The sequence below is a fragment of the Erinaceus europaeus genome, chromosome 7 (assembly GCF_950295315.1).
Source record: "Erinaceus europaeus chromosome 7, mEriEur2.1, whole genome shotgun sequence".
NCBI lineage: Eukaryota > Metazoa > Chordata > Mammalia > Eulipotyphla > Erinaceidae > Erinaceus > Erinaceus europaeus.
In genome coordinates, this window is record NC_080168.1 from 16231566 (window position 1) to 16303369 (window position 71804).

The 71804-nt window shown below is 43.9% G+C and overlaps 1 protein-coding gene and 1 non-coding gene across 3 annotated transcripts; both read right to left on the bottom strand.

Annotated features, from left to right (window-relative positions):
• Window positions 1-7988: 7988 nt before the first annotated feature.
• ARPC2 (actin related protein 2/3 complex subunit 2) lies at window positions 7989-45676 on the bottom strand. 2 transcript variants are annotated; one of them, XM_060193905.1, is made up of 12 exons: window positions 45536-45559; window positions 45239-45320; window positions 36003-36037; window positions 34558-34618; window positions 34000-34112; window positions 28577-28622; window positions 22527-22713; window positions 21166-21259; window positions 15436-15562; window positions 13615-13715; window positions 12906-13006; window positions 7989-8475 (listed from the first exon to the last, which is right to left on the bottom strand). In XM_060193905.1, exons 5-12 carry the CDS (start codon window positions 34054-34056, stop codon window positions 8451-8453), a joined length of 738 nt encoding a protein of 245 aa, XP_060049888.1. In that variant the 5' UTR covers window positions 34057-34112; window positions 34558-34618; window positions 36003-36037; window positions 45239-45320; window positions 45536-45559; the 3' UTR covers window positions 7989-8450. The 2 variants fall into 2 exon arrangements, with proteins under 2 accessions (XP_060049888.1, XP_007520025.1); XM_007519963.2 differs by lacking the exon at window positions 34558-34618 and having other exon boundaries at window positions 45536-45676.
• LOC132539709 (small nucleolar RNA SNORA76) lies at window positions 23417-23540 on the bottom strand. Its single transcript, XR_009551035.1, has one exon. It is a non-coding gene; the product is annotated as a small nucleolar RNA SNORA76 (small nucleolar RNA).
• Window positions 45677-71804: the final 26128 nt, after the last annotated feature.

Here is a 71804-nt window from a genome sequence, read left to right on the forward strand (position 1 = left end):
GAGAATCTCTTTGCATAACTACGCTAACTACCTCCTCTCAATTATTTATTATTGATCAATGTCTGGTTAGGAGAAAAAAAAGAGAAAAATTATTTATTTGATAGAGAAAAATTGAGAGGGAAGGGGGAGATAGACACCTGCAGCACTGCGTCACTGCTTATGAAGCTTCCCCCTACAGTTGGGGACCTGAGGCTTGAACCTGGGTCCTTTCACATAGTAACATGTGCTCTCAACCAGGTGCCCTGTGCCCGGCACCATGGAAAAGATTTCAATACACGGTCCCATACTACAGGGAGATGATGTCTTCTCTTTCCAAGAGCTGAGACAGAAATTCAACCTTTAATCCTTGCCCATAGTAAAGGACTGGAGTTCAGACTGTTAGAGGACACTAGAAATGTCAGAAAATTGGCAAAACAGTCCAGACTCACAGGAAGAAATGTCACCTATGCTGAGGAGTGCAGTGGGAAGAGGAGACTGGTGTCACTGCACATGTAGGCATTCACCCATCAGGGTGACCAATGCTAAAACTGGACAGAGATCGAGAAAGATCCTTGAATGCTGAGCCAAATCTCTCCATACAGGCAAGGAAAAGGGCAAATATTAGGAGCACATGAGAAGATGCAGGAATAATGCACCCAGTGACTTTGTTATACTTTTTTTTAAAGATTTACTTATTTATTATTGGATAGAGACAGAAATTCAGAGAGGAGGGAGATAGAGAGACACCTGTAGACCTGCATCAGCACTTGTGAAGCTTTTTCCCCTGTAGGTGGGGACCAGGGGCTTGAACTCAGGTCCTTGCATACTGTGATGTATGCACTTAACCAGGTGCACCAAGATTTTGTTTATTCATGAAGAAGGGAGGGAGAGAGAGAGAGAACCAGACATTACTCTGGTACATGTTTTGCCAGGGAACTCGGGACCTCACACTTGAGAGTACAATGCTTTAGCCACTGTACTACTTCCTGGACCATGATGAGTGACTTTATTCCTTTCATTTCATATAGAAAGCAAGAAAGACAGAGCTTCCCTATGCCATCATGCTACTTCCATATGTGATGAGGCTTGAACCTGTGGCGTCACCATGGCAGGTTCAAAACTGAATGAGTGAGGAGCCAGGATTAATTATATACATTTCCTTAAAACTACTAAGTGGGGAGTTGGGTGGTAGCGGATTAAGCGCAGGTGGCGCAAAGCACAAGGACCAGCTTAATGATCCAGGTTTGAGCCCCCGGCTCCCCACCTGCAGGGGAGTCACTTCACAGGTGGTGAAGCAGGTCTGCAGGTGTCTTATCTTTCTCCCCCCCTCTCCGTCTTCCCCTCCTCTCCATTTTTGTCTGTCCTATCCAACAATGAGGACATCAATAACAACAATAATAACTACAACAATAAAACAACAAGGGCAACAAAAGGGAATAAATAAGTATTTAAAAAAACCAAACTTACTAGGTGTGTGTGTCCGGGTTGCAGTGAGTGATACATTTGGTTGAGTGTGCATGTTATCATGTTCAAGGACCTGGGTTTAAACCCCTGCATCTGCAAGGGAGAGCTTTACAAGTGGTGAAACAGTGCTGCAGGTGTCTTTTTTTCCCTCTCTACAATTTCTCTGTCCTAAGGAAATAATGGCTACTTGGAGTGATGGACTCATAGTGCCAGCACCAAGCCCCAGGGTGACAATAAAAAATAAAATAAAAAATTGCTCAGAAAGGGAAACTAAAAGCAGGATCTGACTAAATTGAAAGTAGAGCACCAAAGTAAAATCCCTGTGGTGAGGGGGAGTGGACATGCGGCTTCCTGGGCCGGCGGGGTGCTGGGGGTAAGGATGGGTGGGTGGGATGGGATGGGACACAATCTTTTGGTGATGGGAATGGTGTTTATGTACACACCTATTAAATTGTAGTCATATAAATCACTAATTAATATAAGAGGGGGGAAATTGATTGTATGTCTAACAAAGGGACTTTTCAAAGTTAACCCAATTATCAAATAATGTGATGATAACAATAACTATCCATTGTCTTCTTGAACCCTAAGACAGCAGGAACCTCACATTTCCACTATAGAGCCTAAACTTCCCCCAGTCCCGGGACCCTAGGGTAGGGCCTACTTTCCCGTATCTTTCTTCCAATTCTTATCAAATAATATTGCATCCGCTGATCGCAACCTAATCAATGCAACGAGTGCCACCCCAGCATGCTTCACTTCAGACTGTGTCCAGAGATTTCAGGCATGAAACGACAACCTTTCAGCTTCATCACTAGGGTGAGACCTTTCCTTTCATAGTATTCTCTAATTCCATCCCAGGTAGTTCGCTTCCTAACAAAGCCCCCAAACCTAGATATAGACCAGGTTCCAGGAGATAGAGCATATGTTCACACGTATACATAAACTAGGGCAAATATATACCTGAAAGCAGTAGTACACTAGAGTTTGCAGTGAGTACCCCCCAATACTTCATCTCCACTATTCCAATCTTTGGGTCCATGATTCTTCAACAGTTTGTTTGGCTTTGTATGTTAACTCTCTTTTCAGCCACCAGGTCCCAGATGCCATCAGGCTTCCCTGGACTGAAGACCCCACCAATGCATCCTGGAGCTCTGCTTCCCCAGACTCACCCTACTAGGGAAAGAGAGAGGCAGACTGGGAGTATGGATCGACCAGTCAACACCCATGTTCAGCAGGGAAGCAATTACAGAAGCCAGACCTTCCACCCTCTGCAACCCACAACGACCCTGGGTCCATGCTCCCAGAGGAATAGAGAATGGGAAAGCTATTGGGAAGGGGATGAGATATGTAGATTGGGTGGCGGGAATTGTGTGGAGTTGTACCCCCCCCATCCTATGATTTTGTTAATGTCTCCTTTCTTAAGTAAATTTAAAAAATTGCTAAGGGTGTAACTGGGCAATGGTTCACCTGGTAGTGTCAGGTGCCTGCCTGAGGTGCCCAGTTTGATCCCCAGCAACACATGCACCAGAGTGGTTATCTGGCTTCTGTGTCTTGTGAAAGTCTCTCTCCTATGTAACTTTAGTAAATAAATTTTTATTATTTACCAAAGCACTGTTCAGCTTTGGCTTATGTGTGGGGAACTGAACCTGGGACTTTGGAGTCTCAGGCTTAAAAAATTTCTCTGCATAACCATTATGTTATCTATCCCCATCCATAAATAAATCTTGAAAACACCAAAAACTGCCAAGTGCTGGGGAGACAAATGAACTTGCTAGAACACCAACTGGCATGCAAGAGGCTGTTTAATGCTGGTGCCACCTTGTGCCAGCACTAAGCAGTGCTCTGATCTCCCTCTACCCACATAGTAAATCCTAAAATCCTGCCCCCCATACTCATAGTAAGTAGTGTGCATTTAAAATTTTTAAAAAATTATATTTATTTGTGTTGGCGCAGTGGATAAAGCATTGGGCTCTCAAGCATGAGGTCCTGAGTTCAATCCCCGGCAGCACATTTAACAGAGTGATGTCTGGTTCTTCCTCTCTCCCCTCCTATCTTTCTAATAAATAAAATATAAAAAAATTATATTTATTTGATAGAGACAGCCAGAAATTGAGAGAGGAAGTGGGAAATAGAGAGGAAGAGAGACAGACACCTGCAGCCCTGCGTCACCCCTTGTGACACTTTCCCTCTGTAGGTGGGGACTGGAGGCTTGAACCCATGTCCTTGTGCACTGTAACATGTACACTCAGCCAGGTGTGTCACCTGTGCAGAATACACCCATGCATTTTTTAATTTTCCTCCAGGGTTAGTGCTGGAGCTTGGTGCTTGCATGTTGAATCCACTGCTCCTGGAAGCCATCTTTTCCATTTCATTGCTCTTGTTATTGTTATTGCTGTTGTTGTTGGATAGGACAGAGAGAAATTGAGGAGGGGAAGACAGAGAGAGGGAGAGAAAGACACTTGTAGACTTGCCTCACTGCTAGTCAAGTGACTTCCCTGCAGGTGGAGTGCTGGGGGCTTGAACCAGGATCCTTACACTGGTCCTTGTGATTCGCACCATGTGCATTTAACACATTGGGCTACTGCCCTGGCCCCTTGTGAGTGTGCATTCTAACTCAACTCTGGACAGCAAGGGAGCGCACTTGGATAGCAGACCTGCTTCGTCACGTGAACGACCCAGGCTTGAGCCCAGCTCTCACTGTACTGAAGTTCTGGTGTCTTTTTTTTTTTTTTTTCTAATTATTTATTTTGTTGATATAGTGACGAAGTGGAATATGGGGAGAGACTGCAGCACTGCTTTATTACTCATGAGCTTTCCCTCTGCAGATGGTTGATGCAAGAGACTCATTCATGCCTGAGGCTCTGAGGGCCCAAGTTCAGTCCCCCGCACCACAAGCCAGAGCTGAGCAGTGCTGTGGTCTCTCTCTGTAATGCTTTCTTGTTAACCTTAAAAATCTCTCAAAGATGAAAAGTCCACCTGCACCAGGTGTGTGCCCTTGGGGCAAGCCAGACAGGTGGTAGTAATTTAGAGTATTTTAACCCACACTTCCAGGATCTCTCCCTCCTGCAAGCCCACAGGACTTGGCTGCAGTGGCTGTGGGCCCACGATGGGAGGGAAGGACCGAAGACTAGAGCCACCCCAACTTCAAGTGTGCTCTGAAAACAGGTCAAAGGAATAAGGATGGAGTGTTCCCCCAGCACAGATTCATTCTCTTAAAAAACAATCTTTTCAATGTTTATTGGCTCTTAAGAGCCAGAAATTGAGAGGAAAGAGGCTAGAGAGGGACACCTACAGCAGGTCACCACTTGTGAAGCTTTCTCCCATAGGTGGGGACCAAGGGTTTGAACCTGGGTCCTTGCACATTATAACATGTGCACTCAACCAGGTGTGTCAACACCCAGCCCCCGGATTCATTTATTTTCATTCTGACAAATACGTTTGGAATTAAGATACAATTTAGTTCTTAAGAGTTTTTCTCATTTTATACTTCCCAGGCATTTGATTTAATTTTGCCAATCTAATAGCACTCTTCAGAAATCTGACCCCCACCTTCCACTGGCAAGAATATAGCGACTTAAAAAAAAATTTTTTTATTGTTGTTGGATAGGACAGAGAGAAATGGAAAGGAGGGGAAGACAGAGAAGGGGAGAGAAAGATAGACACCTGCAGACCTGCTTACACCCCTGCAGGTGGGGAGCCGGGGGCTCGAACCGGGATCCTTTTGCAGGTCCTTGCAATTGCGCCACCTGCGCTTAACCCACTGCACTACCGCCCAACTCCCAATAAAGTAACTTTCAACTGACCAAGGAGTTTAGTCAGCAAGGAAGCAGACAGTGCCCTCCCATCCCCAATAGCTCACGTGAGGGACCTCTGCACAGACTCAATGTGGCGAACCTTCCCCCCTAGAGGACACAGGGCTTGCCCCACCCTGGGGAATCTGCAGGGCTTATCTGTGATGGGGATGGTCACTCAGCTGTATGCTGAGCTCTTAAAAGTGCTGGTCCCAGTGATACCAAGCAGTCTACTGGCTGAATGTCCTGTAGCCACTTACATCAATAAATTTCCCCCCCTTTTTATATACTAGAGCACTGCTCAGCTCTGGCTTACGGTGGTGCAGGGGTTTGAATTTGGGGCTTTGAAGCCTTAGGCAAGAAAGCCTGTTTGCATAACCATTATGCTATCTACACCCCCACCCGGCCCTAAATTTCTTTTTTTAACCAGAGCGCTGCTCAGCTCAGCTCAGCTGTGGCTTATGGTGGTGCAGAGGATGGAGTATGGGGCAGCGGAGCCTCAGGCACCAGTCTTTTGCAGAACCACTGTGCTATATCCACCCCCCCCAACATTTTTTTTTCTTCTTTTTGACCATAGTACTATTCAGTTTCTTCACTGGTGGTGTAGGGTTTGAATTTGGGGGTCTTTTGCATTTAAGTCTGGTGCCCTGCCACTGTGGCTATTTCCCCAACCCCAAATTACAGAGCTTCTTAACTATGACCCACAGTAAAATGAGTCTTACAATCCAGTGAACAAATAAAACATCTTTCGTGGTTCAGGAAGTGGTGCAGTGGATAAAGCATTGGACTCTCAAGCATGAGGTCCTGAGTTAGATCCCCGGCAGCACATGTGCCAGAGTGATGTCTGGTTCTTTCTCTCTCCTATCCCTCTCATAATATATAAAGGGAATTGGGCAGTAGTGCAGCAGGTTAAGTGTATGTGGCGCAAAGCGCAAGGACTGGCATAAGGATCCTGGTTCAAGCCCCTGGCTCCCCCACCTTCAGGGGAATTGCTTCACAAGCACTGAAGCAGGTCTGCAGGTGTCTATCTTTCTCTCCCCGTCCTTCCCTCCTCTCTCCATTTTTCTATGTCCTATCCAACAACGACATCAATCATAATTACAACAAGGGCAACAAAAAGGATAATGAATATTTAAAAAAGCTTCCAGTCAAGAGACTTACATTTAAAAATAAAATAAATAAAAAGTCTTCTAAATTAAATTCTTACCCATTATCAGGACTGATTGAGCAAGCTTGTTTGTTTTTGCTGATGAAAACATACAACCCACAAATGTGGGCCCTGAGCAGGGATGCTGGTGTTCTGGTTCTGATAGTCCCATAGTGCCTGACGCTACCATTGGGGGGTAGGAGGGCTGGGTGAAGGACATGCAGGGTCCGAGTGTTAACTCCTTGCAACAGCACGAGAAGACATGGAGTGATATTAGAACAAATGCTCACTGGTTGTTGGAAAAGTCATGATGTGTTTTTTAATGCAAAATCACATTGACTTTTCTGACAATCCAGTAGTCTAGGAAGTGGAAATCCCAGTCGTGATACAGCTGGGAGATTTCACAGATTCGTCTGAATCATCGTGCCAACACAAATTAAAAGGGAAAGATAAGGGTGGGGATCAACAGCATATGATTATGCAAAGACCCTCATGCCTGAGTCTCTAAGGTCTCCCACACTACCATATATCCAGATTTGCAAGAAGGTAGATATCATGATGAGCCTGAGGCCTAAATTTTAGGAGCCCCTAGGATTTTCCTGAAAATGTTTTGATTCTTCTTTTATTTGACAGGATAAGAAATTGAGAGGGTGGTAGAGAGGGAGAGAGAAAAATAGACACTTGTAGACCTGCTTCATTGCTTGTTAAGTGTCCCTGCTGCAGGTGGGGAGTGAGGCTCAAACTTGGGTCCTTCTGCATACTACTAAGTGCGTTTAACCAGGTGCACCACCTCAAGGCACCCAATTTTTTTTTTTTTTATAATGCAAACATCCTTTCTTTTTTTTTTTTTTTTAATATTTATTTTGTTTATTCCCTTCTGTTGCCCTTGTTGTTTTATTGTTGTAGTTATTATTGTTGTTGTTGTTGTTGGATAGGACAGAGAGAAATGGAGAGAGGGAGGGGAAGACAGAGAGGAGGAGAGAAAGATAGACACCTGCAGACCTGCTTCACTGCCTGTGAAGCGACTCCCCTGCAGGTGGGGAGCCGGGGTTCGAGCCGGGATCCTTTTGCCAGTCCTTGTGCTTTGCGCCACCTGCGCTTAACCCGCTGCGCCACAGCCCGACTCCCCAAACATCCTTTCTTAAAAGAAAAAAAACCCCCTGGAATCTCTCTGCATGTATACATTTAACATGATGGGAGAAAGAGGGCAGAAAGAGCGTGTGCACGGAAACGGTGTTACTGTGGGGCATGGGGTCTAACAGGGCCTATGCTTTGAGTGAAGTATGGCACTGTGCCACCTCCCAGGTCACCCATGCAGACTTTCTCAAGTTTGGCATGTCTTCATATTCTGTACTGTCAGGTGAGCCTCTTCCAAAGTGTGTTTTGTGCAATGATAAACTGGCCAGCTGGACTATCATGTCCACATCAAAGCCCTTCAATGCAACGGAGCACGTTATGAGAAATACTCCACGTTACTCACAATTAAAGAACAAGCCAGAGCACCTGTAGGTCTGCTCAGAAACTCTGCCTGCCCCAGGTCTCCCTGCTCAGGCCAGCTGGTTCCCCCATACCCTTTGGATTCATAGTCCAGAAACCCAGCAGAGTCTCATGTAAGATAGAAAGATTTTCTTTATTAATGACCCCAACCGTATTTCTTTAGATACAGGAGTTTTTAACTCAAATAGGAGAAAACAAGTTAAGATTGCATAACCCTGCAACTCATTACCAGTAACATCTTGCAAAGCAAAACAGCTTGGAAAAGAGGCAGAAGGGAAGTGAGGGAAGGAAGATAAAGAAAAGGAATTAAGTTGATCAAGTGGAATTCTTTTGTTTTCTTTTCTTTTCCTTTTTAATTCTTGGAACTATGAAGTCCTTGCAAGCACAGCTCGTTTTTTTTTTTTTTTTTTTTTTTTTCCGCAGATTATTTTCCAAACGTGTACAAAATGGAACCAAAACGGAGAATCCCTTAAGAACCTGAAGAGGTGCAACATTAAAAGCTACGATTATCCAGTAGCAAGTGTTCCAGCCTTCCATTGCCAGTGCGTCCTCTTCCTGTTCCCAAGAAGCTAGCGGGATGAAAATGTCTTCCCCCTGGAAAAGCAGAGAACAAGTGTGAAGGCTGGTTTCTGGCCACTCTTCCCACCCACACCCCAGAACAAGGATGGGGCCTCAAGGCCACCTGAGTGGGCACAGGCTAAGACTAAGCTTTCGGTGGCTCAGAGGTGGGAACAAACACCTCATCACAGACCCCTGCAAGCGTCAACTTGGCTTTAGGCTTTGACCTAGCACGTTATGATTGGGCCCTCCTCAATCGCTATCGAACAGGCCATGGCTGGTGCTCCGCTATGTTCCATTGCTGGGGAGCCAGAGATGACCCGAACTGCCCCTGCGGCTACAGACAGACTATGACCCACATAGTCAACGACTGCCACCTCTCCAGATTCAAAGGAGGTCTCGAAACTTTACATCAGGCTCAACCTGACGCTGTTGACTGGCTACGGAAGAAGGGCAAACGCTAGAAGAAGAAGAGGTGGGCTATGGGGCTGAGCTCTGGACTTGAAAGCATGAGATCAAATTTGATCTCTGGCCCCGCATATGCAAGAGTCCACAGAAAATAAATCTTAAAAAAAAAAAAAAATCCAGCTTTTATCACCCTCCCATTTTTTTTTTTTTTTTTTTTTTAACCAGAGCACTGGTTTATGGTGGTACAGGGGATTGAACCTGGGACTGTGGAGCCTCAGGTATGAGTCTCTTTGCATAACCATTATGCTATGTACTCCTGCCCTCAACTCACCTTTCTATCAGATGCTTGTAAAGCCAGGTAATATCTGTGCAAATGATCCCACGAGTAAGATAAAGATAGACATACCAAGATAGACAGAGACTTACTTGCCAGGATTTTTTTTTTTTTTTTTTTTTCTGAGAGAGAAAAAGGGAGAGAGAACAAAGCACTGAAGCTTCCTTCAATGTGGTGCGGGCTGAGCTTGAACCTGGGTTGTGCACATGGCAAAGAAGCGCACTATCCAAGTGAGCTATTCTTATTCTGCTGGTCTGCTAGTCAACCAGTTCTGAATGGCTTTATCCACTCTATTTCCAGCTGTGCTCAGTTCCCCACCCTAGCATTGAGTTCAGGCTTCTCTCACTCAGTTCATAGCTTTAAAACTTTCACCATGGGGCACGGTGTTCCAAGAAGCAACCCTTAAACCCTCCAAGGCAACTGCATAACAGTGCTCTGACTTCAGGCGTCTGCTCCACCATCACTTCCCCAGCACAGCCAGTTCTGACATGGGTCTGGCTTCCAAAGACAGGACATTTGGCACAGCAGTCTGGAAGCTACAGCTGAGAAGGAGGGGAGACGGACTACATTTTTTCCTATCAGAGTGCCTCACCCACAAGTAAAACCTTACTTTACTACCCTTCTCTATAAAATATAAAATCTAACGAGTGCTCAGTTACAGCAGGGCACTTTTCTCACCACAAGCCTGCTGCCCAGTTTTGGAGCTCACTTATGGTTCTGGAAGCATCTGTTGTGGGTAGGTGTCCTGCCTAACCTGAGCAACAGTGAGTGCAGCTACTTGCCTCCCCTTGCTCCCCTCTTCCTTTCTGGGAGCCACTTTTTAAAAAAAAATTTTTTAAATATTTATTTATTTTCCCTTTTGTTGCCCTTGCTTTTTTTTTTTGTTGTTGTTGTAGTTATTGTTGTTAAGAGAGGGGGAGAGAAAGACAGACACCTGGGCAATAGCACAGTGGGTTAAGTGCATGTGGCACAGAGCTGCAAGGACCCGCGTAAGGATCCTGGTTCAAGCCCCCGGCTCCCCACCTGCAGGGGAGTTGCTTCACAAGCTATGAAGCAGGTCTGCAGGTGTCTATCTTTCTCTCCCTGTCTTCCCCTCCTCTCTCCATTTCTCTCTGTCCTAACAACAACGACATCAGTAACAACAACAATAAAAAAACAAGGGAAACAAAAGAGGAAATAAATAAAATAAAAAAAAAAGACAAGACACCTGTAGACCTGCTTCACTGCCTGTGAAGCGACTCCTCTGCACGTGGGGAGCTGGGAGCTCAAACTGGGATCCTTACGCTGGTTCTTACACTTTATGCAACGTGCACTTAACCCACCGTGCTACCGCCTGGCTCTGAGACCCACTTCTGAAAAGACAGGTCACAGGCCAGAAAAAGGAAGAAGCTGATGGATAATCTATTTCAAGACACATCCTTTCTCACTTTCCCCATCAGGACAGTGCCTCAGCCCTGTCCCCCAGACAGCCACACTCACTTTAGAGTAACCCTAAGGCCCCTTGTCTTTGTAACAGTATGTGTAGGGGACTAAGGGGAGACACTGGGCAGTGGTGGCTGCTGGGCTCGGCTCCTAAATGGATGGTAGCAAAGGCTGCAGGTGCCACAGGCAGGCTTTGGATTTCCTTTCTGCTGTGTGAGAGATGGGGCTAGCTCACTGCCTAGCTTCTCCAGAACCTCCTGTCTCCCCACTGGGCCCTGAAAGTTCCATGAGCTCACACTTGAGCTCAGTAATGCAGTGGCTGGTAAGAAAACATTCCAGAGGGGGCCAGGAGGTGGTGCACCTGGCTAAGTGCACACATTATAGTGGGCAAGGCCCCAGGCTCAAGCCCCTGGTCCCCACCTACAGGGGGAAAGCTTCACGAGTGGTGAAGCAGGGTTGCAGGTGTCTCTCTCCCTCTCTGTCTCCCCCATCCCTCTCAATTTCTGTCTTTATCCATTAATAAGTAAATAAAATTAAAAAAGAAAAGAAAACGAAAACATTCCTGTGATAAATATGGGATGATCTCACTCTCAGGCAGAAGTTGAAAAACAAAATCAGAAGAGAAAACACATGTAGAACCTGAACTGGAATTGGTGTATTGCAGCAAAGTAAGACTCTGGGGTGGGTGGGTGGGGAGCACAGGTCCAGAAAGGATGACAGAGGACCTAGTGGGGGTTGTATTGTTACGTGGAAAACTGAGAAATGTCATGCATGTACAAACTATTGTATTTACTGTTGAATGTAAGACATTAATCCAATAAATTAAAAAAAAAAAAAAAAAAACAGAAAACATTCCTGTGGAGAACAGGGAACAGGGAGGGGGACCTGGGGATTTCAGGACTGAGGCAAAGTTCTGGAAGCAAGGAAAGTGCACCCAGGTCTCAACACCTTCCATTTTTTCCCCCTCCAGTTTTGCTCACTTCCAGGCCATGGCATGAAGCTGCAGAGTAGAGGGAAAGCTGCTGACCCAGCTGCAGGCTGAACACAGAGCAACCAGAGAAAGGCCTTTGGCAATTTCTCAAGAAGACAACAGCTTCCTAAAGCCTTTGCTCAAAAACAGGGATGACTTAAACTGCTCATGTTTCTGAGATGGAAAACTCTCTGCTTGGGTGCTTCCCGAATGCTGTGATGACAAAAGATGACACCTTGGGAGAGGAGGTAGACTGACATGCTGTGAACTCCACAGTCGCCAATGGTGACTCCCAGCCGAGTAGAGGTGCTTTCTGTGAGAGGTGGGGGGTGGGGGAGGCTTACTCTGCCCTAAAACTGTAATTCAAACGGTACCAAAAGACAGCAGATAAGCATCTATTACTGTATCTTGAGGACAACACTGCTGAAAGGTCTGCAGGAAAACCAGCCTAGCACTGCGCACTAAGAGCAGCTGGTCTCCCCTCCGGCATCTGGAGCCCCGCACTCATTTCCATCCCCAACGAAGACAACTTCCTCTCCATGTCAGAGTCCTGCTGAGAAGCTGAGGAGGAAAAAGTGCAGAGGGGTGTTTCCAGGTCTAATGTACTTGACTAAATGGGCCTTAGCGAGTCACTCCACCTCTCTGGGAAGACCCTGGAAAAGGAGAGACTCAACTCTTCTCCAACTGCTGTGAACAGTCTGCTTTCCTTTTTTTTTTTTTTGCCTCCAGGGTTATTGCTGGGGCTTGGTACCTGCACCATGAATCCACTGCTCTTAGAGACCCTCCCCCTCCTCCCCTTTTGTTGCCCTTGTTGTTATAGACTTGTTGTGGTTATTGTTGTTGTTGTTGATGTCGTTCATTGTTAGATAAGACAGAGAGAAATGGAGAGGGGGAGAGAAAGATAGATACCTGCAGACCTGCTTCACAGCCTGTGAAGCAACTCCCCTGCAGGTGGGGAGTTGGGGGCTTGAACTGGGATCCTTACGCCAGTCCTTGTGCTTTGTGCCACGTGTGCTTAACCCGCTGTGCTACCGCCCGACCCCACTACTTTCCTTTTTAAAGATTTATTTCACAAGATAGGTGGAGAAAGAGAGGAGAGGGAGGCCAGAGCACACTCAGGCATGTGCAGTGGTGGGGACTGATCCTGGGACCTCCTCAGAACTACATGCCCAGAGCACTGTGGCTGTGCCACCTCCCAGGCCATAACATTGACCTAGGGACCAAGGTCCCAAGAGAACACAGCTTATCTGGTAAAAAGGCCCTGTCTCCCCCCAACCCAGCTCTTGGTACACCAGGAGGACAATGGGCCCTTAGTGGGACCGCTCTACTCACGTGATTGTTTTCATTTCTTTTTTCTCGGCATCTGGACGTGCACGATTCAGCACCTTGAGGAAGTCGGAGGTTTTTGCCCGCATACGTGTGTGGATATAGGCCTGCAGACAATCATGACAGGTACTGAAGCAGAGCTGTGCTCTACAAACACAGCTCTGCCTTCACTGGGAGCAGTTGTCAGGAAGGTCTGGGGTGGACACAGGGCAGTGCAAGGAAGCAGGAGGGTGAGCCTCTTGGAGCTCTCTGCTCATCTCTGTGATGACGAGGGAAGACAGTGGGGAAGAGAGGGAACATAGGCCAGGATTCCTTAAGAGCTCACAGCAATAGCCTGGGTTATGGGAATGATATATATATATATATATATATATATATATATATATATATATATATATAGTATATTAAAATATACATATATAGGGCTTGGCAGTGACATACTTGGTAGAGTGCACACGTTACAATGCAGAAGGACCCTGGTCCCCACCTGCAGGGGGAATGTTTCATGAGCACTAAAGCAGGGCTGCTGGTGTATTCACCCCCCCCCCCCAATCTCATTTCTTTCTGTATCCAAGATAGAGAGGAAAAAAAGAGACTAGACACCATTCAGTTGTCTGTGGTGCTGAGTGAGCTCGGAACCTCTGGGGCCTCAGGCATGAGAGTCTGGTCCTCTGCAGAGACCAGAGGCCAGCCCAGGAGCCACGTCACACCTCACCTTTGAGCACTTGATGTGATAGTGCAGGTAGTCCCGGAACGTGTGGATCAGGTTGATGGTGTTGTCTCGCGCATTGGTGTTGGTGTGGCGAGGGAATAGCACTGAAGGTGGGGGCACAGAACAGGCATCAGGATGTGACACAACCGTCCAGAGTTCACTCTAGTCTTCCCCAACTTGCTCCATCACCCCTAGTCTTTCTCAGGCTTCCTTCTCAAGATGAGAAAGGGTTAAGTTCCACCCCAAGGCAGCTGCTGGAGAGTGTAAATGGAGGGAGGCCTCAGGGAAAATGGAGAGGATGGTAGAAATGAAGGACATGGTCCTGGCCACTGGTCCTAGGCTCTTGGGGTCATGTGCTCTGAAATTTTTGTCTGTGACATACTAGCTCCTGACGGGATAGTCAGCAATCTCCTAGGAAGGTAACATTACTGGCTACATGGGTGGACTTTGGAGCAAACACTTTACCTTTAGAAATCAGGATTAGGAAACAAAGCCTGTCTGTCTGTCTTAGGTCCTTGGGCTGGGGAAAAATAAATACTTGGGGTCTAAGGACCTGCACCCACTTGATGAGGACAGGGAGGAGGTGCTGAGTGGGCCTGGGGGGTTAAGAGAAGCCCCTCTCTTGGCACCTATCACAGGAGACCTATCCTCACACACACACACACCCCCCAGTGTGGGGCAGAATGTACCTCTCTCCCTTCTGTTTCCCAAGTGCAAAAAACAATACCATTAAAAAAAAAAGTGTGGCTTAGATTGAATAAAATATGGCAAATGAACTACTCACCAATAAACAGGTATACTGCAACACTGTGGTGAATTAAATAAAACCCCAGACTTTTGGTGCCACTGGGTGCAGTATGCGAGTGAGCAGTTACCCCAGCAGTCAAGTTAAATAATGAACCAGCTTATGGGTTGGAGCAACTGTACAGAGGGAAGGCTGGAATTTCTTTTTTTTTTTAAATTTAATTATTATTATTATTATTATTTTTACCAGAGCACTGTTCAGCTCTGGCTTATGGTAGTGCAGGGGACTGAACCTGGGACACTGGAGCCTCAGGAAAGACTCAAGAGAGTCTGTTTGTATAACCATTATGCTATCTAACCTCTGCCCAAAGCTGGGATTTCTTCAGTGGAAAAGTAGATTAGGTGAATCATGTCTGGAGTTTGGGTTTGAAAAGCCAGAAATACCAAATGACAGGGGATCCCTAACAGCTACGTAGCTTCGCCTGTGTGGCCCCAACCTCTAACACTTTCTGTCAGGAGGCTACCTTTTCCCCTCTAGAATTTAAGAGAAAAGGGGGAGATGGCTACTGTATAAAAACAATACATGGGGGGTTGGGCGGTGGCACAGTGGGTTAAGCGCATGTGGCACAAAATGTAAGGATCCCGGTTCGAGCCCCCGGCTCCCCACCTGCAGGGGAGTCGCTTCACAGGCTGTGAAGTAGGTCTGCAGGTATCTATCTTTCTCTCCCCCTCTGTCTTCCCCTCCTCTCCATTTCTCTCTGTCCTATCCAACAATGAACAACATCAACAATGGCAATAATAATAACCACAATGAAGCTACAACAACAAGGGCAACAAAAAGGGGGAAAAATGGCCTCCAGGAGCGGTGGATTCATGGTGCAGGCACTGAGCCCAGCAATAACCCTGGAGGAAAAAAAAAACAACCAATACATGGCCTGTCACCAGTGTCCTTACAGTCACAGCAGTGACAACAGGAGTCTGGCCTGTCTGTTTTGGTCCCTAACACTGAGGTCAGACACAGGCTCTGTCTGTAGGACAGCAGTCTGGCAGCCCTGCCCTGCCCTGCCCTGCCCTGCTCACCAAAGGTGATGTAGCCAATATTGTCACCCACGGCGGCATCAGTGTCTTTCAGCTCCAGAGGAGGTTCCCTGTGGCTGAAGAGGACCTGTGGGGCTGTGTGGCTGGCTCTGCGTCCTTCTTTGAACTCCTGTCAGGATGAAGCAACCAGGAGAGAATTTGGCATGAACTGAATGGCAACTTGAGGAGCGAGTTTCCCTTATCTTAGAGGGCGTGGCCTCTGCAGTCCTCTGGCCCAGCAGATGGCTAAAAATAGACCACCTAACATCAAGTATCACAAATGCTGGCTATCAATACTCTTCAGACTGAAAAAGGAGAGATCAAAGTGCTCAGCAAATCTGGCCTTCAAAATTAATGAAAAGCACTGCTATTTATGCTCTTTTTCTCTTGTTTTAAGAATATAGGTGATAAAGTTACCTCTGGGATTAAACAGACAACAGTTTGCAAAGCACCAGGAGAACCAGGCCACATTTAGGATAAGGACTATTGCTTCAGTCTCTCCTGATTTACTGTGAAACAGGAGTAATATTTCTTGGGAGATCTTTAGAATTTCAAGGTAAATGGAATTCAAACATTAGCCTGGTTGGAATACTTTGAAGTCTTGGTCTAGACGGAGTCTTAATGCTTTCAATCTTTGTAGATGAACTCCCTTCTGAGATGATCAATTTTCCGTTCTTCTCTTTGCCCTTAGCTTCATTCTTCCAGTTTCGTGAATAGCACACTTCCTCTGGGCTTGAGGCCTTTGCATAAGTTTGGAGCCCCACACATGCATGATTTCCCAGCTCCTGGCCAACTCAGTCACTGTTCTTTCTCTCTAGCTCCTGCACAAACTTCATAGTTTTGACTCACTGAAATAGTCTAGATTTAGTGATTGTTTAGAATTCATCAATTAGAACTTCAGACCAAATGTGTCAAAGAAGACAATGGAATTAAAGAAGCTGAACTGTCACTGCTAGGAGGTTGTGCAGTGGATAAAGGGTTGTGTTTCAGAAGTGAGGTTCTAAGTTCAGTCCTGGTTCTCCATGTGCCAGAGAAATGCTATGTTCTGCTCAGGAGCTCGCCTATTTCACCACTTGCCTTCTGAGTTAGTGCTGCCTGGCTTCTTTCTAATAGCTGGTGAAAAATAAATTAATGCTGCTGGGGTAAGTTAGCTCTCTTTTAAACATATTTCATTTCCCAAAGGAAAACATAGTTTGGGGAGGCAGGGGAAGGGGAACTCTCATTCAAAATGAAATCCCTAAAGCAAAGCTTCTAAAATGGTTCTTCTCTAAAAAACAAATTTATTTGGGGGGGGGGGTTTGAGAACAGTGCTGAGGTTTCACACATGGGTGACCTCACAGCTCCTAGGCTGACTCTCGAGGAAGATGTAGTCCCTGACCCCCATCCTGGGTTGTACACATGGCAAGGCACAACCCTAGCTGGTGAGCATCTCGTAGTGCTTGGTTCTCTCTCAAGTAATAGTTAAAAACAAACACCAGGAACTCTTTTACATTTCTACAAGCATTACTGCCTTTTTTGTTCTCCCTCTGGCATGATGACATTGTGTTTCCTTTTGTCAAAGGACAATTTATAATAGCAATGTGCAATAAATCCAGATTCATGAAAATCCAGTGTAAGATAAAAGTAGCTTTTTAGATTAGTGGTATAAACATGAGTTTTTAAGTGATGGATCTATCTTGGGAAGGGAACACAGAGCAGTGTTAACAGCATAGGACTTGTATGCTGTGAGGGCCTAGAGGTTCCAGATTCAATCGCTGATCTCCCGCATCAAAATAAACAGATCTTCAATGAGAATATTTATGTATTATACATTATGATACTAAAAATATTAGTAAGATAATATAGGTGAATATTATTTTGACCTTAGAGTAGGATCTATCACTCAAAATCTAGAAGCCATCAAAGAGTAGAATTTAACTGTGAAATAAATTTCTGCATTGGAGAAAGACACAACCACAAAGCTTAAAGAAAAACTAAACAAGGTACTTGCAGCTATATTCACAAGGGCTAATAGTCCTAGTAATAGAGAAGCTGAAGATCAACAGCAAAGTGGAGGAAGAGCAGACAATACACAAAAATTAGCTCTCCACTTAAGATGTTCTGACCATGCTCATTTACATATGCGCGCGCACGCGCGCGCGCACACACACACACACACACACACACACGTATAGCCATCATGGAGAATCTGGCATCGCCCACCAAAATGACTGACTATGACTCAGGCTCCTAGTTCAGGAAAATACTCTTCAGACAACCATAGAAAAGACAGAGACAAATCACAGGCATAGGAAAGGTTCTTAAATAACATCTTCACAGCTCTCAGGAGATAGACTACTAGTGTCTTATTCCTGAACATAAAGAAACTAGGCAGTTTCCACTAAACTTCTCTTTTCAGTCTCTTCCTTAAAATAAAATGAAAGGCTTTTTCAGATAGTGTGAAAGCCCACCAAGGCATGACTAGTATAGCAAAGCTACTTCGCATGCCTTCAAGTCTCACTTTTACTCACTGCAGTGCCTTTCCAGTCACTTCATAATACCAACTGGACTTTCTCTAGTAGTCAGCTTGTATGCCTACAAAGATAAAGTACCAGCGACTGGGGAAATGGCTCAACTGGCAGATAATGGGATTTTCAAGTCTGAGGTTCCCTGTTCAATTCCTGGCACATGTACCAGAATGGTACTCTCTTGTCTATCTGCTCATGTAGAACTCTCAAATATAATATACAAATCTTTAAAGTAAAACAAAACAAATTCTTTCTTGTCTAGATAGATAGAGAGAAAGAGACCACAGCACCAAAGCTTCCTCCAGTGCAGTGGGGTCTGGGCTTGAACCTGGGCTGTGCATATGGCAAAGCAGTGCACTATCCAAATGAGCTATTTTGCCATCCCAGAAGTTTGTTCTGGCCAGGGTGGATGTGCATATTGGCTGAGGTAAACTCATGAAGGTCATAGCAAATACTTTAATGACTAAGAGGAATGTCAAATGGTATCCCTGGGTCATAACTTCTTGCATTAGGCTTCCAGAAATCTAAAATAACTTGGTTTAGGAAAATGTTTAAAAATTTTTTTTTTTTTTTTTTGGAAAACCCAACAAAGTTAAGTTCCAGTTCTGCTCTGGTCATTTTCAAATAAATCATCCTTGTCTCTGCTGTGAGAGGGAGGCAGGGCAGATGGCTTCCTGAGCACAGCCGTTCACATTCCTAGACACCATCTGGGCCTGCACAGTGCCAGGCCAGTCTCTAACAGGAGATAGTGTCACCAAAAGATGCAGGCTTTTAGACAAGTGTCCTAACACATATACTTTTCAGAGAGGGACTTAAAATTCATAAGCAAAAAAAAAAAAAAAAAAAGAAAGAAAGAAAAAGAAAAAACTCCCCAAGGAACAAATCTTCCGTAAGTTCTCCAAGAAAAGATCTGTTCAAAGTATTAAAACAAGTTAAGACATTGCTTGGAAGAAAGTGAAACAAGACTGGTAAAAACTCTGCCAAATCTAAATATATACTTCATAGCTTTTAAAATTAGTTTGCCAGCCTGGATTTAGCCCAATTTCTGAGCTGCTGCACTTAATTCTGTCAATCCTGCATAAGATCACAGGAGATGCTTGTCTAGAGACTACATTTAGGATCCAAGGTATAGATACACATACCCACACAGCCATACAGTTTAGTACTCTTATTATTATTATTTTACCAGAGTATTCATCAGCTCTGGCTTATGATGATGCAAGGGATTGAACCTGGGACTTAATAGCCTCATGTCAGAGTCTCTTTGTGTCACCGTTATGCTATCTACCCCTGCCCAAGTTTAGTACTCTTAAATGCTGGAAGTTGTAAATATTTTAGTTATTCTGAAGAGGGATTCCAAAATGATTTTTGATTAATCAGACCAAACACAAAAAGTCACTAGAGACAGATCAAACTGAGGATACCACTTTTGAAGATTTCCCTATCCTTAGAAAGACTACATACGTGGTCTAGGAGGTGGAGCAGTGGATAAAGCATTAGACTCTCAAGCATGAGGTCCTGAGTTTGATCCCCAGTAGCACATGTATCAGAGTGATGTCTGGTTCTTTCTCTCTCGTCTTCTATGTTTCTAATAGATAAATAAATAAATCTTTAATAATAATAAAAAAAGACTATACACAGGGGAGTAGGGTAGTAGTAGAGCAGGTTAAGCACATGTGGCGTGAGGCACAAGGACAGGCGTAAGGATCCTGGCTCAAGCCCACGACTCCCCACCTACAGGGGTGTCGCTTCACAGGCGGTGAAGCAGGTCTGCAGGTGTCTTATCTTTCTCTCCCCCTATCTTCCCCTTCCCTCTCCATTTCTCTCTGTCCTACCTAACAAGGACAATATCAATAACAATGATAATAGCTACAACAACAATAAAAACAAGGGCAACAAAAGGGGAAATAAGTAAATAAATAAATTAAAAAAAAAAAAACAGACTACACATAAAAACATCCTCACTACACTAAACAGCTGTCTTTCAACTCTTATTTGGCAAAAAGAATTAAGTCCCAGAATTCTTAAATTTCACCACCATGCCAAGGAACAGGATGTATTTAGACTTTTTTTTTTTTTTTTTTTGGTGAAAATTTAACTACCGTACTAGATTTCTGAATGCTGAGCCACCTCAGAAGACATCAGCCTGGATGTCACTTGACTAGTGGGTGTCCATGTTCCAGAGCTAGCAACCAATTATCAGATTGCATGAAAACTCACAGTGGGGACACTTCAGCAAGCTGAGGTTTCACCTGCACCAAAACCCAATTACAAAACACCCCACGAGACCCCATCACTCTTCTGAGCAGATGAGATGCTTCTGTGGGAGGCAGTCTGGGGAGTGAGTGACTTTGAGAGGCTGCTTCTCTCCACTGCCATTCAACAGCTGACTCTTTACTCTCAGTGTATTACGACTTAAAATTTCCTCTAGGTTCCATTTAGACATGACTCTAGAACTCAACCAATGCGAAAGATCTTGCTGAAAACACAAGAGGGTAGGAAACATGACCGAGCTTTAAGTCAAAGACCCCCCAGTAGGAATGATGTTTAACATTCAGTCATACTGTCAGTCTACTTAGCACTGAATTCACCCATTGGTTTAACCCTGCAAAAGACAAACCACTAAGGGAAAAACTTTTCAGCAATTTTGGTAGGGGTTATTGAATTAAATATTTGAAAAAATATTTTATTTGTTTATGAGAAAGATAGGAAGAAAGAGAAGAAAGAGAAAGAATCAGACATCATTCTGGTACATGTGCTGCTGGGGATTGAACTTAGAACCTCATGCTTGAGAATCCAGTGCTTTACTCATGGTGCCACCTCCCGTACCACACTGAATTAAATCTTTAAGCAGGGAGTTGGGCGGTAGCGCAGCAGGTTAAGCGCACGTGGTGCAAAGTGCAAGGACTGGTCTAAGGATCCCAGTTCGAGCTTCTGGCTCCCCACCTGCAGGGGGGTCGCTTCACAGGTGGTGAAACAGGTCTGCAGGTGTCTATCTTTCTCTCCCCCTCTCCATTTCTCTCTGCCCTATCCAACAACGACGACATTAATAACTACAACAATAAAAACAACAAGGGCAACAGAAGGGAATAAATGAAATAAAAAAATCTTTAAGCAGTTCCTGCATCGAAGAGCAGACGCGTCTCTCCTCTACGCTTATGGTGTTTTAGTGCCAAGGTGTAAGTTACCAGGAGTTGCTTTTACCCCCAGCATATCTCCTCCTCACCTGCATGAACACCTTTCCGATGACTACATCGTCGTCATCCTTAAACACTGTGCTGAAGACGACCGTGACTCTGTCCTTTTTAGATTCAACATACCTGAGGGAAGAAGGTCCAGGAGAGTTCAGTACACAAGCAAAAAGAGGCTCTGCCAAGAATCTGATCTACAAATGGAGTAGAAGGTAAAGTCTTAAGTCCCTTAATCTATAACACAAGGCATGGTATGTAAGACCAAGTATCATCAACAGTGCTGGTGTAATAAATGCATGCCCTAAGAGAGGGAGGGATAAAAATCACAAAAAGTGGGCCAGTGAAATAGCTCACTCGGATATTGCTTTGCTTTGTAATGTGTGTGACCCAGGTTTGAGCCTGGTCCCCACAGAACTGCAGAAAGCTTTGGTACTTTGATCTCTTTCATGTTCTATCTAAAATAAAATCACCCAAACAATAGTTACTAGCTTGTCTATGTGGTATGACATAAACTCTATAGAACTACTCATTCTGAGAATTTTACTCTCAAGATGTTTCCTAGGAGATCAAAGAATGTAAATTGATCCAAGAGTTGCCATAACATGGAAGAAACCTCTGGCATTCTCTACATCTTGATTATCCACATTTGATTTTTTTCTACTAGTGGTGCCAGAGACTGAATCCTGGACCCCTCACGTGCAAATTCTGTGCAATCTCCCTGGTCTGTAGGTTCTTTCCTTTTAAGTAATACAAGTATTTGGGGAATTTTATTTAGTCAGGTTGGTTCTATTCTTGAAGGCAACTAAAACTAGTGATTAAAAAAAAAAGGATTAATTTTACTTATCACACATGGGAGAGTTTTTCACACAAGGCAGAGAGGAGAGAGATAAGTTAAACACTCTGGCACACGCAGTGTCTGGGAATCAAACCGGGAACCTTAGGCATGGAAGTCTGATGCCATACCAGTTGAGCTGTTTCCCCAGCCACTAGAACAAATGTCTTTAAAGTAAGCGCACTAGATTCTATCTTTTTACCAACTTTCAATATATGAATACGAGAAGTGCCCAATATATTTTTCTATCATCTGTATCCTGGCTTAAACAACAACAAAAAATTTTTGTTATTATTGGAGCATCACTGCTCCATGAAGATTATTTATTTGTTTGTTTGTTTTGAGGTGGGGGGGAGAAGACACCACAACAATGAGGATTGGGTTTAAAGCTGGTCTCGAAAATGGCAATGCAGGCACCTCTTAGGTGAGCTATCTTGCTGGCCCCCAGACTTAAAAGAATTTAAAAAAGAATCTCTCACTTCAGAGAGATTTACTCTTCACATATCTTTCCCTGAGAATTCATGAGCACCACGCCCAGGCCTCAGGACCAAATTGCATACTCACATGGTCTCATCATCCCTATAATGGATAACTGCCCTGTTCTCGCCTTCCTTGCCCTCTTCTTGGAACTGGAAGTATTTCTCAAAGACAGAGGCAAAACAATTTCGTTTCAACATGCCAGCCTGATGCACAATGGAATCCTTGGACGCAGGCAGATTTTCAAGGTCGTATAACAAAGAGACATTGTAACCTGGATGATGAAAAGGATAGCCAACAGTTACATTTTGAGAAAAAAAAAATTACTGATGTCTCCCAAGCAAATAGAAAGTACAGGTAGCAAACTAACAGACTCCAAACTTTTCAGCTTCTAATGACATTTTGTTTCACTATCTATACTTAAATATATATTAGTGAGAAATATAGGAGAAAGAACTCTGGTGTATGTGCTACTGGGGACTGAACTTGGGACTTCATGCTTGAGAGTCCAATGCTTTATCCTCTGTGCTATGTCGCGGACCACAAAAAATTTTAAAAATTAAAAAAAAAAATTATTTATGAGAAAGATAGGAGGAGAAAGAAAGAAACAGACATCACTCTGGTACATGTGCTGCTGGGAATTAAACTCAGGACCTCATGCTTAAGAGTCCAATGCTTTATCCATTGCACCACCTCCTGGACCAAAGTTTTTTCTTTATTTTTTACCAGAGCTCTGCTTAGCTTTGGTTTATGGTGGTGCAGGGGATTGAACCTGGGACTTTGGAGCCTCAGGCATGAGAGCCTATTTGCATTATCATTATTCTATCTATCTCTGGCCTAGGTTTTTATTCTTTACCAAAGCACTGCTCAGCTCTGGCTTATGGTGGTGCAGGGGACTGAACCTAGGGCTTTGAAGCCTCACGCATTAGTCTCTTTGTATAACCATTATGCTATCTCCCCCACCCTGTCTATACTAAACATGTAGCTCGTGGCTAAAAGGGCAGCCGGCAGCACGGAGCCCCAGTTATCACGAGCGGCTACTCTGGCGCCGCAGCCTGACCCCTGGCACCACTGCAGGCAGCGGGGGCTCAAAGGCGGCACGTTCTGTCTACACTTTTTTAAAGAAATATTTATTTATTTATTCCCTTCTGTTACGCTTGTTGTTTTATTGTTGTAGTTCTTATTGCTGTCATTGTTGTTGGGTATGACAGAGAGAAATGGAAAGAGGAGGGGAAGACAGAGAGGGGAAGAGAAAGACAGACACCTGCAGACCTGCTTCACCTCCAGTGAAGCGACTCCCCCCTGCAGGTGGGAACCAGGGGATCAAACTGGATCCTTACACTGGTCCTTGCGCTTTGCGCCACGTGCGCTTAACCCACTGCACTACTGCCCGACTCCCCTGTCTATACTTTTGACTCAGGTAGAATGCTGTAATTTCCATTTACCTCATTGACACAAACTAGATAAAATCCCAATACTTGTACAATGCTATTCCCCACACTGAATCATTATCAAGGATGACTGAATGTAAATAAGAGACAGGCCAGTCATAATTAGGGGGTGTTGATTAGAAATGCAGTATTCTAGGGTATATGTATATATTCTAGGGTAAATGCAGTATTCTAGGGTAGCGCAGCGTGTTAAGCGCAGGTGGCAAGAAGCGCAAAGACTGGTGTAAGGATCCCGGTTCGAGCCCCCAGCTCCCCACCTGCAGGGGTGTCGCTTCACAGGCGGTGAAGCAGGTCTGCAGGTGTCTGTCTTTCTCTCCTCCTCTGTCTTCCCTATCCAACGATGACATCAATAACAACAACAATAATAATACCACAACAATAAAACAACAAGAGCAACAAAAGGGAGAAAAAGCAAAAAATTAAAAAACAAAACAACAAAAATATAACAAAGACCCAGGTTCAAGCCCCTGATCCCCACTTGCAGGAGGAAAGCTTCACAAGAGGTGAAGCAGCACTGCAGGTGTCACTCTCACATTCTCCCTCCTTCCCACCTTCTGCCACCATCTCTATCCAAAAATAAAGGGGGAAAAAATTAATACACACCAAAGGTCAATAGGTTATTTTGTAAGACTTGAAAATCACAGAGGATTATCTCATGTTCTACACAACTAATGAGAGTAATGTTACCAGAACTATACAGAGATGTCACATTTCCAAATGTCTTTAAACCTTTATGCTATGCTGCTATTTATTTTTCTCCAAAAAAGATTCCTGAATTCTGTTTTTTGTTGCTCTATCCTTATTGAGAGCAAGGGCTGTCTAAATCTCTGTTGTAGATAGTGCTTGGCACATTTTTGGCAATTTCGTATTAAATAAAATCTATAATCTTTCCATTTTGGGCACCTGAGAACCAGATAAGCAAACAGAATGAAAGATTAGATTAACAATATTTACAGTTGAAGTTTGCTAGTTTTGCAAAGCCAAATAAAACAAACTCAATAAAACTATAGCTAAGCCAGACTCAGAGAGATACTTGTGATATGATAGGAACATGCTGAGAGGATTAAGGAAGCCAGAATCTAGTACAGGCTGCTGTGTTCCCCAAACTTGCCTAGACAAACTCACAGAAAAAAGAGACTCACTATTTTCACATTTTTTAATATTTTGCACTTATATGAACACAGGGTCTACCATCTGTCAGTGATTGTGTGGATAAAGCACAAACAGAAGCAGAAGTTCTCAATGTTGCTTCTCTTGTTCTGAGAGAGTTCTAGAATTTTAGCTATAACAAACTGTGGCTAAGAGCTGCTAGTTCTGTTTCTTTCTGAATTCCCTGATTCCTCTTATAGTTCACAGTATTTTCTTTTTATTTATTTCTGTAATACATGTGTACCATCAGTCTGGAATTAAGACATTTCAGTTTGCTTTACATACAGTCAAGGTTCCCATTGCAAATACTCCTAAGTAACAAATTACATTTAAGTAACAAATTACATTTGAAAACTATCTTTATTTGACATTTCCAGAAGCATCCCATAGGAAGGTATTTCTTTTGTTGCCCTTGTTTTTCTTTTATTGTTGTTGTAATTGATGTCATCATTGTTAGGACAGAGAGAAATGAAGAGAGATGGGGAAGACAGAGACAGGGAGAGAAAGACACCTGCAGACCTGCTTCACTGCCTGTGAAGCAACTCCCCTGCATGTGGGGAGCCGGGGGCTGTAACCAGGATCCTTATGCTGGTCCTGTGCGCTTCTCACCATGTGCGCTTAACCCGCTGCGCTACCGCCCAACTTCTAGGAAGGTATTTTTTAAAAAATATATTTATTTATTCCCTTTTGTTGCCCTTGTTGCTTTATTGTTGTAGTTATTATTGATGTTGTTGTTGTTGGATAGGACAGGAAGAAATGGAGAGAGGAGGGGAAGACAGGTAGAGGGGGAGAGAAAGATAGACACCTGCAGACCTGCTTCACCACCTGTGAAGCGACTTCCCTGCAGGTGGGGATACGGGGGCTTGAACCAGGATCCTTACACGGGTTCTTGCGTTTTGTACCATGTGCGCTTAACCCACTGTGCTACCGCCCGACTCCCTAGGAAGGTATTTCTTTCTTTCTTTTTCTATTTTAATTTCTTTATTGGGGGATTAATGTTTTACATTCAACAGTAAATACAAAAGTTTGTACATGCATAGCATTCCTCAGTTTTCCATATAACAATATAGGTCCCCACTAGGACCTCTGTCATACTCCTAGGAAGGTATTTCTAATAGGTGTGGTTAGGTGGTTGTAGGTTTTAAAATGTGAACAAATGGAAACCAAAACAACTATATAAAGATGTACAGGGAACTTAACAGACACTTCATCAAAGAAGACGCAGATGATTAAAGGGCATGGAGGGGGGCAGCCCATTATCACCTATTAGTAGGAAATGGAATCAAAACACATGCCATGACCTATCTCCTCATATCTGTGAGAATGGCCCATATCAAAAAAGTCAAATGTGGGCAGAGGAAGATAGCATAAAGGTTATGCACAGAAACTCTCATGCCTAAGGCCCCCAAGTTTCCGGTTCAATCCCCCACACCACTATATGCCAGAGCTGATCAGTGATTTGATTAAAAAAGAGTCAGAATCTACACTGTGCTATGGAGAGAGTAGACAAAGAAAAAGCTTGTTTCTTTTTGGTGGGAAGAAAATTGCTGGTGGGAACATAAAGTAGCTGGGGCTTACAACCTAATGTTACCTCAGTAAAAAACATTCTAATCAATGCTGGTGATTGGGCTTTTTTAATTCCTCTGGCCTTGAAGGAGGCAGAAATCACTTGCTAAAATAGTAGATTAGAAATAATGAAAATCAATGCTATCAAAATACTAATAATAAACAGATTAAACATAGGTTGACAACAAACATATAAAAAATGCTCCAAGTCATTGATGGTCAGAGTAATGCAAATAAAGACAACAGTGAGATACCACTTTACTCCTGTGAGAATATCATAATACATAAGAAAAGATAGCAGCAACAAATGCTGGAGAGGTTGGGGGGACAAAGGAATTCTCCTGCACTGCTGTGGAATTGTAAATTGGTCCAACCTCTATGGAGAACAGTCTGCAGAACACTCAGAAGGCTAGACATGGACCTACCCTATAACCCAGCAATTCCTCTCCTTGGGGATATATCCTAAGGAACCAAACACACCCATCCAAAAAGATTTGTGTAGACCTATGTTCATAGGAGCACATTTTTTTCCCCCTTCCTACTAGAGCACTGCTCAGCTATGGCTTATGGTGGTACGGGGGATTGAACCTGGGACTTTGAAGCCTCAGGCATGAGAGTATCCTTGTCTAACCATTATGTTATCTACCACTGCCCACAGCACAATTTGTAATAGCCAAAACCTGGAAGCAACCCAGGTGTCTAACAACAGATGAGTGGCTGAGCAAGCTGTAGTATATACACAATGTAATACTAATCAGCTACTTTAGCCCATCTTGGCTGGCGCTTGAAAAAATCATGTTAAGTGAAATAAGTCAGAAACAGAAGGACGAATATGAGGTGATCTCACTCACAGGCAGAAGTTGAAAAACAGTATCAGAAGAGAAAACACTAAGCAGAACTTGAACTGGAGGTGGTGCACTACACTAAAGTAAAAGAATCTGGGGTGGGGGCAGGATTCAGGTCCTGGAACATGATGGCAGAGGACTTAGTGGGGGTTGTACTATTATGTGGAAAACTGGGAAATGCTATATGCATGTACAAACTATTGTATTTACTGTTGACTGTAAAACACCAATCCCCAATAAAGAAATAAAAGAAAAGGGCAACAAAAGGGAAAATAAATAAATAAATAAATAAATAAATAAATGAAATAGAAGAGAGGCTGAGATTTTTGTTGCTTAAAAATTTGAGAATTGGGGCTGGGTGGTGGCGCACCTGGTTGAGCACATGTATCACAATGTGCACGGACCCAGGTTTGAGCCCCTGGTCCACACCCGCAGGGGGAAAGTTTTACGATTAAAATAAAGATAAAAAAAAGAAAAAAATACAAAATCTAAAAATAAATAAATAAAGAAAGAAAGAAAGAAGAGAATCGGGACGGCAGTGGCCCACCTGGCTAAGTGCCCACATTGCAGCGCACAAGGACCCCGGTTCAAGCTCCTAGTCCCCACCTGCAGGGGGAAAGCTTCACAAGTGTGAAGCTGCAGGTGTCTCTCTCCCTCTGTATCTCCCCTACCCCTCTCAGTTTCTCTCTGACTCTATCCAATAATAAATAAATAAAATCTAAAAAAAAATCGTGAGAATCATAAATACTTTTCCTCCTTCTCCAAATGTGCAGGGTACAAAAAAAGATTTTTCCAGGGAGCTGGAGGTGGGAGTCAGTATTTGCTTAGTCTTCCCACAAACAGGTGGCCCCCTGACTGAGACATTGAAAGAGTCACTTGGCCCCATCCAGTAAATGTTCAAAACGGCACTCACTGGTTCTGGATGTCATAATGTGTACCTATGTCAAGTATGTACACAAAGTAAAGTCCCTTAAATGCTACTTTTATGGAAAGCATTGAAGCAGGAACTTGGCCAATGTGGAGTTTGGTAAAAAACATTTATAAAACAAGTAATATTTATCGAGACTGTTTGCCTGAAAAAGCACAGTACAAAAAGGATCATGTCCACACTCACATTACTACATACCTGATTCTGGATTCACCAAGAAACTCCCATACACTCTCTTTAGTAACTAGAAAAAAAAAAAGTTAATGTAAAGGCAAAGATAACTTCATAGTTTTACATAACCACTACACTATTTCCCCAGCCCTTATTTCATTATTTTAAAGCACTGTACTTGCCAAACTTCACCCAAGCCAGTATCAGTATTCTTCCAAAATTTCACTTCATGGGTGGGAGACTAGATACAGGGGGAGAAGCAGATTTTTCTAAGCTATCAAGGAAGTCACTTGCAGCATTGAGATTAGTATGCAAAAGGTTAGTCTAGCATGTTTTTTAATCAAGACTCATCTTATTTACCACATCACCAGCTTTTTTCTAGACTAAAGGATATATAAACTGCTGGGTTTACAGGGTGCTGTATGTTTGAAATGTCTTTGCTACGTTTTAGTTTTTCAAAGTAAATGACAATTATCAAAGCCCTTTATACACTTGTCAATTTTTATTCCCTGCCTGTGAAAGCTTCATCTGGTGGAAACTGCTCCTAGGATGAAGAGGTAGCTATTTGAAATCAGAAACAAAGTAAATATTAAAACCACTAGCAACCTAGTAACTTTTCCAATGCTTAATTGTCTTTATGTGTTTAGGAGGCAAAACACAGACAAAGTTTATTCCTAACTCTCTTTAAAGACTTGTAATTGGGGAGGTGAGGGAGCATGGCCACCCCTTAAGTGAGCTGAACTGAGGTCAGTGTGCTAAATAAAGCTCAGCGGTGTAGCAGGCTGCAGGGTCTTATCTCATTTCCAGGCAGCCCAGCAAAGTCTAAGACCATCTCCTCATTAGCACACCAAATACATCCGTTTTTGGGATAGTAAATAATAATAGTAGTAATAATAATAATAATAATAATAAAAGGGGATAACAATCTATGGCAGGTTTAGTTAAAAGCAAACAAATGCACAAATTTTTTTTTTTGACCAAAGCACCTGGATCCTCTTATAGGCAAGTCCTATGTGATACATTGCACATCACCCTGACCCTAAAATAGTGTAAATTGTAATAGTCATGCATGTTTGAAAGAATTTTAAAAAATATATTGCTTTATTTTAATGAGATATATACATATACACACAGAGAGAGATAGAAAGAGAGAGAGTGGGAGTCGGGCTGTAGCGCAGCGGGTTAAGCGCAGGTGGCGCAAAGCACAAGGACCGGCATAAGGATCCCACTTCGAACCCCGGCTCCCCACCTGCAGGGGAGTCTCTTCACAGGCGGTGAAGCAGGTGTGCAGGTGTCTATCTTTCTCTCCCCCTCTCTGTCTTCCCCTCCTCTCTCCATTTCTCTCTGTCCTATCCAACAATGACGACAACAACAATAATAACTACAACAATAAAACAACAAGGGCAACAAAAGGGAATAAATAAATAAATAAATAAAAGAGAGAGCGAGATGGAGAGAGAGAAAAGAAATAGAGTACTGCTCAGTTCTGGCTTATGATGGTGTGGGAATTAAACCTGGGACTCTGGAGCCTCAGGCATGAAAGTCTCTGCAGAACACTCTTCTACAGAGAAAAGCATTAAGGCTACAGGACAGTAGAGCCCCGTCTGAGGAGGCACTTTGCCTTGCTTGCTCACTTTTGGCAGGGGGAGGCAGAGACGGTGCAAGTGCAAGAGTCACAGCACAGAAGCTCCTTCCGATGCTGCGGGGACCAGAATGGAACCTGGGCTGTGCACACGGCACAGCACTATCTGAGTGAGTCATTTTGCTGGCCTGCCGGGGCCTTGGGCATGTCCTATTTCAGCTCTCTGGACTGTTTTCATTCCTTCACCCACACACACTTGGAGGAGGAGCTCCCACGTGGGCTGCATGCATTGGGTACAGGCAGATACCCTACCTGCACTCACCTGCACTCTGTGCTCACACACTTGCACACAGTGATGTACAATATACAGCTGTGAGGCCAGCAGTCTTCCTTCTAATCTCATTTACTGAATTCTTTGAATATTAATATTTTTTGTTTGTTTGCTTTTTATGAGAGTACTGCTCAGCTCTGGCTCATGGTGGTGTCGGGGACTGAACCTGGGACTCTGGAGCCTCAGGCATTAGTCTCTTTGCATAACCATTATGCTATAAACTCCCACCCTGGCTATTAATCTTAAAACAACAACATTTATATGGGCTAGGTGGCAGTGTATGTGGCAGAGCAGACATGTTTAAAATCTCTAGCTACCTATACATGTATACATACATATCCATATGCATATATGTGTTATATATAGTAGTGAGAGTGAACCAGAGCATATGTCATGTCAGGGATCTAAATCTTTGTGAGCTCATCACTTTACCCATTGTGCCACCATTATTAATGTTTCTTTTTTAAAAAAAAAATTTATTTATTTATTATTGGATAGAGACAGAAAGAAATGGAGAGGGAAGGGGGGGGGGAGAGAGAGAGAGAGAGAGAGAGCGCAAGAGAGACAAAGACACCTGCAGCCCTGCTTCACCATTTGTGAAGCTTTCCCCCTGCAGGTGGAAACCAGGGCCAGGTCCCTGTGCAGTGTAACATGAGTGCTTAACCAGGTGCACCACTGCCTGGTCCCCACATTAATGTTTCTTATTTATTTACTGACAGGACAGAGAAATTGAGAGGGGTCGGGGAGACAGAAAGAGAGACACTTTTAGCACTGTTCCTGAAGTTTCCCTCCTTTAGGTGGGACCAGGGTTGTTGCACATGGTAATGTGCACATCACTGCCCAGCCCCCTAATTTTTTTTTCTTTTCAAAAACTTCGTTCCCCTCCCACCTTTGTAAACTTTAGCATTCTTTTTATTTAACCATTCCCTGTAAATGGGAGAAATGCGTCTACCTGCGAAGCCTGGATCCTGAGTGGCCCTGCAGGCATGACCAGTGACCACACTCATTCCTGTAAAGGCAAAATCACACCACACATAGCTCCTATTTGGTGACCATGCAGCCAGCCACTGGTGAAATAACTTTCACAGAAGAGGAACTGAAGGGAGAGGTTCAAGGTCAGAGTCTGTTGGTGGTACAGAGAGATTTGACCTTCAGGTGTCCAATATACCATTTCTTCTAAAGAGTCTGGGAGAAAACCTCTCTTAAGAGTTTTACCCAGCATGCTACCTCTGAGCTACCATTCTAGTCTCTGTGCACTATTGGCACTCAGAGGAGAGAGAAATCAGATGTGGGAAAAACCATAGCCTCTAGAACTTAGTTTAATTCTAAGCTTATTAAGCTAATATTCTGAGGTCTAAAAGGTTCTTAAGAACCAAATTTATATTTTAGCTCCCCCACTTTGGCAAAACCAGCCAACGCCTCCTTATTTTCTTCATTTGCACTTTTAATCATGATTCACTTTTTCTTGTGCTTTGCACCATGTGCTCTTAACCCTCTGCGTTACCACCTGGCTATGATTCACTTTTCAATGATGTGCACTTCCTCTCCCAGCCTGACATTAGGAGAGAGGTGGAGGCAACCTACCATCCGTCACCACCAGTCTCTCCCACCCTCAGAGAGGCTTTCTGCCTTGAAAAGGAGCCTGGGACAAAAGGAACAAGTTTCCTGTGGTTATGACAGGCTGGCCACTGTTTAACCAGCCCGGGGAGCCATTTACTGTGCACTCTGCTCCAATGCTCTGAATGTTCCTCACCCCACCCACATAAGTGGGTGGGGTTGGTTCTTTGACCCTTGTGGTAGCTGCAAGAATAGCAGTATGTTCTGGTGGGTTCCACTGTATGGAAAGCAATGGCCAGAGAAATTTAAGAAATCCAACTTAACACTTTCCTTCCCTGCCAAGGATTACTGTAGCACACCTAGATCTTGGGGGGTGGGGTAGAGGTGGGAGGAAGAAGGCGGTGTGTGTGTGTGTGTGTGTGTGTGTGTGTTGGTGGTGGGACCTGTCTAGAGGATCATTATATATATTTTCAGCAGCCTATTCCCAAACTAACAAGTCTTTCCAGGAAGTTATAACCAATCTAAAGCACCAATCTAAATCTTAAGAGTCACTCCTTTCTTCTTGCCTTTCATTTGGCAAAGAGAAGGGTTAGATATTATCTTTCATACAGCAATGCTTCCCATATGTTATATAACTAGATCTTCCTTCTGAAGCATTTCTTTTGCACATAAAACAACCCTAACTATAATTCTTGAAATGCTTCTTCCCCCTTGAATTTATGAGGCAACTTAGTAAAGTTTTGTCTCTTAGCTTCAACTTATGGGGCACATCAATTGCATGTGAACAACTACAGTAAGTCAACACCTGTAGTGCCTGGTATTTCGTTTGGTCAAGATCAATGAGTGGGGGTCAGAACTGGGGATTAAACCAAGGGCCTTGCACAAACATGACACAACTGAGTGGCATGATCCACCCTCTCCCCCTTTACTTTTTTTTGGGGGGAGGGAAGAGAGGTGCCCCACAGCATCACTTTACCAGTAAAGGAACTCCCTCAGCCCCTAGTGCTCCATGGGGTGCTGGGGTTTGAGCCTAGGACCTTTCTGCTAGGTAAGGCACAAAAATCTCTAGCTGCCAGTTTCTCAACTCCAATTTTTTTTTTTTTAAAACACTAACAGAAAAAAAAAAAAGCAATGAAATTTTGATGCATACTTTTGTAATCAGTCTTTTCCATTACATCAATTATAAATAATGTAAAAGCTGCTACTGCTAATCAGAAAGAAAACAGAAAAGGCTGTATCTTCCATTCACCAGATTAAGGGGAACCTAGTTTGTAAAAACTAAAAGATATCTGAAAACTGATTCAGGAACTGAGTCATACTTCCTGCTTCAGGACCCAACCACAACGTGCGCACACTGGTGTAATAGCATTTTTTCTTCCATAAATGGTTCTCCCCAGAGCAAATATAGTTCAACAGGAACCAAACCTGCTACTTTAGCTATTGAAAGAAGCTACTGAATAGACAAGGCCAGCAGGAGTTTTACAATGCACAGGCAGCCTTTTTTTTTAAATGGCCCCTAAAGTCGTAAAGAAGAAGAGATTGAAGAGTTCAACTTTAAAGAACATTAGGGGGAAAAAAAAAGTAAGGGGAAAACTGGTACCTAAATTTCTAGCACAAGAAATTCAGATCATACACTTTAAACAAACCATAATATATATCTGCCTGGCAACGTTACAAAAACAGAAAATCCATCTCTGTTTCGATAGGTAATATTTTTTGTAAGGAGAGAATTCTGTGGGGGCATTTTTTCTGAGAACTAAAGTGGTTTTGTACTTGTTTTAAAATAAGCAAGCAAATGGGCTAGACTTTTTTGTTTGCTTGCTTTAGAAACACCTTCTTTCATTTCATTATGGGGAAGGGAGTCAAGAATTCTTGCTGAGGAGAGCATCCTGTCCAGACAGAGTGGAGTGATTCATGGCCATGATCTCTACAACTAAATGTAGGATGAAACAACAGTCCCCAAGGAATTGTTCGACTTACCTCATCAGCACCATGTGCCTGAAGTTCCTTGTAAAATTTCAAAGAAATACTGACCATCACTTTTGTTTTATCTCCATTAGGATTTGAAATATGATAGAGGACACCATCAAAATCTGCAAGGAAAACAAGCCAAACTGCTTACTTGGGAAGTGAGGAAAACTGGTTCAAAGTGCCTACCTCCTAAGTAACAGACACGTGCAAACGGAAGCCCCCTTTATGAGAAGGCAGGAAAGGAAAAGGCATCTATTTAACTGTCATGTGGGAAGTCAGCAGAGACACTGGGATAGACTGGTGAGTACCTATCTCTCTGTTCTTCTAAAATTACAAAGCAAGTCTTACGTCAATCACAGCTTAGCTCTAAAAGAATAATAATAATAATAAAACACCCTTTTATTGTGACTTTACATATAAAAGTAGAAAGAACTCTTAATGCCTATCATGGGTCTTCAGCAATTAGCACACTGCAAATCTTGTTGCATTTAGACATATGCCCAATGATTTATTCTGAAGTAAACTCAGACACCCTATCATTTCATTCACATATAGTCCAGAACGTACCCAGAAAATAAGGACTTAAAAAGATGACGGGCGGGAGTCGGTCAGGAGTCTAGCGGTAGCGCTGCAGGTTAAGCACACATAGGGTGAAGTGTAAGAACCTGTGTAAGGATCCCAGTTCCAGTCCCTGGCTCCCCACCTGCAGGGGAGTCACTTCAAGGCAGTATAACAGGTCTGCAGTTGTCTTTCTCTCCCGTCTTCCCCATCTCTCTCCATTTCTCTCTATCCTATCTAACAACGATGACATCAATAACAACAACTACAACAATAATAAAAAAATAAATAACAAGGGCAAGAAAATGGAAAACAAACATATATATATATATATAAAAGATGACAGGCGATTCTGAGCACCCACTGTCCCTTTGGCCCAGGCTATGGTGCTGCCCTGGCCATGACCGCAGGCCTGGCGGCCAGCACGTCTTCAGCCAAGTCCTTGCAGCTAGTTGGCGGGCTGATGGACACAACGTGAATGAGGAGAGTCTGCTCAGGGCGCTGGATTTTGTGCTCAGAGTACAAGGCGAGCAACAATGCCTACCACGGCTTGACGGCAAGCAGGTGATGTCTGGGCTACTTCTTAGATGTGGAACTCGGTCAGACAACATGAACTAAGCCCCATCCCAAGCTGGCCTGAACCTTCTACGACCAGCTTCAGCTGAAGAAAAGAACCATCTGCTCCTTCCATATCTACACTGTGCTCTGGATGGGCTCCATCTCCATGGTGAGGTCCGGCTGCCAGGACGCCTAGGATCTTACCGGGACAGGCTGGGCCATGCTGACCAGCTCCCTTCCTGTCCCTGTCCCCCACCCCTCCCCAGCTATTAAACCATATGTGGGTGATCCTTCATCACTTTACAAATGCCCGGGTGCAGAGTGCCCTTGCCCTCTTTCCATCTCATGCTCAATAAAAACTAGCATTGGCAAAAAGAGAGAGAGAGACAGAGACAGTACCATTGCCATGGCAAAACTTTTAAACTGCTTAATGTAAAACATCCAGCCAAATATTCTGTTTCAAAATAATAAAAATTCCAAACAAGGTCACACACTGCATTCGGTTCTAAGGTTCTTTTTTTAAAAATATTTATTTATTTATTCCCTTTTTATTGCCCTTGTTGTTTTACTGTTGTAGTTATTATTGTCTATCTTTGTTGTTGAATAGGACAGAGAGAAACAGAGAGAGGAGGGGAAGACAGAGGGAAAGAAAGATAAAACACCTGCAGACCTGCTTCACCGCCTGTGAAGCGACTCCCCTGCAGGTACTGACAAAATTAAACCTAGACAGCTAAGAGATCAGTAGATAACTTTTCAGTTTGCTTAATCGGTGAAATAATTATCTAAAATAAAGACCTCAGAAAGACTCGACAAATTGTAGCATTCAAAATGTCAAGGCTTATTTAATTTTCTAAAAATGTGCATTTTCTTAATTGGGTTGAGATAAGGACACTTACCTGCAAATGTTACTTCTACTGCTTCTGGTTTGTTTCTGTAAAACAAATGGAAGTCCCTTAGTTAAGACAACTGTATGGCTGCCTTCAGGGGATTTGCAAAGGCTCCTGAGTTCTATTTAAGATGCCACCATTCTGGGCTATTTAATTTAAGATCCCTAGATATGGGCTGGCAGTTTATTTTTTCACCCATCTAAACCTCTGGACTCAATTTAAGGTGAAGTGAAAAATAGATAAAGCTTCTGTTTTCTAGTAGTTGTCAAATCTCCACTGTTTCAATGTTCCCCTTCAATTCTGGACTCCATTAGAGCATGATCTATATGTTTGTTAACGGGACCCACAAAATATCATCTCTTGGTATTTCCCTCACAAAGCAACAGTGATCGAAGTATGATGTGAGCTGGAATACTGCTATGTAGAATGTACAATGGATTTAATTAAGGTGAAAGGATGATTTCAGGTCATAAAAAAACAAAGTGCTAATTAATTTCAAAGACAATCCAAATGCCCGGGGAGATATCTTAGTGGGTACAGCACGTTCCCTGCATGTGTGTGTGAGGTCCTGGGTTTGACTCCCTTATGTATTCCAGAGCGGTGGTCTAGTGCTTCTCCCTCATGAGACATTTAAAGTCAAGACAAAATGAAAGACAGTCTTCCCACACATAGTTCCCTCCCTTTCTGTCACCACGCGCTGGCCACTCCCTTATGAAACTGCCGGGATGCATTGGATCGACCTTCTCGTGGTGCATCCCGTGAGTACCCATTCATTGGGGAAAGGGACGATCCTTCCTAGCCGACTGAATCCACATGGATCCCAGTCACTTTCAAAGCCAGCAACAAGCAGCTCCTGACAGCTTTCAACCTGACGCTGTTGACTGGCTACGGAAGAAGGGCAAACGCTAGAAAAAGAAGAATGAAACTGCCTTTGCCTGGTCTATTCCTCATGTTCTGTGTTGTAACTCTAGGGCTTCACTTTCACTGAAAGTGTAACGCAAAGTAACAAAACCAAACACTGACACCTGTTTTCCAACTTTAGCTTTCTCACAAAAACTCCCTCCTCCCTTGTTTCAGAAAAGTGATCACCCATATGGCTTTATTTTCTCACCCACTCATCTATAAAATGGGAGAACTAGAGAGATCCTACCTACCTCACAGCCTTGCTAAACATAAAACAGGCTGATTGCAAAAGACTCCATCCTGGGAGGCACGACTGCCCAAGCTTGGCCCGACACATAGACTTGTATTTGATAAATGCCACTGAGTTATTACCAAGGATGACATACATCCCAGCTATAAACACTGATGGTCAGTTAACGCCCAGGAAAATCTACTTTATATGCTTTTCCCACTTGTACTCAGAGCCCATTAGCAGGACAGAAACCAAGACTCACTGTCTTATCAGTCAGTCACTTCGTATTCAAAGGATTCCCTTTAGTTTTATGGGCTATGGGGCAGGACACACACATTTCCCTGTTGATTCTTACCCAACTTGCCCAGGACCTCACAATCAATTACATGTTTTTGATAGTCTCTCTGCTCCCTCACTCATGAAAGGAACTGATGCCAAGTTGCCCTCCAGGGTTGCTGGGAAATCAGAATATATAGCATGGCTTATGAGTGCAGAAAACCTGCTGCAGAGACCAAACAATCCCTTTTAAGGAAACTGACTTGTATTATGTTAGTCTTATGGAAACAAACAAACACCAATGACCTAAAACTATATACAAAGTTCTGCCCTGCTCTTTCTTCCTTTTCTTTTTCTTTTTTTAATATTTACTTATTTATTCCCTTTTATTGCCCTTGTTGTTTTCTGCCCTGCTTTTTCAAGCCATCCATATGTGGTTTAGGAAAAGCACTTTGGGGCATCTAAGGATGAGAACTAGATGGAAATGTAAATTGCCTCTGATCTTGCATTTGAAACTATAGCCAGGAAACCAAGGCAATGAATGGCCAACAGCCTCACTTAAGGAAGGCAAGAGCAAAGAGGAAGAAGTGCAAACACTTGTCTAGGGACCATGTGAGTGAAACACTAAGAGGCCAAGAAGCAGGAAGAGGCACAGAAGCACATGTTCCTGGGGAAAGTTGGCTAAGCAGAGTCAGGATTGAAGTTTATACAAACCCACACTGCATCACTTCACTAGTGGCTGGCTTTCTGTTGTTAACCTTTAGGCTCTAATTCAGTCACTAAAAGACTTAAGTTCCTCACTCACTCCATCAATAGATTAAAAAAAAAAATTCAAGTATAAGTAAACAAGCTGAGGGTTCTAAGCTATAAACATGACTTTTTCTAGGTCATAAAATTCCCTAGGCACAGATCCCTAGAGGGATAAGTCCCCAAGATCTGTACCATGTGGTGTGCTGCCTGACTGGGGGCTATTTGGCAAATGGCCGCCATTAATATTTTATTTTACTATTTATGGCTGCCGACAAGAGCATTAAACTAAAAGAGATATCCCAGTAAGTCACCTGGGAGCTAGAGGTTTGAGAACTCTGTAGCAGCACTAGTAGACTGCGCCGGGTGTGAAATAACCTCTAACAGGACTGGGATTCAACTCTGAGAGCAGATGTCTATAAGGAGCAAGAAGAATGGTCTGGAGGAACAGATAAAGAGAAGTTATGTTCTGTCTTACCACCTACTACAGGAGTGGTGGGGAACAGTGCTTCTGTCAAGGGGCCCCCTTGGCTATTTGTAACATTATTTGCAGGGCATCCGAAACTACCCATTAAAACCTGAGCTCTTACTGAATTTCCAGCACCACCTCCAGTTGCCTCTGCAGGGCGGGCTTCCCCTCACCCCTGCTTGCAGTGAGTTTCATAGCAGAAAAAGCTAGTGGTTCAGAGTTGACTGTTCAACTTCTGTCCCTTCCTGGCTAAGTTACCACAACGTTACTCAAGTGTCACTGAGCCTCAGGTTCCCTTCTAGAAAACAGAGATGGGGTGGGGGAAGGGAGACAGCATCATGGTTCTGCAAAAGACTTTCCTGCCTGAAGCTCTGAGGTTCCAGGTTCAATCCCTAGCACCACCAAAAACCAAAGCTGAGCAGGGCTCTGATCTCTCTCTCTCTGTGTATCTCTCAAAATAAATTGGAAGCCCAATTAAGATGACTGGTGTATAGCAGAGTCTTGTGATTAAATCAGATATGCTGAGGTAGCATGTCCTTAGGACAGCCAACGACGGCCACCTCTCCAGATTCAAAGGAGGACTCGAAACTTTACATCAGGCTCAACCTGATGCTGTTGACTGGCTACAGAAGAAGGGCAAACGCTAGAAGAAGGAGGACAGCCCAGGAGCATGGTCTCCTGATTAGACCACTGTCACTTTTAGGTGTGATATGTAACAAGGACTCCCCAGTAAAGGGTACCTACACAACACTAGACACACAGTAGTTAGACACCAAATATCCACTCCCTCCACACTTCCCAAGAGCCCTAGCTTCCTCAGCTATAAATGGAAAGTGCTACCTGCCACACAGGTACATTTTGAAATTGAATGAAACTATGTCAAAGCTGATGGAAAAGTGACTGGCTTGTAGAAGGTGGTCAATAAATTACTTATTCTGAGCCAGTCAGATGGCTCAGCAGTAGAGTGCATGACTTGCACATGTGACCCCAGGTTCAATCGGCAACACTGTGAAAGACAGAAAGAAAGAAGAAAATGAGTGAAACAGGATAGGTGGTTGCATATATATATATATATATATATATATATATATATAGTAAGAATAATTAAATAAAATTTTTTTCCCCGTCCCAGGGAAGAGTAAGGAGAGCAGACTTGAAGCCATGGCTGGGAAAGACTCTGGGATGATGTAGCCCTCAGAATCAGGAATCTGCCAGCAGCAGAAGACCAAGTAGGACCCCCTGTTACGGAATGGAAAGCACAAAATGTTAAACCATATTCAATTCACTCAGATGGATTTCAAGAGCTATTTTAAATTTTCCTAGAGAAAAATGTTTTATCCTTTTTCTAAGGAAACTTCCAGAATGTCACTAATCAGTCAGTAAAAAACTGGGTAAGGGGCCGGGTAGTGGTACACCTGGCTAAGCGTATATATTACAATGCACAATGACCAGGGTTCGAGCCCCTGGTCCCTACCTGCAGAGATAAGTTTTACCGACTAGTGAAGCAAGACTGCATGTGTCTGTCTCCCTACCCCTCTACCACCTTCTTCTCTCTTGATTTCTGACTGTCTCCATCCAATAAATAAATAAAGACAATTACAATTTTTAAAAAAAGCTCTGGGTAACTATATTACCTCATCATGTGTTCTCATTAAACATCTTGGAATTTCTACTCCTGGGTGCATCCAATCCCCCATCTGGGTATGTGTCTTTGAGACACCTTTCCATGAACCAAAATAGAAGAATGGCTGAATTCAGCTATCAGGCTCCTGTCATGCTTTCTGAGCAAAGCCTATGAAAGTGGACTATATTATATCAGAGGTAGTCCTGCTTTCTGCTAAGTCATACCTCAAAATATAGAGGACAAAGAGAATCTAAAAGCTGACTTCAAGGGGGTCAGGCGGTAGTGCATCAGGGTAAGCACACGTGGTGCAAAGTGCAAAGACCGGCATAAGGATCCCAGTTCGAGCCCCTGGCTCCCCACCTGCAGGGGAGTCACTTCACAGGTGGTGAAGCAGGTCTGCAGGTGTCTATCTTTCTCTCCTCTTCTCTGTCTTTCCCTCCTCTCTCCATTTCTCTGTCCTATCCAACAACAAACGACATCAACAACAAAAATAATAACCACAACAAGGCTACAACAACAAGGGCAACAAAAGGGGAAAAAAAGGCCTCCAGGAGCAGTGGATTCATGGTGCAGGCACAGAGCCCCAGCAAAACCCTGGAGGCAAAAAAAAAAAAAAAAAAAAAAAAGCTGATGTCAGAATTACACAATTGCAGAAGAAGCTCCTGAAGAAACTAAGGACGAATTGGGATCTGACTTCATCCACCCCTGCAAGAAGACATTTGCTGTGCTGAGCACACACATGGCGGATGCTGGAACAAACTGGCCACATCACAGCCCCCACGGAGTCACCAGTGTGGCGGAGAGTGGAGTGGAGTTCTGGGGCTTCACCCTAAAGCCTCCCAAGGAGGTGAGGGGCAGGGGAGCTGAGTCTAACTATAATGACCTGTAAAAAGATCAACCTCTGTTTCTCCTAGAGGCTTAAGCAATGTCCTAATTCCAAATCACTTCCACCAGTCTCTGAGGACATATGCAGCATATTTGGGAATGAGAACAAGGTATCAGCAAGATTTAATTTATTCCTTCTCCAGTTTCTCCTCCCACAGTGCTCGCCCACCCCTCCTGGCACTGCCTGCTCACTGAACTCCACTCCCCCTCACAGAGCCACAGCTCCCCACAATATGCACAGCTGTGGCAGGGAGCCAACACACACTTAGAATCAACAGACATTCGCATCTGACAGCATTTTCTCAATTTAGACTCCAGACTCTAGCTAAGTCAACAGGCCTAGCTTCAAAGGTTGAAAAGATGCCTGGTGTGTATATAGTAACAAAAGAAGTCAACTGATTTGCCAGATTACTTTTTCTTTAATCAAGGTCTGAGCAAGAATTCTCAAATGAACAAGGGATGCTAGCAACAAGACCCGAGCAGAAAGTTATTTGCAGTGTTGAGTCTACAGTCTTTTTTTAAGTTGTAACTTTTCCCCTATTATCTTTATTTATTGGATAGAGACAGTCAGAAATTAAGAGGAATGGGGGAGATAGTGAGACACACACACACCCCTACAGCCCTACTTCACCACTCACAAAGCTTTCCCCCCTGCAGGTGGGGACAGGGGGCTTGAACCTGGGTCCTTGTACACTGTAATGTGTGCACTCAGCCACTTGGCCTCAGCTGTAACTTTTTTTCTTTCCGCCTCCAGGGTTATTGCTGGGGCTCGGTGCCTGCATTACCAATCCGCTGCTCCTGGAGGCCATTACCCCCTTTTGTTGCTCTTGTTGGTTAGGACAGAGAAATTGAGAGATGGGGAAGACGGGGGGGGGGGGGGGGGGGCACCTAAGACACCTGCAGACCTGCTTCACCAATCCTGAAGTGACCCCCCCCCCCGCAGGTGGGGAGACGGGGACTTGAACCAGGATCCTTAGCCCATCCTTGCGCTTGGTGCCACGTGCGCTTAACCCACTGCGCTACCACCCGGTCCCCCAGCTGTAACTTTTTAATCAGTTACATTCTCTTAGTTGGTGAGCTGTCAAGGAGACAACTTACCAATAACTGTCATTTTGTGAAAGCATATGAGTCGTTCCAATCAGCTACTTTCCCAGGAGGTTGGTGGAAAAAAATAAAGTGCAAGTTGGAATGACTCTTAGGCTTTGCTGAAACTTCCTTCAGATTAAAAGGTTATCGTGAGCAAATGTATCCTGCAACCCTTTAGATGGCAAGACTGCTTTCCCCAGAGGAAAATTCAGACTTTTTAAGGAGGATGTCACAGACCATATCAACCTTAAATGGAAAACCTGCAACTATTCTCTGAAATATACACCACAGAACTATTTTTAAGACTTTCTCAAGCTTGCATCTCCAATAGCAGAGCAGAGCAGAGCAGAGCAGAGCAGAGCAGAGCAGAGCAGAGCAGAGCAGGTAAGTCAACTGAACTTTCTGCAGTGGCGGAGATGGTCTGCTTACTGCTGCGCCGTCTGACTCCAGCACCAGAGTTGTGGTGAGGGTGACAGAGGAACTCAGTCCTATTTATTTTTATTGTACTTTAATTCTGATTTAACCTTAACTGGCCACACACAGCACTGGCGGTAGTACGGGCGCTCCCTCTGCAGGAAGAGTTGAAGAGTGGCTCCTGAACAGGCTGCTCTGAGCCTTCGTTCCCCCAGCTGGTTTACTCTTTGAGGCAGAGCTGGGTGGAGCTGCCCTCTCAGGAGGCGCCCACATTGGCAGAGCCATGCAAATCTCCAGGGTTTCTCCTCCAGAAAGAAAGGGTCACACCCTTTCTTTCATGGCTTTCTCTGGTCTCCACCCCAGTCCAGCTCACCTCACCTCACCGCCTCGATCTCTTTACCAATAGGCTCTCTCATCAGGAAGGCTCCCTTTCTGTTCCTGTCTGCAGCCGGGCACGAATGTGAATGGTTATCATGCCAGTCATCCTCTGCTGAGGTTCTGGCACAGACACACACCTTGATAAAGAGTTAACTATTTCACTTTGGCCTCGTCTTGCCGGTGTGCCTGACACTTGCTTGGCAGAAGCAGGCCTCTGCTGGGGGGGTGGGGGGGGCTATGTGTGCCATCCCAGGAGGGCTTTGCCTCACAGGCTGGACAGCTTTTTTCAGCTGAATAGGCTTTGAGTCCACTCAGGGTCACATCTCAAGAGGACGGTGGGCTAGAATCAAAGCCAAAAATTGTAGCTTTGCCCCAATATTTAACACTGCTACGGCATGTACATTCTAAAAGCAGCACACATATACTCTCCTCCAACTGCTCAGCTCTGGCTTCATATGCTGGTGCTGGAGATTGAACCCGGGGCCTCAGAGCCTCAGGCATCAAAGTCTTACGCAACCACTATGCTATCTCCTTGGCCCCCTACTTTCTTTTAAAAAGAAGTTTTATCTTAGGCTTTGCGGTATGCCACATTTCCCTGAATTCCCCAGATGCTTATTCACTCATTTTACAGAGTACTTTTCTTAAAGTGAGAGACGTGAAATTCTGAGTAAAGGGAAGCATTTTGGAGTCCCAAGTCACTAATATCCAAACAGATGTAAAAGTACTCTTACCCTGCCAGGCATGCTTCTACCTGAAAACACACAGGGCATTAACCTTGCAGACTATCTGAAGACTATCCAGATCTCATTCTTTGCTAGTTTGGACTTGAGAATGCATTTAGATCAGCTATGAAAATGCAGAAGTTAATTTAACTTCCTCCTATGTGCTGCTGCTCAAAAAAAGTACTGGAGCAACCAGCCAAATTAAGACTGAGCTGGCTCGTTTGAATATTTAAAATGCAAAGGATCTGGTGAGTGAGGGGGCTGGAGGCAGCAGAAAGCAAGGCAGCCCAAGATACCAGCAGAGGAAGCCCCTGGCAGGAAGGAGCTGTGCTCACTGTAGGGGATGCTCCAAAAGTCCTGCTTTGACAGATAAAATCTGTGGTCTTATAAAGAGAAAGGAGACAGGCAAGACATTCAAGCAGCGGTGAGTGGCTTATTTTTCAAGTCTCTCCAATCACAAGTTCACTGAGTGGACCTAGAATTTCCCCATGGCTAACCCTCCCTGGTCTGTGGATTTTTTTCCCTTTCTTTCCTGTCACTACTCCCTAGTTCATCAGAAACACGGTGCACTTATTTCCTCAAGTGTGAAGCCCAAAGAATGAAGTCCCACGATGAGGAGATGAGGTGTGTGTGTGTTGCTGGCCACAGGCCACTAAAATCCAGAAGCAAGACTCCAATTTCTTGACTCCTGGCTTAAGCATTCTTAGAATAATAATAATAATAATAAAGCCAAGAGGCTTTGGGGAGGAAGAGGAGCGCTGTCCTGTCTCCTGGCATGACAGGAAAGGCCGCCTAGTTCAGATGTGCTAACCTCACCTTAAAAAAAAAGTCAATGGGAAGGAAAGGTTAATCGGGAACCTAGCAGATTCTGGGGGTATTTCTAAGCTGTGTGTGAACCTGGGCCAGAACCGAAATCACCAGCCGGGGACTCGGCCAGTGGGTGGGGACAGGGCACTGGAACCTCAGCGGTGAGATAAGGAAGGGGTGTGGGATGGGCAGGCTGTTAGCTTTGCTTGAGAGATCTGTTAACAAGATGGCCCGTGTCTCTGGCCGCTGCCGGAACCAGGGCAGGGAAATCAGGCGAGGGGGCGGCGTTATTATTATTACTACTTATTATCTGTAACCCCTGCTGCGGACTGGGTCCGTCTCCCCTCCCGGGAGCAGGGAGATGAGGGTGGGGAGGGAGGCGGCCGGGGCGATCGGGGAGCCTGCGGCTTCTTCCCTTCCTCCAGCTCCGGGTGTGGAAGGGGGATTCTCGAGGACTCCAGGCAGCCCGACCCCGGGGCGGCCTCCTCCGGGGACCGGGACCCCGGGGGCCCCGCAGGTCCGCTGCCCTTTGGCCCGCGCACGCCGCCCCGCCGCTTCCGCATCCCTCCCGCCGGCCGCTCCCCGCGCATCTCGGCCCCGAGCCCCGCCGCCGCCGCCCCGCACTCGGCCGGGCCCCCCACCGCCGGCGCCCCCGCCCCCGCCCCGAGCCTGATCCGCTCGGCCGCCCCGACGCGCGCTCACCCGGCCGCCGCGTTCTCGAACTTGAGCGCGAGCGTCTCCTCGATGATGCGGTTGTTCACCTCCAGCAGGATCATGGCGGCGGCTGCCCCGGGCAGGGGAAGGAGAAACAAGGGAGGGTGAGGGTGGGCAGGGGAGGGAAGGGCGCCGGGAGCGGCCCCGCTGTCCCCTGAGGAGGGGGCCTGGGTGGGGTAGGAGGTCAGGGGAGCCGCGGAGCCGGGGAGCGGGGCCGGGGGTAGGGGAGAGGCGCGCGCCGGCCCGCGCACGCAGCGGCTGTGGAGACACCCCCACCCGACCAACCTGGCCCCAGAAGCCTGAACCCGCCTGCCGAGCCGCCGCCACCGCTGCCGCCTCACCGACAAGCCCGGTCCCCGCCCAGCCCCCGGCTCCAGCCGGCCACTTCCGCTCTCACACCCACTTCCGCTCGCCGCTCGGACGCGCGGCCCCGCGGCGCCATTTCCGCCATTTCCGCTGGGGTACTCGTGCGCGCGCACGCAAGTGCGCCGGGGTCGCGAGGGTGGGTGTGTGCCGGAGGTCCCGCGTGCGCAGGCGTGGTGTGGTCTCACCGCTCACGCTTTCTCATAGTCCTTTCACATTCAGCCTCTCGCCGGCTGTCAGTGCGCAGGACCTGCCCACTGTCCGACTCCTCCCTGCGGCTCGTCTCCGAGCTCCATCTCTGCTCTTCCGGCCCTGTCGTTTCAGAGAGCTTCTCTACCGGGAGCTAAGTCTCTCCCGTCGTTTGCTGGCGACCCTGTGCGCTCAGCTTGTCACTGTCGTTTGTCCCCATCCCACGCTAATGGCAGCCTGCGGTCCTGTCACACGCTCGTTTCTGCGGCGAGTATTCACGGACTTCCCCCCCCCCCCCCAGCTGGATGCAATTCACCGAGGCCTGGAATTTAGGGGAGGGATAGCTCAGGGGGTAGGGCGCGTCTCACCCTACGACAGACGTGGGTTCGAGCCCCTCCAGTGTTAGGCGCCCAAGGAAGTTGTAGTGCTAAGGTGTTTCTCTGTCTCTCTGCCAGAATGAAAATGGCCCTGAGTGGTGAAACGGACACAAACACACACACACACAAAGGCATTGAAGTGTAGGAATGAGAAGCCACCTATGTGAACACTTCACCCTGGATTCCTGTCATGCCTCCACTTCTGCCCCTCTGGGCGCCTGAATGTGGCAGGGAGGGTAGAGGGATCAGAACAATGAACAAAAACTTGTTCTATAAGACCCAGATAGTTCTTTATGTATATGTATATGTATGTATACATGTATTTTTTAAAAGTTTTAATTTCTTTATTGGGAAATTAGTGGTTTACAGTCAATAGTAAAATAAAATATAATTTGTACATGTGTAATGTTTCTCAGTTTTCCACATAACAATTCAAACCCCACTAGGTCCTCCTCTGTCTTCCAGGACTTGAACCCTTCCTATCACCCCAGAGTCTTTTACTTTGGTGCAATACACCAACTCCAGCCCAAGTTCTGCTTTGTGTTTTCCCTTCTGTTCTTATTTTTCAACTTCTTTTTAAAAATATTTTAATTTTTTACTATCTTTATTTATTTATTGGATAGAGACAGCCAGAAATTGAGAGGGAAGGATTGGATAGAGAGGAAGAGAGACAGACACCTGCAGCCCTGCTTCACCACTCCTGAAGCTTTCCCTCTACAGGGACCAGGGACTCAAACCTGGGTCCTTGTGCATCATAACATGTGCGCTCAACCAGGTGCGCCACCACCGGCCCCTATTTTTCAACTTATTTATTTATTCCCTTTTTATTGCCCTTGTTTTATTGTTGTAGTTATTATTGCGGTCTGTCTTTGTTGTTGGATAAAACAGAGAGAAATGGGAAGACAGAGAGGGGGAGAGAAAGATAGACACCTGCAGATCTGCTTCACCACTTTTGAAGCGGCTCCCCTACAGGTGGGGAGCCGGGGGCTCCAACCGGGATCCTTGTGCCAGTCCTTGCATTTTGTGCCAAGTGCGCTTAATCTGTTGGCTACTGTCTGACTCCCTATTTTTCAACTTCAATGAGTAGGATCATTCCATATTCTTCCTTCTCTTTCTGGCTGATCTCACTTAACATAATTCGTTCAAGCTCCATCCAAGATGAGGTGAAGAATGTGAGTTCATCATTTTTTTTTATTATTTAAGAAAGGATTAATTAACAAAACCATAGGGTAGGAGGGGTACAACTCCACACAATTCCCACCGCCCAATCTCCATATCCCACCCCCTCCCCAGTAGCTTTCCCATTCTCTAGCCCTCTGGGAGCATGGACCCAGGGTCATTGAGGGTTGCAGAAGGTAGAAGGTCTGGCTTCTGTAATTGCTTCCCCGCTGAACATGGGCGTTGACTGGTCGGTCCATACTCCCAGTCTGCCTCTCTCTTTCCCTAGTAGGGTGGGGCTCTGGGGAAGCTGAGCTCCAGGACACATTGGTGGGGTCTTCAGTCCAGGGAAGCCTGGCCAGCATCCTGGTGGCATCTGGAACCTGATGACTGAAAAGAGAGTTAACATACAAAGCCAAACAAATTGTTGAGCAATCATGGACCCAAAGCTTGGAATAGTGGAGAGGAAGTGTTAGGGAGGGTACTCACTGCAAACTCTAGTGTACTTCTGCTTTCTTACTTTGGTGCCATACTCCAAACTCAGTCAATTTCTGCTTTGCGTTTCTACTTTTTTTTTTTTTTTACATGCATAACATTCCCCAGATTCCCATTTAACAATACAACCCCCACTATTTCATTCATCATTTTTCATGAACCTGTATTCTCCCCACCTACCCACCCACCCCAGAGTCTTTTACTTTGGTGTAATACTCCAATTCCATTTCAGGTTCGACTTGTGTTTTCTTTTCTAATCTTGTTTTTCAACTTCGGCCTGAGAGTGAGATCATCCCATATTCATCCTTCTGTTTCTGACTTATTTCACTCAACATGATTTTTTCAAGGTCCATCCAAGATTGGCTGAAAATGGTGAAGTCACCATTTTTAACAGCTGAGTAGTATTCCATTGTGTATATATACCACAACTTGCTCATTTATTGTTGGACACCTGGGTTGCTTCCAGGTTTTGGCTATTACAAATTGTGCTGCTATGAACATATGTGTACACACATCTTTTTGGATAGGTGTGTTTGGTTCCTTAGGATATATCCCCAGGAGAGGAATTGCAGTGTCATAGGGTAGGTCCATTTCTAGCCTTCTGAGAGTTCTCCAGACTGCTCTCCACAGAGGTTGGACCAATTGACATTCCCACCAGCAGTGCAGGTTCCTTTCTCCCCATAACCTCTCCAGCATTTGTTGCTGCTATCCTTTCTGATGCATCAGGTTCCTTTCTCCCCATAACCTCTCCAGCATTTGTTGCTGCTATCCTTTCTGATGCATGATATTCTCGCAGGAGCAAAGTGGTATCTTATTGTTGTCTTTATTTACATTTCTCTGACCATCAATGACTTAGAGTATTTTGTCATGTTTGTTGGCCTTTTGGATCTCTCTCTCTCTTTTTTTTCTAAGAGGTTTTATACTTTTAATTCCATGATCAATTTTGAGTTGCTTTTTAAAAAGTTGTTTATAAACTGGAAATATTGACAAGACCATAGGATAAGAGGGGTACAATTCCCACCACCAGAACTCCGTATCCCATCCCTTCCTTGAAACCTTTCCTTTTTTTTTTTTATTGGGGAATTAATGTTTTACATTCAACAGTGAGTATAATAGTTTGTACATGCATAACATTCCCCAGTTTCCCATATAACAATACAACCCACACTAGGTCCTCTGAATCCTTCATGGACCTGTATTCTCCCCACCCACCCACCCACCCCAGAGTCTTTTACTTTGGTGTGATGCGCCAATTCCAGTTCAGGTTCTACTTGTGTTTTCTTTTCTGATCTTGTTTTTCAACTTCTGCCTGAAAGTGAGATCATCCCATATTCATCCTTCTGTTTCTGACTTATTTCACTTAACATGAACTTTTCAAGGTCCATCCAAGATTGGCTGAAAATGGTGAAGTCACCATTTTTTACAGCTGAGTAGTATTCCATTGTGTATATATACCACAACTTGCTCAGCCACTCATCTGTTGTTGGACACCTGGGTTGCTTCCAGGTTTTGGCTATTACAAATTGTGCTGCCAAGAACATATGTGTACACAGATCTTTTTGGATGGGTGTGTTGGGTTCCTTAGGATATAGCCCCAGGAGAGGAATTGCAGTGTCATAGGGTAGGTCCATTTCTAGCCTTCTGAGAGTTCTCTAGACTGTTCTCCACAGAGGTTGGGCCAATTTACATTCCCACCAGCAGTGCAGGAGGGTTGCTTTGACCCCACAACCTCTCCAGCATTTGCTGCTGTTACCTTTTCTGATGTATGACATTCTCACAGGAGTGAAGTGATATCTCATTGTTGTCTTGATTTGCATTTCTCTGACAATCAGAGACTTGGAGCATTTTTTCATGTGTTTCTTGGCCTTTTGGATCTCTTCTGTGGTGAATATTCTGTCCATGTCCTCCCCCCCATTTTTGGATGGGGCTATTTGTTGTCTTGTTGTTGAGTTTGGGAAGCTCTTTATATATGTTGGTTATTAAACTCTTGTCTAATGTATGGCATGTAAAGATCTTCTCCCATTCTGTGAGGGGTCTCTTGGTTTGGGTAGTGGTTTCTTTTGCTGTGAAGAAGCTTTTTAATTTGATGTAGTCCCATAGGTTTATACTTGCCTTAGTCTTCTTTGTAATTGGATTCGTTTCATTGAAGATGTCTTTAAGATTTATGTGGAAAAGAGTTCTGCCAATATTTTCTTCTAAGTATCTGATAGTTTGTGGTCTAACATCCAAGTCCTTGATTTTGGATCTCTTCTATGGCAAATATTCTGTTCATGTCCTCTCCTCATTTTTGGATGGGGTCACTTTGTTGCTGTATATATTTTTTAATTATGTATTTATTCTACTCTCAGGACATCACACATGTGTGATCTCTCCTCTACCCAGGAACTTTAAAAAATTTATTTATTTAAATTTATTTTTTTAAAAAATTATTTATTATTTATCCCAGTTTCTGCACTAACACTTTAACAATGTTTGTTGAACTAAAATATTGCTCATACAAAGTTTAAGAAGAAGCAATATTTCCCCTGGTTTCGGGGTGTCTCTCTCCTTCTCCGGCAGGGTGGCCTCCAGGGGAAAGGTAACGGGCTGGTTCTTTCTCGCTCACGACAGGGGTGACACGAAGTAAAAGACACCAGGGGACTCTTAGCGTGAATCTAGAATCTGAGTCCTTGAGTCCCAGAATCCTAGAGTCCTTTTATTAGCAAAATTGACATGAGTTAAATAGAAAAGCAATGGAGGTAATTATTGTTGAAATATGACAGAAATTACAGGTTTCTTAACAGTCAGCATGCCTCCAAGGTAGGGGGCTGGTATGACAGGAATTGACGAGATACAAAACAGTTATTCTCCATGACACAAGCAACTTAATTATCCAAAGGTATTTGAGAGAAGCATAGGGGTTAAACCCGTAGGGTGAGACAGAAAGAAGATGAACATCAAAAGGCCATATAGTTTGGAATTTCTCTTGTCTGGGGTCTGAGGTGTGTGATGAAGTGTGTGATAAGGTGTGTTCTTCTGTGATCAGAAGGTGACTTTGAATGAGTGAATCTGCGGCCATGTGGCCTGCAGTTAATGGAGGGAAGTACTGGGGTTTCTGTGGGCCTGAGAGTCAAGAAGGAAAGAACCAAGTCTGAGTTTCCCCCCTTATGCTCACCTCGGTTGAGAGAGACTTACCAAGAGGTTATCTTCTCAGACCTCCATCCAAAGATGGGGGTGGTTCTCCCTAAGCTCTATCAGGCTTACACATGTTCCCAACACCTTGGCCTACCCTTTAAAACTTTTTTCTCAATTTTCTAGCAAATCCATCCTGGTGAGAGCTGATGTTTTTTTTTTTTTTTTTTTTTGCAGAGCTGAAACTTCAAACATCTATGATTGCCCCACTCTGGACTGCTTTTTAAAATTAAGATCAAGTGTGAGAGATAGAGGGAGGGGTACCACAGCACTAGAACTTTTTCTGTTGCCTTTTTTTCTTTTTTTTTTTTTGCCTCCAGGGTTATCATTGGGGCTCTGTGCCTGTACTACGAATCCACTACTCCTGGGGGCTATTTTTTCCCTTTTGTTGCCCTTGTTATTGCTGTAGTTATTGTTGGAGATAGGACAGAGAGAAGTTGAGAGGGAAAGGGAGATAGGGAAGGGCAAAGATAGACATCTGCAGATTGCTTCACTGCTTGTGAGGTGATCCTCCTGCAGGTGGGGAGCTGGGGACTTGAACTGGGATCCTTAAGCTGGTCCTTGAGCTTCACGCTATGTGCTTAACCCACTGCACTACTGCCTGGCCCCCAATTATTCTGTTGCTATAGCAACTCCCATGAGACGCTGAGGTTGGAACCTGGGCTGGGCATGGCATTCACAAGTGAATGAGCGCTCATAGGTGGGCACTCTAACCAGTGAGATATATCTCTGGTCCCTGGATCCATATTACAAAATAAATGCTTCATTTGTTAATTTTAAGTATTACCTGTTGACCTCCTACCATAGTATGTAAGAACATGGCTACTATTTCTGTTCACTCCTCCACATGGTTATTTAACAATTTAAAAAAATATTTATTCCTTTTTGTTGCCTTTGTTGTTTTTATTGTTGTAGTTATTATTATTGTTGTTGACATCGCTGTTGTTGGATAGGACAGAGAGAAATGGAGAGAGGAGGGGAAGACAGAGGGGGGGAGAGAGAGACACCTGCAGACCTGCTTCACCTGTGAAGCGACTCCCCTACAGGTAGGGAGCCAGGGGCTCGAACCGGGCTCCTTATGCTAGTCCTTGCGCTTTGCGCCACGTGCGCTTAACCCGCTGTGCTACCGCCTGACTCCCAGGATATATATTTTAAATATTTTATTTAGTTCATTATTTTAATGAGAAAGTGTAGATACAGAGGGAAAGATACTAAAAGAGAGAGTATTTTAAATATTTTATTTAGTTTATTATTTTAATGAGAAAGTGTAGATACAGAGGGAAAGAGAGAGAGAGAGAGAGAGAGAGAGACCAGAACATTGCTCAGTTCTGGCTTATGGTGGGGCTGGGGATTGAGCCTGGGACCTCAGAGCTTGAAAGGCTTTTGCATAACCATTATGCTGTCTCCCCAACCCTTTCTCCAGCTTCTATATGAACTTTAGACTCAGTCTCTAAATCTGTCAAGGAGGTATTCATCTATGCACATATATCAGTTCCACATTTTCTCTCACCTCTTTGGCCCAGAATACTCCTTTCTGTTTCATTCTGGACTGACTGCTCTGTGTGCCGCTCTCATTCTGGAACTTTTCTTCATTGTCACTGTTGACTGTTTTACCCATTTTCTTTGATCTCACATCTTCCTTCCTTTTTCTTGGTTTACTTCCTTGTCTTGCTTAAAAACCTCCTCTACTACCTTCCTAGGAAAGTGAGAACAGAGGGGAGGTGTTATTGGGATCTTTGTATATCTGAAACCACTTTAATTATATTTCAATTATATTTATTATAGTTGGGCTGGGTATGTAGTTCAAGTTTGGAAAGAATCTTCTGTTGTAATTTTGAAGATGTGTGTTAGGTCTGTGTGACACTAAAAGACCAGAGAGAGGCTAGATCCTTAGCCCCTCTCAGGTTTTAGCACCGAAGTGTTAGAATTACAAGGTGCAAAGTAAGTCAAGTAGAGTCAGGCAGCAGTGCAGACAAAGGAAAGTTTAATATAGTAGGCAAAGGTGGGTGGAGGAGCCCCAGTCCAGACAGAGAGCCCAATTGGGGGGGGGGGACCGAAGTGAGACCTGCTGTTTGGTCCTTAAATAGAGTCCTGTTACCTTGTCTGGTGTGGGTCATAGGCTTTATGACCCATTTCTGGTTGGAGATGTCTGGTGCAGGCAGGGGTAAATCTCCCTGTGTGGGTGAGGTGTCTGCTTATACTCAGCACATCCACTCCATGCTGTTTCAGCAAAATAAGTCCTTCTTGTGAGAGTAGGGGGTCAGGCCTCAGCATAATTCCTTCAGTGAGATTCTATTTTCTTTCTTTTAAAAAATATTTTAAACTATTTATTTTATAGGACAGAGAGATATTGAGAGGGAAAGGGTGTGAAGGAGAGAGACAGAGAGACACCTATAGTACTGCTTCACTGCTTGTGAAGCTCTCCTCCTGCAGGTGGGAAGCAGGGGGCTTGAATGTGGGTCCTTGTGCACTTAACACATGTACTTAACCAGGTGCTCCACCACCTGGCCCCTGATTCTATTTTTTTTATTATTTTTATTTTTTATTATTTATTTATTCCCTTTTGTTGCCCTTGCTGTTTTATTGTTGTAGTCATCATTGATGTCGTTGTTGTTGGATAGGACAGAGAGAAATGGAGAGAGGAGGAGAAGACAGAGAGGTGGAGAGAAAGAGAGACACCTGCAGACCTGCTTCACCGCCTGTGAAGCGACTCCCCTACAGGTGGGGAGCTGGGGGCTTGAACCGGGATCCTTACACAGGTTCTTGCGCTTTGCGCCACCTGCACTTAACTCGCTGCGCTACAGCCCGACTCCTGCCTGATTCTATTTTCTTCTACATTCTAGGGATGCTTAATTTTTTTTTAATTTATCTATTTATGTTGGATAAAGACAGAGGGAAATTGAGAGGAGAAGGAGGGAGATTGACACCTGTAGCACTGCTTTACCTCTTGTGAAGCTTCCCCTTGCAGGTGGGGGCCAGGGGCTTGACCTCAGGTCCTGGTGCACTGTAGCATGCCACTCTACTGGATGTGTGCTGCCCTTTTAAGTTACTTACTTATTTATTTTAAAGCGAATTATTATTTTTTATTTCCTTATTATTGACAGAGACAGAGAGAAATTGAGATATGAGAGGGGGAGATAGAGAGACAGAGAGACACCACTTGTGAAACTTCCCCCTTGCAAGTAAGGACAACGAGGGGGCGGGGTTTGTGTCAAGCACTCACTTCAAATGGAAACTCACACACTTTAGTTCTGGAAGAATTTTCTTTTCTTTTTGTTCTGCAAAGGCTTATTTATGTAGAGAGGCTAGAGTTCTTCTCTAGCTTACTCAATGCTGGGGATTTAACCTGGGGGCCTCTGGCCCACAATCCCTGTGTTGGACCTGATGAGTCATTTTTCTGGTCTCCCTAGAGGGATTTTCTTTTATTGTTTTCTGTGGTAATTTCTTCCCCTGCATGTTTATTCTGTTTCTGGAATGCTTATGATTTAGAAGTTAGATTTCTGGATTTATTTACTTGATTAATTTATTTTTGTGCAAGGAGAGGACACATTTATTTTCAGATGTTAGCAGTCTGAGAAGTTATCATGTCTCAAAAATAGAAGTCTTACCTAGCTCAGTGTCTGGGGTCTACAGAGGGAAGAAATACTAGCAGTAGGTTAGTGAAAGGAACAGAGTGAAGCCCCAGACTTCCCATTTGGGGCCTGTGGTTTGATGTCACCCCAGAGCACAATGACCAGTTTGAGGGACCTTGCTCCCTGCAGAACTTAGTGCTTGCAAGCTTCCCCTCATGGATGGAGGAACTAGTTCACCTGTGGGAACCTTTGGTTTTTCTCTTTTATATTCTAGTTCTTTGGGTTATTTATTTATTTATTTTTATTTAAGCAGTGGTGAAATACACATATCATAAAAGCCATAATCTTAACCATGGAAATGCCCAGTTTTGTGGTGTTATATATATATTTTTTACACTGTTGTGTGACCAATCTCAACTTTTCATCTTGCAAAACTGATACTCTGTACCTATTGCTTGTTTGTTTCTGCTGCTTGATTTTTTAAAACCTGTCCTTACCTTCATTTTATTTATTTATTTTTTTACCTACCCACCCACCCTAGAGTCTTTTACTTTGGTGTAATACTCCAATTCCATTTCAGGTTCGACTTGTGTTTTCTTTTCTGGTCTTGTTTTTCAACTTCGGCCTGAGAGTGAGATCATCCCATATTCATTCTTCTGTTTCTGACTTATTTCACTCAACATGATTTTTTCAAGGTCCATCCAAGATCAGCTGAAAACAGTGAAGTCACCATTTTTTATAGCTGAGTAGTATTCCATTGTGTATATATACCACAACTTGCTCAGCCACTCATCTGTTATTGGACACCTGGGTTGCTTCCAGGTTTTGGCTATTACAAATTGTGCTGCCAAGAACATATGTGTACACAGATCTTTTTGGATGGATGTGTTGGGTTCCTTAGGATATATCCCCAGGAGGGGAATTGCAGTGTCATAGGGTAGGTCCATTTCTAGCCTTCTGAGAGTTGTCCAGACTGTTCTCCACAGAGGTTGGACCAATTGACATTCCCACCAGCAGTGCAGGAGGGTTGCTTTGACCCCACAACCTCTCCAGCATTTGCTGCTGTTACCTTTTCTGATGTGTGACATTCTCACAGGAGTGAAGTGATATCTCATTGTTGTCTTGATTTGCATTTCTCTGACAATCAGAGACTTGGAGCATTTTTTCATGTGTTTCTTGGCCTTTTGGATCTCTTCTGTGGTGAATATTCTGTCCAAGTCCTCCCCCCATTTTTGGATGGGGTTATTTGTTGTCTTGTTGTTGAGTCTGGCAAGCTCTTTATATATATTGGTTATTAAACTCTTATCTGATGTATGGCATGTAAAGATCTTCTCCCATTCTGTGAGGGGTCTCTTGGTTTGGGTAGTGGTTTCTTTTGCTGTGAAGAAGCTTTTTAATTTGATGTAGTCCCATAGGTTTATACTTGCCTTAGTCTTCCTTGTAATTGGATTCGTTTCATTGAAAATGTCTTTAAAATTTATGCAGAAAAAAGTTCTGCCAATATTTTCCTCTAAGTATCTGATAGTTTCTGGTCTAACATCCAAGTCCTTGATCCACTTGGAATTTACTTTTGTATTTGGTGAAATACAGTGATTCAGTTTCATTCTTCTGCATGTTTCAACCCATTGTTTCCAACACCATTTGTTGAAGAGACTCTGCTTTCCCCACGTAATAGTCTGGGCCCCTTTGTCAAAGATTAGATGTCCATAGGTGTGGGGCTTCATTTTTGGGCTCTCAATTCTATTCCACTGGTCAGTGTGTCTGTTCATGTTCCAGTACCAAGCAGTTTTGATGACAATGGCCTTATAATACAGTTTGAGATCTGGGAGTGTGATGCCTCCGGTTCTGTTCTTTTTCTCAAGATTGTTTTGGCAATTCTAGGTCTTTTCTGGTTCCAGATAAACATTTGTAGCATTTGTTCTATTCTCCTAAAAAATGTGCTTGGGATCTTGATGGGGATAGCATTAAATTTGTAGATGGCTCTGGGTAATATATTCATTTTGATGATGTTAATTCTACCAACCCATGAACATGGAATATCTTTCCACTTCTTTGTGTCTTTTTCAATTTCTTTGAGTAGTGACTCATAATTTTCAGTATACAAGTCTTTCACTTCTTTGGTTAGGTTTACTCCTAGATATTTTATTGTTTTTGTTGCTATAGAAAAAGGAACTGATTTCTGGATTTCAATTTCTTCTAACTTAGTGTTTGCATAGAGGAATGCCACTGACTTTTGAATGTTAATTTTATAGCCTGACACCTTACTGTATTGCCTGATGATTTCCAAAAGCTTCTTGCTGGATTCCTTAGGTTTTTCCATGTATACTATCATGTCATCTGCAAATAAGGAGAGTTTGACTTCTTCTCTTCCAATCTGTATGCCTTTAATTCCTTGCTCCTGCCTGATTGCTATGGCAAGAACTTCCAACACTGTGTTGAATAGTAATGGTGATAGTGGGCAGCCCTGTCTAGTACCTGATCTGAGGGGAAATGCTTCCAGTTTTTCACCATTGAGTATGATGTTGGCTGTAGGTTTGCTATATATAGACTCCACTATCTTCAGGAATTTTCCATCTATTCCCATTTTTTGTAGTGTTTTGATCATAAAGGGATGTTGTATTTTGTCAAAGGCTTTCTCTGCATCTATTGATATGACCATGTGGCTTTTGGTCTTGCTTTTGTTGATGTGGTGGATCACATTGATTGACTTACGTATATTAAACCAACCTTGAATGCCTGGGATAAACCCCACTTGGTCATGATGAACAATCTTTTTGATATACTGCTGTATCCGGTTGGCTAGACTTTTGTTCAATATTTTTGCATCTATGTTCATCAGAGATATTGGTCTGTAGTTTTCTTTTTTGCTTGTGTCCCTGTCTGCTTTTGGTATCAGGGTGATGATGGCTTCATAGAAGCTGGCAGGGAGTATTCCAGTGTCTTCAATCTTCTGGAAGACTTTTAAAAGTAGAGGTATTCGTTCTTCTTTGAAAGTTTTGTAGAATTCATTTGTAAAACCATCTGGTCCAGGACTTTTATTTTTGGGAAGATTTTTGATAACTGTTTCAATTTCATTAGCTGTGATGGGCCTGTTCATGTTATCCACTTCCTCTTTACTTAGTTTTGGAAGTTGGTAGGTATCTAGGAAATCATTCATTTCTTCCAGGTTCTCTAGCTTGGTGGCATATAGTTGTTCATAGAAGCCTCGCATGATATGTTGAATTTCTGCAGTGTCTGTTGTGATATCTCCTCTTTCATTTACTATCCGATTTATTTGGGTCTTCTCCCTTTTTTGTTTTGTGAGTCTGGCTAAAGGTTTGTCGATTTTGTTTACTCTTTCGAAGAACCAACATTTACTTTCATTGATCTTTTGTATGGTTTTCCTATTCTCAATGTTATTTATTTCTGCCCTAACTTTAGTGATTTCTGTCCTTCTGGTTGCTTTAGGATTCCTTTGTTGTTCTTCTTCTAGGTCTTTAAGATGTGCAATCAGGCTGTTTATTTGTGCCTTTTCTTGTTTCCTAATGTGTGCTTGTATAGCTATGAACTTCCCTCTTAGGACTGCTTTAGCTGTGTCCCAAATATTTTGATAGCTTGTGTCTTCATTTTCATTGAACTCTCGAAACATTTTCATTTCTTCCTTGATTTCCTCTTTGACCCAGAAGTTGTTAAGAAGTGTACTGTTGAGCTTCCACATTTTGGGACTGTTAGTAAACTTTTGTTGATTGTTAAGTCTTAGTTTAATTCCACTGTGGTCTGAGAAGATGCTTGGGATGATTTCAGTGCTCTTGAATTGGCTGATGCTGTCTTTGTGGCCTAACGTATGGTCTATCCTTGAGAATGATCCATGTATGCTTTACATTGGTTTGTTCTAGCACTCCCCCGCCAAGGGAATTGGATCATTCCAGTTAATTTTGCGGCCCGCTTGGCCCCGCCCCAAGGAACCCCGCCAAAGTTCCAGAGTTGCAGAGTAAGGGAGAGAGAGTGACAGAGTTCCTGGGTTCCTGAGTTCCAGAGTAAGAGAGAGTGCTTGCGCTGCCGCAAAGAGACAACAGAGTTCTGTTTGGTGATTAGTTTGTCTTAGTTTATGAATCGTTGTTCCTGAATAAAGAAATACAGCTTCCCTGCCCAGCCGTTGTCTCCACGTCTCTGTTACCCGCCCGTGAAGCTAGCCCACCCAGCTGGAGCCTCACGAATTTTAACAACAAATGGCGCCCACGTGGACCTGACCTGCGCATCTCTCAGATAAGTAAAGACAATTTGGCTACCTATGCACTATGGCCTTCTCTTCTGCTTGTGAAGAGATCTCCAAAGGCCTCTGCTCTTTCTTCACGAGACTGTTTTGCTGTTTCTGGAATATTTATCTCTGGACCACTCTGTGTTTTCCACTCGCTAGGGCGAACTCAGAACAGCCAGCGGGAAGAGCCAGCGGGAGGCGAGGCACGGAGCTGCCATTTCCACCTGGTTAAACAGCCAGCCAGCCGGCTGCTCCCAGACAACCCCGCGCACCACGCCAGCAGCCCCGCAGCCCCGCAGCCCGCAGGAGGCTGACGCCAGCCCGCAGGAGGCCGGCGCCAGCACACAAGAGCCCCAAGAGCCCCGCAGCCCGCAGGAGGCTGACGCCAACATGCTGGAGCCTGATGCCAACATGCTGGAGCCCGATGCCAACACGCAAGAGCCCGAGGCCAGCCCACAGGAGCCGGCTCTCCACCGCGTGGCGCAGGGCACTGGACGCGTGATCCCTCCACGCTGCTCGGCCACTGCAAACAGGGCAGCAGACATGGCAGGGCCATGGGGCCGCGGCGGCCTATCATGGCCGCCACCCCCGGGCACCTAGGCCCACGCCTTCTACAAAACTGGCCTGCCTGCCCTCTTGCTGCCTGCCCTCTTGCTATGAATTCTGGAACCATCCCGGACCCCCGGGATCCCTGCCGAAACTGGGCACACGAGATCTCCAGCTGCCGTTCCGGTCTGAAGACAGACAAGCTGGAGTACACAGAGATTTGTGCAGAGATCGCAACCTGCAATTCCTAAAAGTGAAGCTGCGCGGGAAGCCACCTCCGGATGGTGAACCCCCCCCCAACAACTAAGACAGTATAGATTTAAATTCGTGTTTAAAATGACATGTCTTTGTAACAAAGGTTTCTCTCCTTGTGTATTAATGACCATGTTTATGTATATGTTTAAAGTTTGGTAAACAGTAACTTTAAGGCTAAATTCTTATTAGACAAAGTTAAATGAAAAAGGTTTTCAACGTAATTCTCATAAAGATAAAATTAACTTACATTTAAAGTCTGAGGTAAAAATTAGTTAATAATCAATATATTTTAACTAAGTTAGGCTAAACAAAAGGTTAAATAGACTTGTTGATATGTAAAACTCTCCATTACCTTCTCTGTTAGAAATGGTAGATCGCACAATGGCTATGCTAATTATTCTCATGCCTGAGGTTTCCTTTCCTGAGTACAACGTGACTCCATCTTGAATGGGTGTAACAAAAGGTTAAAAGACGTTGTTGCTATGTAAAAGTCTCAAATTCCTTCTCTATTAGAAATATGCTAATAACAAGTTTTGTCTCATAGTAAGTAAATTGCAGCCAGCTGCCTTTGGGACTCTAGGCCGTTCCCCGCCCCCATGCAAATGCCCGTCGAAGAAAGTACGCCCCCCAGAGGCAAGAAATTTTTTTTAAGCTGATAAAGTTTAGCCCACAGAGGCAGATATGGCCCCCTCAGGCCTTCCTTTGGCAACACGCTGGTTCTTGTTATTTGCTTGCATGTTTCTCCATGTTTGTGCCAGTTTCTTTTTTAAAAATACCTGTATGATATATGTTTCTGTTCACCCCACACCCTTGATACTGTAGCCATTTAGTTAAAAAGAAAAGGGGGAATTGTTGTATGCTTTACATTGGGTTCTAGTTCTCCCCCGCCAAGAGAATTGGATCAGTCCAGTTAAATTTCGCGGGCCCGCTTGGCCCCGGCCCGAAGGAACCCCGCCAGAGTTCCTGAGTTCCTGGGTTCGAGGGTAAGAGAGAGTTCCAGAGTTGAAGAGTTGCAGAGTTGGAGAGGGTTCCTGAGTTCCAGAGGAAGAGAGAGTGCTTGTGTCGCCGCAAAGAGACAGCAGAGTTCTGTTTGGTGATTCGTTTGTCTTAGTTTATGAATCGTTGTTCCTGAATAAAGAAATACAGCTTCCCTGCCTAGCCGTGTGTCTGGTCGTCTCTGTTACCCGCTGTGAAGCTAGCCCACCCAGCAAGAGCCTTACAAATTTTAACAATGTCAGATATGAGAATAGCTGTTCCTGCCCTTTTTTGTGGGCCATTGGCTTGTATGATAGTTTTCCATCCTTTCACTTTAAGTCTGTGTTTGTCTTGTTGAGTTAGGTGAGTTTCCTGTAGACAACATATTGTTGGGTTGTGTTTTCTGATCCATCTTCCTACTCTGTGTCTTTTAATAGGTGAATTCAGGCCATTGACATTTATTGATATCAAAGATTGAAGATATTTTAACGCCATTCTTATAGAGTTTTAGAGTGTTTTGATATATGACCTATTTGTGGTGGTCTGGTTGTTTATAGGAGACCTTTCAGAACTTCTTTCAGGGCAGGCTTGGTGATGGTTGCTTCCTTCAACTGTTGCTTGTCTGAGAAGGTTTTGATGCCTCCATCTAGTCTGAATGACAGTCTAGCAGGATATAGTATTCTTGGCTGAAAGCCTTTCTCATTGAGCACTCGATAGATATCTTGCCATTCTCTTCTGGCCTGTAGTGTTTGTATGGAGAAGTCTGCTGCTAATCTTATGGGTTTTCCTTTGTAGGTGACTCTTTGTTTTTCTCTTGCAGCCTTGAGGATCCTTTCTTTATCCTTATTCCTTTCCATTCTAAGTATGACATGTCTTGGTGTCTTTAGGTCTGGGTTAATTCTGTTTGGGACTCTCTGGGCTTCTTGAATCTTTATGTCTTTGGTGTTGTCTAGACTAGAGAAATTTTCAGCTATTATGGCCTGGAGAACGCTTTCCTCCTCCCCTTCTCTTTCTTCCTCTGGTAAGCCAATAATGCGTATATTGTTTCTTTTGAAGTCATCCCATAGGACTCTGTTGTTGTTTTCAGCATCTCTTAATCTCTTTTTGAGATCTCTTACTTCTTTTTTAGTTGTCTCTAATTCATCCTCAATCTTGCTAATTCTGTTTTCAGCCTCATAGATTCTATTCTCTCTGCCCTCTCTTGCTTTCTGGAGTTCATCTATTTTGTTGCCCTGCTCTGATACTGTTTTAGCTTGTTCAGCTAGTTGCCGTCTTAGCTCAGCGATTTCAGCTTTCAGCTCTCTAATAACCATGAGATAATTAGAATTTTCTTCCATTTTCTCATTTGTTGTTCCTGCATTTCTGATTACAATTTTTTCAAATTCTTTACTCACTCCTGTTATTATTTCCTTAGCTAATGTTTGGATGTTGAACTCATTGTTTTGTGCTTCACCCTCTGGAGGACTTTTAGCTGGACTCTTGTCCTGGTTCGAGTCTCCAATATTTTTTCTTGTTGTTTTAACCATTTTATATATATTAACAGTTTTTTCAATCCCTGAGTTGGAGCTCAGTGGTGTAAAAGCCTCTTTTTTTTTTTTTCCCCTGTAGGCTATGGTAGCCTGAGGGCTTTTAAACTATCAATAGGCTTCTTGGCTTAATCACTGACTCCTGACCGAGAGATAAAGCAGGGTGTGGCAGAGATAATCTAGTGGTTATGAAAAGAGACTTTCACAGCCCCTCAGCTATGCCACCGAGGTATAGGTCTTCTGAGTTTCCCGGTTAGATCTCTGTCCCCTGGTGTCCCTCCCTGTTGCTGCTCCAGATTCTGAGGGTAGTAGCAATGGAGACTCAGAGTTGCACTTGGTGAGTCTCTGGGGAGTCCTTTCCTCCCTTCAGCCGTCCCCTTGTTGTGGAGCAGACTGGAGGTGGTGTCTCCACTGATAAACTGTTGAACTGTTAGCAGCCACTTAATCTCTCCTTAGGCCCCTCTCTCCTCTCTGTCACCAGCCACGTGTGTTTGTACTCACGGGTGATTTACTGGGTTCCTGTGGTCATTCTAGTCCTGTCTTGTTTCGGTCCGGGTGGTCTCCTTTGGTATTCCTAGTTGATCCGGGAGAGGAGAGGAGAGGAGAGGAGAGGAGAGGAGAGGAGAGGAGAGGAGAGAAAGTGATCTGCTGCTCGTAGCTCCGCCTCCGGAAGTCGAATCTCATTACCTTCATTTTAAGTTTAATTCCTCCCTTCCCTCACTCCCTCCATTCTTTCCTTCTTCCCTTCATTTCTTTTACTTATTTATTGGATAGAGACAGAGAGAAATTAAGAGAAATGGGGAAAATGAAGGAGAGAGACAGATATCTGCAGCACTACTTCACCATTTGTGAAGCTTCCCCCTACAGGGGAACCAGGGACTTGAACCCAGATTCTTGTGCATTGTAACATGTGTCCTCAACCAGGTATTCCACCACCTCGCCCCAAGTTCTAGTTTTCTGATTTCTAATTTAAAAAAAAATTAAAGATTTTTTTGTTTATTTATGAGAAAGACAGGAGGAGAGAGAAAGATCCAGACATCACTCTGGCACATGTGGGGCCGGGGATCGAACTCGGGACCTCATGCTTGAGAGTCCAAAGCTTTATTACTGCACCACCTCCCGGACCACTTAAAATTTTTTTTATTATCTTTATTTATTGGATAGAGACAGTCAATCAGAAATTGAGAGGGTAGGGGGAGATAGAGAAGGAGAGAGAAAGAGAGACATCTGCAGCCCTGCTTCACCACTTGCAAAACTTTCCCCCTGAAGGTGGGACCAGGGGCTTGAACCTGGGTCCTTGCATATTGTAACATGTGCACTCAGCCAGGTGCATTATAACATGTTTGCTCAACCAGGTATACCACCACCTGGCCCCTCTAATGTCTTACTATCAAGACCTTCTTATGGATGGCAATATCTTCTCACTAAGGGTGTCCACTGTGTTTTGCTTTTAGTTTCCCTTTTGCTTTGATAAGTTTCTTTGGGTCTTGTTTTGTGTGGACGTTGTTTTTGTCTCTGTCTGTTAGGTTAGTGACTGGTTTTAAAAGCCTGGCTACTTTATTAAACTGTTTATATATCTTTAGGATGAGTTTCTGGAAAACAGAGTGGAACCTGGGGATGTGGATGGGATGACTAAGCAGTGCCCTGTCGCTCAAAGGGACAGACTACACTCACTCCATAGAAGCTCTATAGAACTGTAGGATCTTGGGCTCCATTGGAAGCCACCGAATTAGATGTTACACTTAAAAGAGACTCATTTATGCATGTGGGGTAGTGGTAGAGGGAGACCTAGAGCACAGCTCTGGCATATATGGTCCTGAGGGTGTGGGGATTGAACCCAGGGCCTCATAAATGCAAATCCTGTGTTTTACTGACAAACTACCTCCCAGTTGCAGTCAATAGAATGCATTTTTCCTCCCACCTCTTCCTCCACCCCTTCTTCCCTTTCCACTTCCCCTTCTCTTTTTTCTTCTCCACTATTTCCTCCTCCTTTTCTTCTTCCTCCTCCTCCTTCTCTTTCTTCTTCCTTCTCTCTCTCTCTCTCTCTCTCTCTCCAGAGCATTGCTCAGCTCTGGTTTATGATGGTACCAGGAATTGAACCCATGACCTCAGAACCTCAGCCATGGAAGTCTTTTGCAGATCCACAGTACTATTTCTCTGGCCTTAGAGTCCACATTTGCACAAGGTCACCAGGTAATTCCTATGCACTGTATGTGGTATGAAGCTCTGGATTAACAGGCTTCACAGTAAGTTAATGTCGTGCCAGATTTCTCTGGGGGCCCACAGATAGATCCTCCTCTCCCCATCCATGAATCTTCCAGTTGTGTTTGGAACTGGTAAGCTCACCTGTGAATGTCCTCAGAGTATATGGGAGCTGGGGAAGAATGCTTTGTGTTCCAGATGGCTCCTGCTGATCTCAGTTAGCAGTCTGGAACCTCCACAGGCTGCCTTCCACTGGGTTAGAAGTTATAGAAGAGAATTCTGGTAGTGGAGCTGGAGGAAGATGTGAATGAGTTGGGTGGGACAGGGGATAATGACTTCACTCGCTGGGATCGAGAATGACAAATGCTTTCTCTACTGATTTTCAACCAGTCTTCTCTTCACCTTGCTTTCAGTTTCTTTAAACTGATAACTGGGGGCCAGGTGGTTGCACATCCAGTTGAGTGCACACATTACAATGCACAAGGACCCAGATTGGGAGGCCCCTCTCCCCACCTGAAGGGCGGGGGCTTCACAAGTGGTATCGCAGGTCTGCAGGTGTCTCCCTTCTCCTCTCCATCTGTATCTCCCCATTGCCTCTCAATTTCTCTCTGTCTGATCAAATGAACCCCAGTGATAATAATCCTGTTGGTAATAAAAACAAAACAAAACAAAAACTAATGGCTGATAGAACAAATGTTGTGCTCACCACACAGATTTCTTGCATCTTAACATTTTTAAAAAGGATTATATTTATTTATTACAGATAAGAGAGAAACTTTCATATGAGACACACAGAAAAAGGAGAGAGACAAACCAGAACACAGTCTGGTATACATGGCGCTGGGGCTTGAACTAGGAACCTCAGGCGTGCAAGTCTATCACTCTACTAGTTGAGCCATATTCCCAGTGGTGCAATATTAACATTTTATAATTAAGCTTGCTTCAGTCACATCCAGGTTCTGTATGTCTCCCTAACACCACAATTATAAAAATACAGGGGTTAGACAGGGACTTCATTGGGTAGAAAATATGCCTTGCCAGGTATGGGGCCTGGCTCTGAGTCCTGGCACCACCACATAGGGAGAGCTATGGCACTGAGGGAAATTCACTGTCTCTCCATTTCTCTCTCTGAACAGGAGCAATGAAATGGAGAGTGTGCTAACACATAAAAAAACAAAGGCAGTTGAAATTTGCCTTGGACCCCACCTATATCCATTCCTTTCTCTTCTTCCCCTCACCCATTCACAATAACCATCATTGGTGTTCATTTCTCTTTTCTGTTTTTATTTATTTATTTTTATTTTTTAATTTTTTAAAATTTATTTCTTTATTGGGGAATTAATGTTTTACATTCAACAGTAAATACAATAGTTTGTACATGCATAACATTCCCCAATTTCCCATTTAACAATACAACCCCCACTATGTCATTTATCATCCTTCATGGACCTGTATTCTCCCACTTTTCTGTTTTTTAAATTTTAATTATTTTATTTTATTTATTGGATAGAGACAGCCAGAAATCAAGAGGGAAGGAGGAGATAGAGACAGAGAGACACATTCAGCACTGCTTCACCACTCACAAAGCTTTCCCTGTCTTTTTTTTTTTAATAAATAAAATTCTAAAAATATTTTATTTATTTATTGGATAGAGATAGAGATGGATCTAGAGGGAAGGGAAAAATAGAGAGGAAGAGAGACAAAGAGACACCTGTAACACTGCTTCACTGCTTGTGAAGTTTTCCTCCTGCAGGTGGGGACTGCAGGCTTGAACCTGGGCCCTTGTGCACTGTAACATGTACGCTCAACCAGGTGTGTTGCCACCTTGGTATTCATTTTTCCATGCACGTGTTTACACTTTCACTTCCATATCTTTGTATATAGAGCAAATTTTACATGATTGTAAGCCTTTTTGTTAATAGAAATGTCATCACATTTTGGAATTTGTTTTTCACAGTCATTAGTGTTTTTTTTTTTTTTTTAACATCTTATCTATTAGACAGAGAGAAATTGAAATGGAAAGGGGAGATAGATAGAAAGAGAAACACCTGCAGCCCAGCTTCACCACTTGTGAAATTTTCTCCCTGCAGGTAGGGACCAGGGGTTTGAACCTGGGCTCTTGAGCATGGGAGCACAAGTGCTCAGTCAGGTGCACCACCACCACCTGCCCCCTCAGCCATGTTACTGAAGCTTACTATGTTGTTATGTGTAGCTATCTTAACTAAGACAGAACACTCCAATGCAGGATCCCATATCATGATTCTCAAGGTATTTTCTTTTTATTTATTTATTTAAAAAAAATATTTATTTTATTTATTTATTCCCTTTTGTTGCCCTTGTTGTTTTATTGTTGTAGTTATTATTGTTGTTGTCGTTGTTGGATAGGACAGAGAGAAATGGAGAGAGGAGGGGAAGACAGAGAGGAGGAGAGAAAGATAGACACCTGCAGACCTGCTTCAACGCCTGTGAAGCAACTCCCCTGCAGGTGGGGAGCCGGGGTTTGAACCGGGATTCTTATGCCGGTCCTTGTGCTTTGCGCCACCTGCGCTTAACCCGCTGTGCTATAGCCCAACTCCCTATTTATTTATTTTTTATTTAAGAAAGGATTAATGAACAAAACCATAGGGTAGGAGGGGTACAACTCCACACAATTCCCACCACCCAATCTCCATAACCCACCCCCTCCCCTGATAGCTTTCCCATTCTCTATCCCTCTGGGAGCATGGACCCAGGGTCATTGTGGGTTGCAGAAGGTAGAAGGTCTGGCTTCTGTAATTGCTTCCCCGCTGAACATGGGCGTTGACTGGTCGGTCCATACTCCCAGTCTGCCTCTCTCTTTCCCTAGTAAGGTGTGTCTCTGGGGAAGCTGAGCTCCAGGACACATTGGTGGAGTCTTCAATCCAGGGAAGCCTGGCCAGCATCCTGATGGCATCTGGAACCTGGTGATTGAAAAGAGAGTTAACATACGAAGCCAAACAAATTGTTGAGCAATCATGGACCCAAAGCTTGGAATAGTGGAGAGGAAGTGTTAGGGAGGTACTCACTGCAAACTCTAGTGTACTTCTGCTTTCAGGTATATATTTTGCAGTAGTTTATGGATACGTGTGAACATATGCTCTCTCTCACAGAAACTGGTGTATATCTAGGTTTTGGGACTTTGTAAGAAAGTGAACCACCTGAGATGAAATTAGAGTATACTATGAAAGGAAAGGTCTCACCCGAGTAATGAAGCTGAAGGGTTGTCATTCCACACGTGAAGTCTCTGGACACAGTCTGAAGTGAAGCATGTTGAGGTGGCAATCGTTGCGTTGATTAGGTTGTGATCGGCGGATGCAATATTATTTGATATGGATTGGGAGAGGCATACGGGAAAGTGGGCCCTATCCAAGGGTTCCAGGACTGGGGGAAGTAGGGGCTCTATAGTGGAGATGTGAGGTTCCTGCTGTCTTAGGGTTCAAAAAGACAATGGATAGTTAATGTTATCATCACATTATTTGGTAATTGGGTTAACTTTGAAAAGTCCTTTTGTTATGGTTTGCTGTACAGTACCCAGTATCTTGTATATAGCTGTGCTATTGGATGCTTCTGATCTACTTGGTCTAGGCTTTTGAGAGAGTCCACATATCAAATACACAGCCTATATATTAAAAAGATTCAGTTTGTGTTTTGAAAAACTTTGAGACATACAATTGATTTTCCTCCTCTCATATTAATTAACTAGTGATTTATTTATATGTCTACATTTTGCTAGAGTGTACATAAACACCATTCCCACCACCAAAAGACTGTGACCCATCCCTCCCGCCCACTCCCACCCCCCACTGGCCCAGGAAGCTGCATGTCTACCCCTCACCACAGGGTTTTTACTTTGGTGCCTCAAGGTATTTTCATGGTCTCCTATTGAAGGGCACTCAAGTTCTTTGCATTATACTTTGCTATTACAAGTGATTCTTCTTTGAATGTTCTTGTACATAGTTCCTGGCTACAGAGGTAAAGGTTTTCAGGGCAGGCGGCAGCACACTTGCTTAAGTACACATATCACCATGTGCAAGGATCTGGGTTGGAGTCCCTCCTCCACACCTACAGGGAGGATGCTTGCAGTAAAGCAGGTCTGCAGGTGTTTATCCTTCTCTCTCCCAGTATAACTCCTCTTCCCTCTCAATGCCAAATAAAAATAAAGTAGAGGGAGTCGGGCGGTAGTGCAGCAGATAAAGCGCACTTGGCGCAAAGCACAAGGACCAGCTTAAGGATCCCGGTTCAAGCCCCCAGCTTCACAGGCGGTGAAGCAGGTCTGCAGGTGTCTATCTTTCCCTCCTCCTCTCTGTCTTCCCCTCCTCTCTCCATTTCTCTCTGTCCTAGCCAAGAATGACGACATCAACAACAATAAAAACAACAACAATAAGGGCAACAAAAAGGAAATAAATATAAAAAAAAAGTAAAAAAAAAGAGCCAAAAAAAATAAAAAGTAGAAAAAAAAAGGCCACCAGCAGTGGTGGATTCATAGTATTGGCACCAAGCCCCAGCAATAACCATGGTGGCAATAAATAAACAAGTAAAAACAAAACAAAACAAACAAACAAAGCCCAGAGGCAAAGGTTTCTTTAGGGTGTGTTCCTAAGAATGAAACTCATGAGCTCTGGACTCCAGATATCTTTGACTCTGTTTCTTGTTTTTAACCAAAGCATTACTCAGCTCTGGCTTCTGGAGGTTAGTGATATTGAACCTGGAACTTTTGGAGCCTTGGCCATGAAAGTCTTTTTTTGCATAACTGTTATGCTATCTCCCCCACAATCTTCAGCTTTCCTAGATATTGCCAAATTGCTCAAAGCAGTAGTTGCACCAATTTTGAATTTTACTGTTGATGTGTAAGAATCTTGTTGCCCCTGCCCTTGTAAGCTCTTGGTATTGTCAGATCAAGGAGATGGAGATGAAAGACTGATTTTAGAACAAGAATTACTCAAACAGGTAGATGTGTGAAGGCCAAGAATCAAGAGAACTTGACATCTTGCAGAATGTGGTGACAGATCAGTAAGTGGTAGTTAGTGCCAGAGTGAGGTTGGGGCAGAGCTAAACTGTGGTCTGGCTAAAACAAACAAACAAAAGAACAAAACTGAACTAATCAAAGTTGTAAAAAAAAAAAAAAGGAGAAATGCTAGTACTAGGGCAGGTAAGGACTGTGATACGCAAACAAAGCATCCTGGAAGGCCCAATCTCTGCTGGTCAAAGATGTGGAATTCTAGCATCTGGCTGAACACCTGCAGCATCCTGGGGAGTGCTTGCTGAAGAGAGATCCTGGTGAATGCTGGGGGAATGTCAGAATTTTTTTTAACTTAAAAATTACTTATTTATTTAATTTATTTACTATATAGAGAAAGAGAGAAACTGAGAAGGGAGGGGAAGATATAGAGGGAAAGAGACAGAGAGACATCTTCAGCCTAACCTCACCCCTGCAGGGGGGTTGTATTGTTATATGGGAAACTAGAGAATGTTATGCATGTACAAACCATTGTACTTACTGTTGAATGTAAAACATTAATTCCCCAATAAAAAAAATAAAGTAAAAAACAAACAAACAAGAAGTCATACAGTGGAACATGCATGCTACAGTAAAAATGAGCAAAATAGTTTATATGTAAACATGAATGAGTCTTACAAGCATTAAAAGATAAAAAACAAGCAGTAGAAAATAAAAAAAAAAAACAACACTCTTATTTTTTTTAAAAAGAATTTATTTATTTAGTCATGAGAAAGATAATCTGAGAGAGAGAAAGAACCAGATATCACTCTGGTACATGTGTTGCCAGGGATTGAACTCCAGACCTCATGGTTTAGAATCCAATGCTTTATCCACTGCACCACCACAAAAGAACATTCTTTTCTTCTTCTTCTCTTTCTTCTTCTCCTCCTCCTCCTCCTCCTCCTCTTCCTCCTCCTCCTCCTCCACCACCTCCTCCTCCTCCTCCTCCTCCTCCTCCTCCTCCTCCTTCTTTTGCTTCAAGCCATTTAAGGGAATCTCTATCATGTCACTGACTGGCCATAGAGATGTCAAAACAAGACTTCCGTGACCAACATAGCAAAGAACATTGTCACTGCAAAGGGACAGACAGATATTTGAAGAAATAATGGCTGCCACAAACTTTGAAAATTTGATGAGAGACAAACATACACACACCTAATAAGCGTAAAGAACTCAAGGCAAAACACACTCAGAGCTCAACATTGAAATATATTATAATCAAACTATTGAAAGAAATATCCCAAGAAAGAAAAATGCCAGACCAGATGGTTTCTTTCTTTCTTTTTAAAAATACATTATTATTATTTTTTTTTACAATTTTAATGAAAGAGATACAGAAAGATACATAGAGAGAGACAGAGAGACACCAGAGTACTGCTCAACTCTGACTTATGGTGGTGCTGTGGATTGAACCTGGGACCTCAGCCTCAGGCACAAAAGTCTTTTGCATAACAGTTATACTGTCTCCCTAGCCCTCCCAGATGGTTTCATGGTGAATTCTGCTAATAATTTAAAGAATAATTAGTACTAACTCTACCCAAATGCTTCCAGGAAACAGAAAAATAACAAAAATATCCTAACATATTCTATGGATCCAGCAGTAGTACCCTGCTAACCCAAGGCAGACAAAAATATCACAAGAAAGCAAACTAAAGACCACTATCTTTTTAATTTATTCTTTATTGGGGGAATTAATGGTTTACACTCAACAGTAAAATACAATAGTTTGCACATGTGTAACACTTCCCAGTTTTCCACATAACAGTTCAACCCCCACTAGGTCTTCCTCTTCCATCATGTTCCAGGACCTGAGCCCTCCCCTCCTCCCCAGAGTCTTTTACTTTGGTGCAATACACCAAACCAATATATTTTTTGATGTAATTTTCCCCTTTTATTTGGGGAGGCTAATGTTTTATAGTACAGTTGTTGACACAGGGGCAAATTTTCTCATTTCACCATAATAGGTGTCTGCAAAATATTCTCACCTCTAATTTAAGTCCTTTTCCATTATCATGTACCAGGACCCAAAAGCCTCTCCCCTGAACCCCTCACTACTCTCCTTCCCCAGAGTCCTTTGCTTTCATGCAGTACACCAAACACAGTTCAAATTTTGATTCTCTTTTCTCTCCTTGTTCTTAAGTTCTGCCTACTAGTGAAATCATCCCAGATGCACCCTTCTCTTTCTAGCTTATTACACTTAATACGGACCAATATACTTTTTTTTTTTTGACACCTGCAGACCTGCTTCACCACCTGTGAAACGACTCCCCTGCAGGTGGGGAGCTGGGGGCTGGAACCGGAATCCTTACTTCGGTCCTTGTACTTTGCGCTACGTGCGCTTAACCGCTGCACTATTGCCCAACTCCTTGGACCAAAATACTTTTTAAAAGTTTTATTTATTTATTTAGTATTTTCCCCATCTTTTAAAAAATAAGTTTTATTTATTTTAAGAGAAAAAGCGAGAGACAGCA

Coding starts and splice junctions, on each gene's coding strand:
- ARPC2 (XM_007519963.2), bottom strand. CDS start 45,312: ATGATCCTGCTGGAGGTGAACAACCGCATCATCGAGGAGACGCTCGCG. Junction 22,714..28,576: donor CTTGGTGAATCCAGAATCAG/GTATGTAGTAAT, acceptor TTCATCATCCAG/GTTACAATGTCTCTTTGTTA. Junction 8,476..12,905: donor AAAGAAATGAAAACAATCAC/GTGAGTAGAGCG, acceptor CTGCTTTTCCAG/GGGGAAGACATTTTCATCCC.